General features: G+C 40.6%; 4 protein-coding genes across 4 annotated transcripts; 2 read left to right on the forward strand and 2 right to left on the reverse strand.

Annotated features, from left to right (window-relative positions):
• Positions 1 to 534: 534 nt before the first annotated feature.
• Positions 535 to 15247, reverse strand: LOC139650169 (cadherin-16-like; the record flags this gene model as incomplete). The annotated part of the gene is made up of 9 exons (XM_071526742.1): positions 15203 to 15247; positions 14986 to 15084; positions 13074 to 13208; positions 12339 to 12468; positions 11914 to 12072; positions 9683 to 9879; positions 3854 to 3979; positions 1741 to 1891; positions 535 to 747 (listed from the first exon to the last, which is right to left on the reverse strand). Coding segments are annotated over exons 1-9 (1255 nt in total), but the record flags the coding sequence as incomplete, so codon positions are not given.
• Positions 15248 to 16345: 1098 nt separating this feature from the next.
• On the reverse strand, positions 16346 to 19901 carry rrad (Ras-related associated with diabetes). Its single transcript, XM_071526752.1, has 5 exons — positions 19819 to 19901; positions 18989 to 19374; positions 18223 to 18296; positions 17883 to 18087; positions 16346 to 17315 (listed from the first exon to the last, which is right to left on the reverse strand). Exons 2-5 carry the CDS (start codon positions 19356 to 19358, stop codon positions 17038 to 17040), a joined length of 927 nt encoding a protein of 308 aa, XP_071382853.1. The 5' UTR covers positions 19359 to 19374; positions 19819 to 19901; the 3' UTR covers positions 16346 to 17037.
• A 3272-nt stretch (positions 19902 to 23173) lies between these two features.
• Positions 23174 to 25916, forward strand: LOC139650171 (ATP synthase F(0) complex subunit C3, mitochondrial-like). Its single transcript, XM_071526744.1, has 5 exons — positions 23174 to 23217; positions 23495 to 23586; positions 24180 to 24251; positions 24440 to 24639; positions 25505 to 25916. Exons 2-5 carry the CDS (start codon positions 23548 to 23550, stop codon positions 25617 to 25619), a joined length of 426 nt encoding a protein of 141 aa, XP_071382845.1. The 5' UTR covers positions 23174 to 23217; positions 23495 to 23547; the 3' UTR covers positions 25620 to 25916.
• A 716-nt stretch (positions 25917 to 26632) lies between these two features.
• On the forward strand, positions 26633 to 31422 carry nsun3 (NOP2/Sun RNA methyltransferase 3). The gene is made up of 6 exons (XM_071526753.1): positions 26633 to 26893; positions 28082 to 28185; positions 28300 to 28826; positions 29213 to 29367; positions 30569 to 30690; positions 30901 to 31422. Exons 1-6 carry the CDS (start codon positions 26717 to 26719, stop codon positions 31211 to 31213), a joined length of 1398 nt encoding a protein of 465 aa, XP_071382854.1. The 5' UTR covers positions 26633 to 26716; the 3' UTR covers positions 31214 to 31422.
• Positions 31423 to 54930: the final 23508 nt, after the last annotated feature.

The following is a 54930-nucleotide window of genomic DNA, read 5'->3' on the forward strand; positions in this document are numbered from 1 at the left end:
CTCTCTTTTATACCTTTAAAGGAATAATCAGTAATATTTTACTGGCCCGTTGCACAAATAATATATAAGTATCAGTTGGGGTGGGGTGGGGGTGTGTGTGTGTATGGCACCACATGTCACTATTTGTCACTTCGATCATGAAGGTGCATCTTTGATTTAAAAAAATCTTGCGCATTTTCAGCAGTGACGCTGCTGAATTAAACAATATAGAACACACCATAGAAAATATGAAGCATGATTTTACAATATATATAGGGGGAACTGCTTAGCTTGCCACAGCTTCACTGCGCATAAATAAATATGTGTAAGCAATATGCTCACAAACAACCTGTTGCTAGTAAGCAGCTAAAGGGTGTTGGGACTTGTGGACTACGACACGTTTGCCGATGTTGTTGTAGTTCCTGTGGCTGCCGTTAGATGCTACTAAAGAGTCTATTACTGATTGTTCCTTTAATGATCAAATGATGACCAAAAAGATTAATCAAGCAAACAGTGGGAACAGCAGGTAAAGTAAGTTCCAGAGTCCAGAGTCACCTTTAGCGTCCTCAGCAGTGATGGTGAGGGTGTACTGTGGCGCTGTGCCCTCCATGCTGTCTGCCTGGACAGAGATGACCCCCGAGTCACGGTCCACTCTGAAGAGGGCGCGGGGGCTTTCCGGGATTTGGCCCACTAAGCGGTAGAAGATCCGCACGTTGTCCGTCTTGGGGTCATCGTTATCGGCTGCCTGCACTGTCAGGATTTCTGTCCCTGTGGAAAGATAGTAAGTTACAGTAAATGTAAGCCCTCTGAAAGGCAAGAACAGCCAAGAGGGCAGGACCTCAAAACAGCTTGAGGCAGCTGTCTGCAACAAGCACCGGACATGTGGAGCACAGCATGGGGATGAGGGGAAACTGAGCATGACAATACTTCTCATTTAATCCTCACTCTGTGATCCAATTTAGACTAGCAGATTGTCCCGTGTAATTCATTTCCGAGAACCGACCGTTTTAAAGCGTCAACAAAAAGCTTTTATGCCGGGACCTGATATGTCACAACACACCCCGTGCTTTTTATGAGCACCCGTAGGAGTGAGGGTGCTTTCCCTGGTGCCCTGGCAAAAATCCCAATCCGCTTTCACAGCCTCATCTACAAAATTATCTGGTACTCTCGGCCCTTTCATCACTTCCAGCCTATACCCAGAGCCAACACTTTCATCATGTTTCCTCTACCCTATTATTGCTGCTATAAAATAATATTCCCATTACAGAATGAATGGGACAGAGGATTTTTTGGAGGTCTTGTGTCCATAGAACCCCTCATAAAAACAATATGTTTTGAGAGTATGTTGACCATTTACATTTCATATCACAGCATGTCTGCAAGGAAACATTGTAAGTATTGACACATGTTTTTTCTGCTCTGGATTTGAACTTGGAACATTCTGATCACATCTGTTCTGCAATCAACAAAATGTCATGGACAGTGTTGGTGACAGTTAGTTTTCAAGGTAATTAGTTACTTTACTTTGTTATTTACAGTACCTTAAAAAAGTAACTAATTATGTTGAAAAGTTACTCTTTATTAAAGGTGACTTGTTATAGAGTACTTTTGCGTTTTTCACACAAAAAAAAGAAAAATGAAAGTAACATTCTAATTTTAAAAACTAATAATGGATTACAAGAATTGTAAAACTAACATGATAGATAGATAGATAGATAGATAGATAGATAGATAGATAGATAGATAGATGTTGTCAGTCACCCCGAGCAGCCAGTTCTTTGACCACAGTGTGGTACTGTGCCTGTGGAAAGGTGGGTCTGTTATCATTGGCGTCGCCCACCATCACCCGCAGCTCCACAGGCTTGGCAATCTCTCTGCCGTCTGGCCGCTCCACCACAATGCTGATCTGGAACTGACAACACAGGCAAAAAGAGAAGACACAGTGTTAGGGAGTGCTTAACAAAACCCCATAACAACTTAAGACTTCTGGTTATGCATGAGTAGAATCTTTGCATTTTGACCATGACTGTATTTCCTATAGAGCACATCATTCATGGCACTCGATACTGGCTTAAACCTTGGGATATGAAGCTCTGCAATGAGATACTTGGAATAAGATATTACCTATATCACCATCTTCTCCATGCTGTGCCTTTGGCAGATGAGGCCACGATGCTAACAACATGAAAAGGCACAAACAGCGCTACCACTCAGAGAGCAGGCCGATTGATTTATGGACCCATATTCAGATAACAGAAGTTTGGCATTCAGCTGCTCTTTAGCACATCCGCAGGTTATCAGTCATTTCTGGAGCCATGTTGGGTACGCGCCTCTGTCCGCTTAGAGTGGGTGTGCCTACTGTATATCTAATCCACCTTTTCCTGTCCTTCCTCTACCCGTACTTGTCTTTCTTCCCCTCCATCATCTCCATGTATTTGATGAGTTCATGGTCAGAGAAAAACTGAGTGTTGATATGTTTCTGTGTGCATGCATACTATATGCAAGTACAAATATGAAGTTTAAGTTGTCTCCTCTTATGTCATGCCATGTCATGCTATGTTATATTATGTTATATTATGCAGGCAGGGTATAAAGGTCAAAGGTTATCAGGTGTTGAAAGCTGGAGGACAGATGAACATCGGTGACATTATGAAATTCCTGCAATCCAATTGCACACTAAGTTAAAACCACAAGGCATCAGCCTGGGGAACACATTTTCAACCTTCAGTTAAATGACCACTACAAGACAGAAAGTGTTAAGCACTAGCTGTAAGAGTCTTTTTAATTACCCTAAAAGCATATGTTTTAAGACTAATCACATCCAGTGCTGCAGCTCACTGCGCCTGTGTTGTTCTCTGGCCACTTACCTGATACATCTCAATTTCAACCATGAAGCATTTGTGCCAAAATGTACTGTTCATTGAGCCCTTCAAAGCTGTCAGGGGCTTAAGTTAAAGTGGGCAAAACCCTAGAGCGAAATGCAAACACTTGAACTTTAATTTGTAATCCTAATCCAAATAATGATTCTTCTCTTAGCCCAAGATTTGAAGTAAAGCCTTTAGCTTTATAATCCTTACAATAATTCTTCTCTTTGCCACATGTTCATGGAACACAGCTGTGCTTTTCACATTTTAGGCCGTTTCCTTGATCACTTCTGTTTAGTTTTATAAATAGGCTATTCCCCATGGCTATTCCCCATGAAAGGTCATTTGCTGCTGATGTCACAGGTCATCAGGAAAGAGTCTTAAAACAGGAAATCACTTTTCCTAAACAATAAGATAAAACTTTACGAGGTTTAAGTTTATGAGGCAGGAGTTTACTGCCATCAGTTCCATCACATATAGTTCCTCCAGTGGGTTTTGATTCCACGATCTGACTCCCAGTTATTGCAAGTAATAGAAAGTTAATGAAATCTATTGAAAATGTATTGGATACACAAAAGTATCACTGCAGATATTGGCCTGCATATTGAATATCATATATAACAATGGATTATGGCATTGGAACATTTCATGTAACTCTGTAGGTTTTAAATTGAATGAGATCCCATGATGACCAGAAAATTAGACTTATCATATGCCTCAAACCATGGCACTAAGTCACGCATTTTGTCATACACTGCTATAAAATGTAATTTAAAATTTCTGAAAAGTCTGTGCTGCTTTACTGACAGATGGGTGCAAATCACACAAGCGCAGCAGGATTCAAACATGTGACTCATTCATAAAGGCATGGTGTAGCAGTTTTCTCAGCCTGTGTCAAAATGCAATTTATAGTTTACAACCTTAATGTTTATACAGTTCAATCGCTAATCCTAAACTCTTTGACTTTTATTGTTTTGTGCCGGAGATGTTTAGCTTGCAGATGTACAGACCTGGTCCTGCGTCTCTCTGTCCAGAGGGGCGTTGAGATAGATGACTCCTTCTCTGCTGATGGTAAAGAGCATCTCTGGAAACTCCCCCTCCAGACTGTACTCTGCCTGACTTCCACTCCATTTAACCTAGATAAACACACACACATACACACACACCCCAAAAATGATTAACAAAAAGGCTACGCTCTTGTCCGTCTTATCAAAAGTACTGTAAAGTAGTATCCATCTGAGTGCAATAGGAAAATTAACATACACTACAAGGCCAGAAACCTACTCAACAAGGCCGGCATGATGTATAAGTACAAAGCTAAGCTACCATGTGTTTACATGATAAAGAGCCAACCAAATGTACTGACAATGATGTGGAACAGAGAGCACAGCCAAAACTAACTTTGTGGGCTGAAGGGGATTTTCCACTCTGCTTTACAGCCCTTGACAGAGAGCTGTGCGACGGGGCTGAAAGGGCCCTAGTAGCCATCAAACAGCACCCAACAAGGAGAGAAGCCCAGCCGCAGCACAGCTGATGCACACCCAGGGCATGTGTATCTCCTCAACTCACTGTCACACACTCCTCCCTTGTTTTGGAGATGGCTGCCCAAACGCTGTGCTTTTGTATACATAAAGCCACTTCACACAGCTGGCCGCCTCCCAATGTTATGGTGTGTTTCTGGACCGCAGGACTTTAAAGAGATGTGTTTAAAGACCTGATTAATGATCAATGGCTGCTCTATAAATAGATCCATACAATACATTTATGAAGTCATCTGTTTTGCCTCGCTCAGTGTTTGATCCAACATCTCGCAGAGGACATTTTGTCTTCAGTTTGTGTTTTAGCTGCATCAACATGAGTGCTTTTCTACATGACAGCTAGGGTTAGGGTTTGGTTGGCTGTGTGTAGATGTTTACCCAGGGCTCTGACCGCAACTGTTTCACAGAACGGAGGGGCTTTTTATCAGAGCTATCCAGGTTAGGCACTGGGGTTAGGGTTAGGTATGTAATCATTTACATGTATTACAATAAACTGTGCAATGAGCTGAAATAAACACTTCAGTCAGAATACACTGAAATATAGGGAATCCAGCTCCGGTTCCGTGCTTGGCATGGAGCTGGATTCCCTAGCGACGGTAGCAGAGAGAAGGACCTTAAACAAGCTGCTATCTATCATGGATAACCCCAACCACCCCCTCCACAGTACTCTGGTCAGCCAGAGAAGCACATTTAGTGGCAGGCTGATTTCTCTTGGCTGTAAGAAGGATCGCTCCAAGAACTCGTTTGTTCTCTGGGCCATTAGGCTTTACAACACTGAGATAGGGCTGCAACTCAGGCCGTGTGTGTGTGTATGTATATATGTATATATATGTGGTGATGATGTAGTGGTGTATGTATATATGATGATGTGTGTGTATGTATGTATGTATATATATATGTGTACTATTAATCTTATTATTATTATGTATATATACCATTATATGGCTCATGTGTGTATATATGTGTATGTGTATGTGTGTATATGTTTATGTATGTATGTGTATATGTATGTATATATGTACAGTATATGTATGTATGTATGTGTGTATATGTATGTATGTATTTTGCAATCCGGCGCAAAGACAGCATCTCATGTTGATAGTATATATATATATATATATATATATATATATATATATATATAGACCATGTCTCATGTTGATAGTATATATATATATATATATATATATATATATATATATACTATATATATATATATATTTAGTTTACTCAGTTTTGTATATGCATACTGCAGATTGCACAGGCACTTTCTTTCTTTCTTCCCCAGTCTCCCCAGTTTTTTTTTTTATCTCTGTTTACTCCTATTTGTTTTAGTCTCTTACCGTGTTTTTTTAAGAATTTTTTATTGTACCTTCCAATCCTGTAATGTACATGTTGGAAGCTACTGTACACCAGAATTTCCTTTGGGATCAATAAAGTATTTATCTATCTATCTAGTTGAGAGAGAGAGAGAGAGGGAGAGAGATTATATAATATTTGACAATAATGGTTGTGTGGCCCTGAAAAAGGTCTAGTATGGCTGAAGCAGATTACTGCATGCAATCACATAGTGTCCAAGCCTTGATTCCCAGAGAACACAAGCCCTGCTGCCCCTCATTCATTCACAGGTAGGATTGAAGCCTCTCTTCCACTCCAGTAGTTTCAGTAGATTGCGGTTTACTGAGTTTGGGTAGTTCCATTGATTACATTATATAATCACAGTTTTAAGCAGGCAATCAACAATCTGCAGTAGATTACATTTTGAAAGTAAGCTCCCCAGCCCCGATGACGCACAAGTCATAACCAACACCTGCATTTTACATCAAGTATTACAACATGAAGCTTGTGCTGATTGCAGAATCAGTAAAAGCGATCACAGAAATTACTTTACTTACCATAAATTGACTTATTTTGGATCACAGTCTAACTGCCAAACAATGATCATTGATTGCGATCTAAAGTGCTACTAAAGTGCACCTTCACCATAGCCTTACAGAGAAGGATGTTATAAAAATACAGAGCAGCAGCAAAAGAAATACATAATAAATGCTAATCGACTGATTTTATTCAATGTCTGTCACGAATGAGTCGTCACACCATGAACGACGGCAAATAATCCACGTTATACCACTGTTTAGTGGATGTAGACATGACTGTTCCGCTTATCTAAGGCAGTAGGGGGGCTGAGATCCATACAGCGAGTCCTTGAACATGACTATCTGTGGATGTGTCATAACAGAGGTAAGTCCCACCACCTACGAAGCACAGCAGTATAATCATCCAGTGTGGGCGAAATGAGGCTTCCCCCAAGTAGACCATGTTAGCTTAGTCCAATTCTGTGTGATTTAGATTCTGGGTAGTGGAGAGAAATGCCACTTTGTATGCTGCAGCTAACTGAATGGTCTGTTTTTTCATGTTGATTGTTCAGCGTCTAGTATAATACGTGCTCTGACTTTCTCTCTCTCTCTCTTACGCAGTTTTCATTGCAATAAAAGCAGGTACATAGAGGAAATCTGCTCAGTGAAATAACTTCACTGAAGCATGTCAACATTAACAGGCACACATACTGTTCATCACCGTAAAAGCAGAGATATTTTATTTTGTCTTTACTGTCATAAACCTGTGTTTTATGGCAGTGGTTATTAGGAATTCAACGTACATGACAGAGTGATAGATTTTATTGGAGATTTGTACTGGCTTTTGAAAATCAAATGTGCCTACACTTGTGAATCCACACGTTTTCAGTGGGTGGAAGGGGCTGTTGTTACAAAGGAGATGAGAGGCTGAGGGCGAGTGCGGAGGAGGTGGGAGAAAACAGGAGGAGGGGGAGGTATTGTGAGATACCTACCGGCCGCACAGATTGTCAGAAACTACACATTGCAATCAATTCAGAATCAGAATAATCTCTGAAACCCATGCTTCTTCTTTCCACAGTTCTCAGCAGTGGATACATGAAGTTCATTTTTGCCAGGCTTACATTTGTTTAATTTCCTCCGAAGCTACACATCCACACAAGGATCAAAATGTCCGTTCCTTGTGTTACAAAACCTCTCAGAGATTTTGGGCTATTTTTACACATGTTAAGCGGATACGGCTGATATTATAACAAAGAGAAGGTCAGACAAGATCAGAGACAGATATAGACACAGTAATGTGTAACACAGTAATGTGTTACATGACTAGGAAATGTGAAAAGTGTCTGACTGGGTCAATTAAACAAGAATTTTCCATAAAACAAGAGTGGTAATCTCATACACGTCTGACTTTTTTATCATGCTGAACATGACTGAGGTTGAGAAACCACGCTATAAATTCTTTGGAAGAGACTGAAGCTGATTTGAATGATAATTTAAGCTGTTAGGTTTGCATAACGTCCCTGAGAGAAGTGGTGGGTGGGAGAGTGAGTGATTATGGGGGTTAAAGTGACTCAGTCAGGAGGTAGCCTGAAAGGAACCATGGCATTTGAACGACATCAATAATTCAGTATTTGGTCACTTAGGAAGGCCCGAGGGACACTAAAAACAGCAACTGGCAATATGATGCTGCTTTACTCAATCCAGGGTATTGACAAAGTGTTTGGTTTGTGGTAATATAATATCACCATTGGTACAGCATTCACAATAAAGTCAGCACTGCAAGTTAGTTAACGTAATCTTTGTATGGTTTCTCTAGAGTGAAAAAAACCCAAGTAAAAGTAGTTTTAGTGTATTCCAGGAGTTATTTTGTGATGAAGCATTATAATTAACTTTTTTGGTGGACCCACTTTCCCACAGCCTGCCTTTAGAGTTTTTCTAGTCAAGAACATTACATTACATTATGGTCTATTGAGGCTAGGCTACAACAATCTCTCCCTGTGTGATTTTTGAACGTCGGTGCAAAATGGAGAGTCTAGAAAGAAGGCCTTACTCTTTGATTCTCAGAGACTGACACCAAAACCTGACGTTTATCATTGCTGTTTTAGATCAGGCATATAGGCAACCATGTGCCATGGAGTGCCAAGAGTCTGCAGGTTTTGATTTCAACCAAAGACTACACCATGGCTCTTTCTCAATATGCGTTCTTGTGTTTTCCATGATGAGTTTTACATCATATCTAAGTGCTGAAGCACAATTCCAAAACAAGCCAGTCGAGGATGCAGCGGATGGTGACTTGATGGACAAGAACGAATGGGAAGCCCCAAGATTCATTGCAGGAATGCTGCGTCACATTCGAGCCAGTTGAAACAGCTGTGAAAATTAACAGCTGTGTGTCTTAATCATGCACACGATGTGAAGTACACAGTCCATCTCAAACTGCAAGGAAGCTTCTTTGTGTTGTCTTTCATGAGAAGATCGTTCTCTTCAAGACAGCTTGGGAAGAACTTTCTAAAAGCTATAGCTAACTATCCATAAGGGACCAGCACAGCTGATTTCACCGATTAGCACACCTTTAACCAGAGAGGCAGGGACCTAATCAGTGAAATCGCCTGGTGTAATCTTTGGTTGGAATAAAAACCTACATACTCTTGACCCTCCATGTCAGGTTGAAAATTTTCTGACATCAAACTCCATTGTAGCTGTAATGAAAATATTGGACGTGATGACGGTTAGGGTTAGGGTTAGCCCTAGGGTTAGCTCTAAACCTAACCCTACACCTAACCCCAAACCTAACCTTAAACCTAACCCTAACATTTTGGCCAGTTATCTGTGGGAAAGACAAAAATACACTACCAAATGACCATTGCCAATAGTTGTTTTTAACAGTGTTAAAGTGTTTTAGGGTGTATTGCTACTTTAAGCTTTGTTTCATTTCTAAATATTTTGGTGGTGGGATTACGCTAGCCTGGTTCCAGACTCCTGAATCGCGACCCGCCCACTCTTCAGATTTGGTTGAGAGATTCAGGGTCTGTTGTCGCTCTATTCAACAGCGATTTCTCGATCGGAAAAACGATCGGGCCAATCAGCGCCTTTTTGGGCAGGACTAAAGTTTGAACCGTTCGTGCAACGGTTTTTCATTGGCGTTTCGGCAGAATCACTCAGAAATCATTCCTTAACCAACATATTGTCTTTGCAAAGACGATATTTTTGTCAAAAACGACCGACATTCTTGGTAAAGTTAGTAGGCTACATACGCTCAGCATCAGTGTAACTGAAAATAACATCAGAGCGGCTGGATACATCAGCCACTAGTGATTGGTTCGGGGAAAATCAACACCCCCCGCACAGAAAACGGCTAACATGGAAGCAATGTCAGACTGAATAATGGAGTGGAAACTAAATGGTCATTCAGTCTGAATATCAGGCTAGGATTACGCTGTCTCACCTGTGAGATGGGGATGGGGTACGGGCCCGGGAGGTTCTCCTGGAGTCGCACAGGATCAGGCGACGCCCAAGTGTTTCCTGTCACCTCAACGGTAACGATGCCAGTGGAGAAGAAAGCGTTGGCCTTCCCAGCCATGTCCTTCACCATCACTGACAGCTTATAGCGGCCACACATCTCTGGGTCCAGAGTAGAGGCTCCTGGTGGTCACAATGGGATATATGATAAAAGGACACAAAAAATAATTTAACCTCTGTCACACGGACATCTACATGTTGTGCTGTGTTTAATGATAGAACATATGTCTGTAAAGTCCTATATTGTTAAGAAACAATTCATGCAACTGAAAGAACAACAAGGGAATTATGTGGTGTTTTATGGAAACACCAAAAACCTTTAACAGACTGTATTTTCCCAATGATAACTGAAACATCACACACAGCACCTGTTCAAACTATGATGTCCATCATTTTTTAAACCCATGACTTCCCTTTGCTATCTGGGAGTTGAATTCACTGCTTGGTTTTTAAATTGCAATTTTGTGCTAAAATGAGGGAGAAGTAACATGAGCAATCCACTAGAAAGGTAATCACAGCCATCAGTTACAGCTGGCCTGCAGACAAGGTAGAAAATCAAGAAGGTAATTTTCAGTTTCACTGCTGTAAAATGGTTTGGAAAGAGGCAGCAGTGTGGGCGGGAAGGGACCAGCAAGCGTGAAAGTCATCCAGCTCTCGCCAAGCTGGAACAAAGGGCAACACCACAGCTCCAGAAATAGCACCAGCATACAGGATTTGGCTGGGTCTAGTGTGTGTGTGTGTGTGTGTGTGTGTGTGTGTGTGTAGGTGTGTGTGTGTGTGTGTGTGTGTGTGTGTGTGTGTGTGTGTGCCTGCCTGAATATGTCTCAGCCAAACATTACTGGCTGAAATGCAAACATTTGCATCACTTTTGTATCATATCTTTTAATTTACTATGTATCTTATTTCATAAACATCTAATATATCCAGTAAAATATGTGATTTGTGTTTGACAGCTGTAAATCGATGAACAGTATGTGAATGTCGGATAAATACTAACCCCAACCACTAGATAAATGCTGGTTTTTGTCTTTATTTGTCTTTACAAATTATTGCCTTTTATATATCAGTGAACTATTTACATTTCCCCATGCAATCAAGCTTCTCTCCCATTTATATTCTTTGATAACTGTCAAATAATCCCATGAATCCAAATATTAGATCACTTAAAGGGAAGGTTCACGACTCTTAGCAGCTTATCCTAAGGACCACTAACCAGACCTCCTCTTGGGACATTCAAACACTTTTTGAGCCAGAGCTTTTATTTCTAAACTGGCACCAGCCCCCTTGTAATATGTGTTTGCACAGTAAGCACAAGTTAATGGGATATGAAACCGTGACTCTCAAAACAGCACACAGCTACTTTCAAGTATATGGAACGGCTTGCACGTGAGACTAATTGAGACTAATGGCTTGCTAACAAACAAAACTATGACGTGAAAACATTCTTAATGTTCAAGAGGAGGTTAGAGACTCGTGATCAGGAGGGAAAGGCCTCTCTGCAGCATGCTGAACTAGTAGTAGGGAGACTGCTTTTAAATGAAATTGCATCTTTACTTCCTTGATTTGATGTATTTCCTGTTGAAACAGGATGTTGGGGCGGGACCTAATGCAGTGAGGGATCTTTCAAACGTCTAAACCAATGGAATATGAGTAAGGGATAGAAAGGCAATTTTATTTGATGGGAGGAGTGCCGAGGGGTGGGATTGTTCAAAAATCTGCTGGTTTTATTGGTTAGAACATTTTATTTACACCTACTAGTGCAGCATGAAGTCATCATTAAAGATACTCTGTTTTCCAGGAAGTAAAAGTAATGGGAGATCATTTCATGGGGCGTTTAAACTGGAGGACACAGGTTCCACACCCCATGTCAGCAAGCAGGAGGTTCTGCTCTGCTGAAGTGTCCGTGAACAAGACACTGAATAACTACGAAGTCCAGGAGTGCTGTTCTGTACCCACTGAACAATCTTACGTTGATTAGACGTTTAAAACACGTCTAAATGGCCCATAGCCGTCTAGGCGACGTTGAAATCATGTCTTTTGCTCAGTGGGTAGCGTCTCTGGAACGGGACAAGCCAAAAGAGAATTACTCTACGGGGGCCAATTATAAGCTGTCACATTCCCTGAAACCTTCCCTTCAGTCACTCAGCTGGCACTGACCATCCTCGGTGAGGGAAACCTCTCCGGTGACGGAGTCGATGGAGAACATGTGACTGGAGGGGATCCTGGGTGTCTGCTCCATCAGGCTGAAGCGCAGCTCGGCGTGGGCTGTGTTGCGGTCGTCACGGTCCGACGCCTCCACCTGCATGAACGGGATCCCTGACAGACAGAGGCCACGCTCAGTCAAAAATGTAACCAACGGTATACAGTGTATGTGCACTGCTATGACAGTAGAAGTCTCTCCAACAAAACACAGAGGATACATAAATGACAGAGCTTGAGTCCTCAAAGACTTTGGCAGTTGGTGGCATGGGCGACAAGGGTATGTGTAGGTCTGATATAAAACTTTTGTTTCCTTGTGATCACAATTTAATCATCTTTTTCAGACCCTCACAGCATGACATCAGAGCTGAAGGTTTTTCTACCTTTGAGAAGCCCAAGCTGCACGCTGCCTCTCATGCTCTCCTCGGTGAAAGTAGGCACGTTGTCGTTCTTGTCTATGACACACACTTCCACGTTGAAGCTCTGACGCTGCACCAATGCTCTGAAGGACACCTGCGGAACACACACACACACACACACACACACACACACACACACACACACACACACACACACACACACACACAAACAGACACAGACATTCTATAAGCCAAACAGACTTTCTTCACCGCCCAATTTTGAGTTATGCTCCATTTTACTAGCTATGAATGCCAACCTCTTCAAAGGCAACACAGGATTCAGCACTTGACCTTCCTATGTAGAGAATCTAAAGAGCAATTCATGCTTCATACAGGATCAAACATAAGCACATGGCCTCCAGATGATAAGAGCAAGTAAGAATGTACAGAACCTTGAAAAATTATTTTTGTTGTGATTTTGTGGTTTGTAAGGACAAACAGGTGACAACAAGTGAGTCAAGTGTTCTCTCTTCTTTTTCTTTAAATCAGTAAAATAGTACATCCATATTCACATCAGAGTGATCCATATTCACAATTGATTGATTACTTGAATAAAAGTAAAAAATTATTTGAGGTAAAAAAAATTTTAAAAAAAATCAATTAATACATTTGTGAAAGTAAGACATGTAGTATCATTACCAGCATTCACTCATGGACATCACTGTGTAAAATATGTATCTAATGTTAATGATGGCCCACCTGTAGAGAGTAAGATGGTTGCTTCTCTCTGTCCAGTGGCTTTAGAGCATACAGAAACCCGGCATCAACTCCAAAAATCCCCTCATCGTCCCCCGTTACCACCAGATCGCTATAATTGGCTGGGAGGCTATGGAGCTGAATGGAGCAGAATACAATTAATAAAACATCCGTTTGTGTTCCTGTTAAAAAGCAAGACCTATGCCCAATTCACAAAGTGTAAGAGTTTTGGATGGGTAGGTGTAATGATCAGCAGGGTGACTATTCCAGCCAGCCTATCATACATCTGCATATACAAGTTACTTAGGGATATGGGTATTATCTGCAGAGGGTTAGTGACTGGACATGACATCAACAGCAAGTCTCAACATGCTTGCCCCACATGCTTTATATTTTCTGTTGGCCTGTATCCTGGCAAAATTGGTTATCAGTCCTGTGGCTGGTGGGCCAATTATTGGTAAAAACAATCATACACTTTTGTGATGCTTTGTAGAAAGACTAGGTCTATAACCAGGCACAAGGTTCAGAATCGTTTGCATTCACTGGCATAAGGTCCACTCAAAGAAAGAATACTCTGTGATCAAAATGTTTAAGTTTAAGGCCAGTGGTCTAATGAGGCAGTAGGCCACCACTGAATTGAAACAGTCTTCTATTTTATCAGGTTACTCGGTGACATTTGCAATGCTTTTGCACTCCAAATAGTGTGCAGACTTGATCATCTAAAATGTAAAAAAAAGGAAAACTCGGTAGACAAAAAAAACTCTCTAATGCACAGACCCTTGTGAAGAGCTTTTACCTGAAACCAATTTGAAGCAATCATTATGTCCTTTCCATTTATATCACAAAGTGGGGTTATTATCTAACTCCTCCATTCCAGCCATTAAAACATTATTTGAAGGGTGTTTTAATAATGCTGGATCCAACACAAGAGTGAAAATACGACTGCGGTTCATACTAAATGTGATGAATTCACAATGCAGTCACTTAAAGTGCCAGATACTAATGCTGTTGCACAATCCAGCTGATGCCAGAGTGACATGTGTGAACAAAACATCCCGCCTGCCACCCTGCTGGACTGCATGCAGAGGCTGGGTCTGACGTCTGAAAAGCATTGTGCGCAACATCAATTATAGTCTAGTGACGAGAGTGCCGTGTTCATACATCTTGAGCCTTGAGTGCAGAGGGAAGAGGAAAAATACAGCCACTGATGAAACTCCATCACTTGGTTTTTTCATCGTTTTACCTTCATTTTCTGTATATATACCAATGTCCTTACCACACAAAGACCTGCAGGCTCACAAAGACTGTTGAACGAGTATGAAAAATTCCTCTGGCAGCAGAAGTTTTCAATTATCAGGCTTGGTCTTGAAGAATACTCAGTAATAATAAAAAAAAAAAGAATTAAAATCCTTCTTTAATAATTGCTGTCTGATGTTGAGGACACTTGAATGGAACTGTGGATGAGTGGGTTCTGATTACATATTGATAGATTATATTCTTTATGAGTAGGACTTGCTACTTTTTCTATCCTATCATTACTCACACTACAGGCACATTTTCACATAAAAAAAATACAAATGTTAACCATTTTACAGCTGCAAAATACATTTAAACTCGTGTTTGTTTGTCATATACTCCCAATCGTTCTCTCAAGGGCTATATCAATGAATTTGAGAATAAAAACTCTTTTAGCTCTAGCTGATTTTCCACTGAGTTGTACATGCTGTAATGATTTAATATTAGCTACCACATTACTAAAACAAGATTGGTAAATTTAGCATATCCAGAAATTAGAAATTAGAAAGACATCAGGAAGACTTGGGAGATTGTGAGCATTATACATCCACTACTGTGGTTGTAAAGGCTAAAAGAAATATAGTTACCTGAACTTACTTTGTAAAACCAAATGCCTTACCTTGGATAGGTACCATGGGAAAATGCCGTCATAGTTTTCAGGGACGCCTATTTTAACATTTGCCCCAGAGCATGGCACAAATGTATAAAGTGTCACCAACTGTGAAATAAGACATTAACTGTATCTCAGTTACATTGTTCATGCAGCGTTTTGCTTTCGTAACAGAATAAACTGTAATAGACATAAAGGATGACTAAAATAAATTATGCTATCTTACTGTGAGAGGTATGATGAACATTGGTACAGCTCCTCTGTCAGCCATGAGCCTCTGCAAATGAAGCATATTCACAACATTTCAGGCCACATGCCCTCAGCCTAACAATCAACACAATTTCTGTCTTGTTACTGATTCACCACCATGGAATTCTTTCATACACTCAGATTTCACAGAGTTGCACGTGTCTGCGAGTCTACATTTAAATCTCACTTACATAGGAATTTGATGCAACACCTGATAACCACACTTGTCACAAAAGAGCAATAAAGCCTTGTTCTATTTTGAAAGTAAAGCTTTGTTCTATTTGAAAATCTAGTTGGCTATGAAGACGGATTAGCTGAAATATCTAGTTTTGTCGGCCTATTTGCCTTTTGCCAGCTTGTTTTTTAATGTCAGATAATGAATTGCATTCTTTTAAGAAAGGCTTAGCTTACAACATTGCAGTGCATTGCAAAACTGTTCATGATCAGACAAAAAAGGAAGAATAAAAGTGTTGATTTCATTTCAGTAACAACTAAATGCCTTACAGACATCTTTGAGAAACACCTTTTCTCAGCAGTAACAAAGCACAGGCTACAATGCAATGCACAGATTACAGATAGCAATAGTTATTCTAATACCCTATACATACAGGCCATTCATTCTTATTCAAGTTTCTGTGGCTGCCCAGTTAAGAAACAGCAGATGCTGATGATGCTGATGATGATGATGATGATGATGATAATGGCAAAAAGTGTCTGCAGTTAAATCACAACACCTATCAAATGCTATTCCAGAATGGTTCCTCCTGTTTCTTACCTTCTCTGAATGATGTGTGTGCTCCTTCCAAGAGGTGTGAGAAGAGTTTAAATTGTCTGGAAAAATTGTGTACTTGTACTCCCTCAGTGGATTAATGGTTAACACCTTCAGATAACCATGCTTAACTACCTTGTTTCCTTCCTGTAAAACCGATGCGAGTGAGGTTCCATTCCACTGATACAATCAAATGAATATTCATGAGGACCATAAATTGCTTGAACAAGATCTACTTTATTTTCTGTTGCATGCTGTATGAAAGAATAACCGGGAGAAGAAGGAATTTGATTTTAGATTTTTATTGCAAAAAAAGTCAAATGTAAACAAAGAATTTCAAAATAAGGTCATAATAATGTTAAGGTTCACAAGACCAATATAATTTATTGCTTTGACTCATTCATTCACAACCTGAATTGAATGTTATGGAACAACATAGAGTAACATCATTTCTCTCTCAGCTCTGCAATCAATTACCGCCGGCTAGTCCTCAGTAACTTGGCTGTAGTACGAACCTGCGTACCACGTTTCAAGTAAATATGACTCCAGATGGCCTAACACTGAGATCCTTCATCATGTTTTTCTGGACAGCGAGATGTATATTCAGCATCATTCAGGTTTCAGTATATACATCAATTCCCTCAGACAAAGGAGCAGAATAACAACCCAATAGCAAGGCATTCTTTACAACTCATAACTAGAAATAACAAGCCTTTGTGGATTTATCATACATACTTCATAAGTCATACACATTATGACAGCAACACGTTTAAGGCAGACAAAAACATATTTCAAAATAAAAGTCTTAACTTTGAAAAGCTTCATGCAGATTATCACCATTATCATGATATGACTTGAACAACGCCAGTCATGTTTTATGAATTAAGTCCTCTATTTGCTTTTGTTTTGTGTCTAAAAAATAAAAATATATTGCATTTCTGTACAGCTCTATTAGTCCTTTAGGGTTAGTGTTAAAACACACACAGCTTCTGGTCTTCAGAGGCCAAAGAAAAAGATTGGAGTCCTTCTGTCCTGTCTGTCCCTCAGAGAACTGATAGGTCATGGCAGGACTTTGACTTCTGCCTGAAGGCCATCTTCTTGTTCTTGCGTGCGACCATGCGGCCCAGAAACCGTTTGGCTTTCTTGCCAATGCTCTCCCGACGCTTGCAGTTGGCCATGCGCCGTGCGTTCTCCTCCTTGCTGTCTTTCCTCAGGCGGATCTGTCGGACGATGCCCTCGAACAGGTCCTGCACGTTGTGGTGGAGGGATGCGGACGTCTCAATGAACTTGCAGTCGAAAACCACCGCACAGGCGCTACCCTCTGCAACACAGGACAGATGGAAGAAGGAAAATGAGCTGTGAGTCATTCGTACTCAAGAACAGTGGCCTATGAGGAAGTGCAAAATCCACGAAAACATTAAGAAATGACAAAGCAGTGTTCAAGTAGATTTTGATTGAAAATTCAAGCCCTACCCAAGCTGACCCTGACAATTTTTTGTCTGAGTGTAAATCAATCCTAAGGGGTAATATGAGCCTGAACCTGCCTGAAACACAACATTTTACTTTTCAGTGGTATTTTTGAACCCAACCATGACCTGAACCTGAGCAGTAAAGTGAGAAATTTGGCCTGATGCAACCAAAAGGATTCTGTCAGGTTTGGGCATGAATGTCGAGCTATAGAGTGAGCCCCAGCCTTGCTTTTAAGCCTCAAATGATAAATATTACATTATGTTTTGCAAGCCTTTGTTTCCTTCAACACTCACTTCTATGACCTGCAGTGGCCAAACATGTTGGCCTGTGGCACATTTTGGGTTCAAAAGGCTATTAGCCAGACGGTCACTTATTTACAGAGATGCCTGTAGATAAAATCAAGATCCCAGCGACTCACCATCAACAGACACCTCTCTGGACCGCACCAGGTCACTCTTGTTGCCCACAAGGATTATGGGAATGTTCTCGGACTGCCTGGCTCGGCGCAGCTGAATACGCAGCTCTGATGCCTTCTCGAAGCTGGACTTGTCTGTCACTGAGTACACAATGATGTAGGCATCTCCCATCCTCATGCACTGTTCCTTCAGCCACTGGCTGTTATCCTGCAGGCCAAGCAGACACCAAGTTTAGCAACATACAATGATTTGGCTGATCCTATTTTTACTAATGCAATATCAATTAGACTCCAACTTCTAAATCTGTAGACATCAAAGCATAAATAATACATTAATTCTCACCTGTTCCCAGATGTCGTACAACATAATGGATGCTTCCTCTTCATCCACCACAATAGATCTGTCATAAGTGTTTCCTGAGGAAGAAAAAAAGAGATATATTATAGATTGACACAGAGGAGTGAAGCACAGACAACTAAACAATCATATTTTGGACTCTTCGATGTGTTTTATTCTTTTCTTCAAACTTATTTTAGCACATTTGTCTTCTGGTACACATAGGACAGTGCCATCATTTCTCTCATTGGCTTTTGATACTTTCCCTTCACATTGTATTCTTGGATGTATTTCTGACAGCTGTAGGGCAGGACTGGTGCCCAGCTGTCTAGATGGAAATAGCAATAATCAATACATGTACACTCTTGCGTGAGCCCTGTTTTTTTCTATTAATCCATCAGCCAAACTTTGTCAGTGTGCTCAGAGACTCAAGCATGATTGACAACTCGTGAGCTTGTAATTAGGTTCTATGTGACCAATCAAAATTGAATTATCCACATATTCATGATCTTTGAATGTTAGATAGTAGGAACAGTTTTGCCAGTCTGGGATGTCAAATCCTTGATGAAGTGTCATGTCATTAACCAAAGCTATTACAGTTATTTTAATCATCGTCATCTTTACCACCACCACAGCCATTCATATCTCCATGGTCATCACCACACCATCATCGCACCATCATCACAATCAGTGTGTGTGAGTAAGGGTGGAGGGAGGGTGGTTGGGGTGGGGGGGATTGATGACTCATCCTGAAGCATCACCACCACTTTACCTGTTTCATCGCAGTCGTGACCATCCTCAACCCCGCCGAAGACGCGCGCCAGGCTGGACTTGCCCACGCCGTGCTCCCCGAGCAGAACCACCTTGTACACCTGGCTCTCGGCGTCGCTGCCGGACGAGATCACGGAGTCGGAGGAGTCCGACACGCAGCTGTCCCGGTGCGGCTCGCCGGGAGAGTAGGACGTACAGCGCAAGAGGTTGGACAGCTCGCCGGTTTGCCCCGTCTGTGGCATCGTCGCGCGCAGGTCCCGGTCGTCCACGGGCATGCTCCTCCGGTGTAGGTTGGGCAGATGCATGGGGAAAGGCACGCTGCCTCTCCTCTTGTCCATGTTCCGCAATTTGTCACCCTTGTTCAAAGTCATGGTGCTTAGCGAGAATCTGTGGATAAACGTGCCATGCGTTAATGACATCTACAGGAACTGTGATCTCACGTTTCAGTTGGAAAATGTTAAAGTCTGTTATGTCATTACTATCTGGGATGTAGTGGAGGGTAACCCCACCTAAACTCACTTTACTCACCTTTTTTATTTGCAGAACAGTCTACACACAAATCTTTAGGACAGTCATAGTAGTCTTAAGGGTTAAGTAACTTAAGCTCCTTTAAGGAAAAAAATCGAATTAAATAAAAATATAGACCTGATTGATTTTTGTTTAATTTTTGCTTTGCAATGTCCACCGACTGAAGATTATACCTAGTTTACCACATGTTTATTTAGGCTACTACGACTACTACTACTAGCCTACTACTAGGCTACACTAAATATAACAGAACAACACAGAATAAAACAGCTTAAAATGCCACATCGATAGTCAAAAACTTACTTGGCGCTTGTAATTAAATCCAACGAGCAGGGAATCCACCGGCAGTAATCCTTTGTTTGAAGTGATGCTGTGGTATAAAGAGCTTTAGGTTCAGTCTGCTGAATGGTGCTGATCAGCCTATTTATGCTGGACTGGGAGTGACGTCGTGAGGGATTCGCCCCGGAGAATCACGTCTCCGCTTATTATAGTGGTGCGTAACGGTAACATCATACAGAGAGAGAGAGGAGGAGGAGGAGGGGGAGGGAGGGGTGACTGGAAGGGCTGAGGAATCTCCCTTCCGCCATGCCAAATGAAGCTTATTTCTGAGGGCGCAGCCAGGGATGTGGAGCAGGGAAAACCCACCTGAACTCAGTGTTCCCGGGCTTTTTGGAGAGATATATAAATCTTAAATATAAATTCACAGACATCATAGTAGGCTTAAGTAGTGTCCATGCATTGTAGGATATGAGGATCTTTTAAGCATAAATTAATGCTTCTATGAAAATCCAATCCAATTTTTTTTTAATTATTATTATTTTGCGCCTTATGCGCAATATGCGTGATTATCGAATGAAGGTTATAGTTTACCCATCTTTTCACTTACCGCTAAATCATTTGGTTCAGAGGCAATTCAATTTGACATGAGGGGAGACGCCCCCATCCACCACTAAGGAATAAGCGGTGGAATTCCTAGAGAGAAAATCTCACATTATAAATAGCCTAGCCCCATCTGGGTTGACCTTAACGAAATATCGCTACAATATTGCTATAATAGCATATTCCTACTCGATCCTCAACGTATGTGGTACTCAATAGTAAGTTTAAAGGTTCCTTATTGTAGCTACTTTAAGATGTTTTTGTCCCCTATGTAGGCTATTATAGGGACTATAGGGACTTGTTTTGCTGACAGGTAGGCTATATAGTGGGCTATCTTTCCCAAATTTAGGGGAAAGCTTTCCTCTACAAATCCACTTTGACTAAAAAGTTGAAAGTCAATTTCAGCTTTTATATAGCATTAAACCTAACCTTTAACCCTCATCCTACCGACTGCCCGCAGACCCCAGAGGTAGCCTATACTTTTTCTCATATCTCACAGGTGAAATTGATTGACAATCAATTTGTTCCTAATGACTTCATATCATTGTTTTCTATTTCTGTTTTAATTAGTGTTTTTTAAAACTACCAATGTGGGTCCTGGGGGACCCCAGTCAAACGCACCCAATTCCGCCTATGCAGTTTTAATAGATGGAACTATTTATTGAGTTCATGTTTGCCATGGGTCCTAATTTAAAGTATCACACACTATCAGGGGGGTAGGGACACTCTGTCAGTCATTTTGAAGGAGACAGACACAGATGCAGCAGACACAGATTTCCTCATGTGCTCTATCGACGACCCTAAATACTGCTCTTCCTGAGGTAAGATGATGTTCAAAGTCAGAAATACAATACATAAATTAATTAACTGTAACTTTCCTAAAATAATAATAATCTGTTTATTTTTTTCAGATGACATCAATTACATAACTAATAATGTTTTGAGAAGAAATAGCCTAAGTTAACATTTTGCTATGATGGTTGTTTCTTACAGTAGTTTATTCTTGGGGTCCCCAGGGACCCCAGTCGGTAGTCCTTGTATGTTAAATATGTTGGTAGGATGAGGGTTAAGAATGAGAAGAAGATGATCAAGGCCTATAGGCTACTGCAGCTCTGTCAGTGAAACTGCTCCAGACAGTTCAGCATCCATCCCCACCTCACCCAGCCAGCCTGTCCCTTGCGGTTTGCAAGACAAGAGCAACATCGGCATCTGTTTATCCACATAACGGAAATCATATCTCATTGCAACTATTTTGGACCAACTGATAGGCCTAAGCAACAGCCTAAGCTACTCACTTTGTTGAACTAGTTAATGCCTCGATTGAATTATGCACAATTTCGGTTTATAAACCTTATGGAACAAACTACGGGCAAATCGCGTTAGACTCATTCATTTCATAGGCTACTTGCGTTTTGGAGCCATAATTCGTATAGGCTAAATAGCCTACAGTCGCTGAATGTTTTTTTATTTTTTCTGTTTTCTATAGCCTACTTTACTTTTGCATGCCTTTTCTTAACTCTTGCAGCATATTTATTTCATTTTGCTATTGAATACAATGTGTAATTGCAGAGGACGGCGCTGATCTGTGCTGTGTGTGGTTGAGCCTTTGGAGCTGAAATAAATCCTACAATGAATTTAAGACTATGATGTGTTCCTGCCCCCTTGTGGCTTCATGTGTTATATTACAACTGAAGACTCCTAGACTAATTTCTTTTAAGTGTGTGTGTGTGTGTGTATTGTAAAAAGCCCTGGGGAAAAAAACTCTCATAATTAATGATTCTGTATGAACCATTTTGTGCTGAATTCAATGAGTTCAGGGCATTATGAGAGTTGGTCAACAGTAAATCTTGGTGTCCCTCCTGGTGTCACCTCCTACTGTACCCCTTCACAGCACTGACCTGTACTCACCTTCATTACACTTACACTACCATGCACATACACTTATTGCAACCGATAATTTCCTAACTGAACAACAATAGCTGAATGGGATGGCTGACCTTACAGACCTGGGATGGCCTGCTCAGCAGTTAAAAAGTATAGCCTATTCTAGGATTAGGGTCATCAATCATCATGGACAGATGACCCATGTGACTTGCAAAGGTCTGTTCAGCCATTCAGAAACTGCATTGTACTAACAGTTAAGGACTAAATGGATGGCTGACCTTTGTGGCTGGAAATGACACACTGCATCGGAAAACATTAATATAAATGTAAAATGAATTATACCAGGAGCTGTGGACTATGACTTTCCAATTCTACCTCTGCAGCTTCCGTATTATGATTTAGTCATGATGAGCTCCTATCTCATGAAATGGGTTTCCATAATTGGGCCCTAACTGGTGCTCTTGTCTTTCACCAGTGTTCTTTTTGGCTACATCCGAAGCATATTTATTCTACTTAAAAATTATACTCCACTTGTGTGCTAAGTCACAGTCAAAGTTGACGGATAAAATTCTGTCCTCTAATGCAATATAGACATAGGCAATATGGAGGAGTTGCATCTGTGTTGACATATAACCTAGACCTACACAGAAAATCTTCTGCTTAAACATTGATTAAGTTAGGCCTATAAGTTACAAGTTTTTTAAAAATTATACTAAAGTAAATATTGCATTAGAATGTGAATATCGTGACTAGACATTATATTTTAAGGGTCCCAAACGTGTTTTAACTACTGTACTATACTGTGTCCATACTTGTTTGCTTTCACCAGACTCCCCCAAGGACTCCCCCCACAGACTGCTGGAAACCGGAACTCGTCCCTTTAAGCGTGGTATAGCGCATGCGCATTCCTCTCGGTTGTTCGACCTCTACTACAAACCGGTAGGAGCAAACCTCTTCAATCTCAACTAATCTTTTGCGTAAAATATCTGCATGTCTCGTGTTTGTCTGACAGTGTAACTGTGTAGCTTAATTAATAACGCTGCTCAGCACTTTTAATTTGCCAGTTACTTGGTTTTAGCCACTCTAGCTCATTCTGTGTGCAGCTGATCTTGACCTTACTGTGCGCACTCACTTCACACAGCTAGTTAGCAACAGCAGTGACAGTTAACTAACCGAAGTTGTCCCTTCTGTTTTATTTGTTGCTTTCTGCAAACAGACACTGAGTCACTGCCAGCTCCCTTGGTTGACCTAACCAACACAGCCATCACAATGTACGCCTGTGCTAAGTTCGTCTCCACGCCCTCACTGGTGAGTTTGTATGAATGAACTGTCAACATGGAGGTTAATGTGTTTTGCTAGGCAGCTAAAATGCGTCTTATGCCATGGCATTAGATCATATTTTGCAAGAAGCTGACGTTAGCTAGCTCCAAATCTTAGTTCAGGGTGACACAACCAGCGGTATTGATATAGCTAGCTAACAGTGACACACAGTTATGTAGCCTTCCTGTTGCCCTTCTGCTAAAGTTAGCTAGCCTTGTTGTTAACCCCTGCAAGGGCGCAGTGTTCACATGCTGCTCCCATAGTTTTAACATGAGCAGGGATGCAGTGGAGGACAAACCCACCTAAACTCAATCTACCCACTTTTATCTATGTGAAACAGAATTTACCCACCTTTTTTCAAGCTAATATGAATCTTTATGATCTAAAATCACAGGACATAATATAGTAAGTAGTAGCAGACATTTAAGTTACATGAAAATTGATCTATTAAAGGAAAAAATTAAAGTAATGCTATAATGAGGATTTTCTGATTTATTGTTTAAATTGTTGGTTGTCGACTTGTGTTGATCACCAACTGGAGTTCATAGTTACAACAAAGTGGGTGTTTTGTGTTGATGCAGGTCCGTGCTGGATCCCGGGCGCTGTACAGACCCCTCTCAGCAACAGTGGTGTCAGATGCCAGGGGAGCAGAGGTGAGCAACTATCAGTCCTGAGAGCTTACCAGCTGTAGTATCTGACACTGGTGACTGTCTGTTTGCGTTGATTAGTTGAAGATAGCCATCATTTTTGCAATAAATTACAGATTTTTTTTGTTCCCTTGCAGCTTTGTGATCCTGCACCATTTGTTTCATGCTAACCCTAGTTTATGTTTTTGTTTCAGGCTACCTCAATCCTGGCACCGCAAAGCATGGTGGCCTCCCAGCAGCAGATGGTGCTGCGGGGATTCCAGACCAGCGCCGTGAGCCGCGACATCGACACTGCCGCCAAATTCATCGGAGCAGGAGCCGCCACTGTGGGAGTGGCTGGGTCTGGAGCCGGTATTGGAACAGTGTTTGGTAGCCTTATTATCGGATATGCCAGGTAAATTAAAGACATCATCTGTCATTTTAGAACAATTATTACTCCTGCCAAGGAGATTATGTTTTCACCCCAGTTTGTTTATTTGCCTATCTGTCAGCAGGATATCTCAAAAACCTTTAAATGGATTTCCATGAAATTTGGTGGACAGATAGGCTTTGAGCCAAGGAGCAATTGATTACATTTTGGTGATGATCTGGGATGTCTGCCATTAGGCAATTATAATAAACCATAATAAACCATTTAAACCATAACTATGAAATTAACAGAGTTAGAGACTAAGGATATGTTTGCTGGGTCAAAAAATCATTCAAACTCAAAATTTAAGTGATATGAATGATGTCTTTGGGTGTAACAGCAAGGTGGAGAATTGTTCAGAGTTGGCGTAAGTTTGTGCTTTCCAAGTGGCTTCTAATTATTGATGGAATAATTATATATGGTCACATGGGCGTCATCAATTAAATTCAACTGAACCTTTGTTATTCCCTAAGGGAAATTTAGTCTGCAGCCAGGGGTTTAAAAAACATACAGCAAATATCAAAACCGCAGTAAAACCACAATAAAAACAATACAATGAAACACTAAAGCCACAACAAATCAGTCACGATGCATAAAAAAACAACAACATAAAAACACCCACAATGCCAAACAAGATCATAACGCACGGAGAAGTTTCATGTGCAAATGTTGAAGTGCTTCTTTCATGTGCAGATTTAATAGATTTATTCCCACTGGGACAAATGAGTTCCGCATCCTCTTAGTTCTCATGTTATCGTCTTGATAGTTATGGTTTTAACACTTTCTACCCCTGATTTGTCCCAACTCTCTGTCTGTCTGTCTGTCTGTCTGTCTGTCTCTCTCTCTCTAGGAACCCATCCCTGAAGCAGCAGCTGTTCTCATATGCCATCTTGGGTTTTGCTCTCTCTGAAGCCATGGGTCTCTTCTGTTTGATGGTTGCGTTCCTCATCCTGTTTGCCATGTAACCAGTTTGGCATTTGCTGTAAAGCGGTACCTCACCATGTTAACCACAATTAGCAGTTTCATATTCCCATGAATGGCAGGATGATATAGCTTATCATGTTGCCGATTCTTCTTCATGGGTGTTTCTTAGATGATTGTGAACCCACTGATGTGACTGTATGACACACAGGCAAACCAAAGTCATTATGTTTTTAATGATGGGTTTTGTGATGGCATTGTATATTTCTTCTTCAAATTGTTTTGTTAACAAAAGAGAACATGCAACCAGTAACAGAAATAAAATACATTTAAGTCATTATTAAAAAGTGTTTGTGTGCATTTGTGGGGCAACATTTTTATGATTTTGATTATTTCAATATTTTAATTATTTTAAATACAGTGGCAGTTATGTTAAGTGGCAGTGTGTTTCTACTGTGAATAGCAGAACACACACACACACCAATCAAACCCCAATGATTGCTTGTGTTGACAGCACCTTGATAGTCCCACAGTTGACAGTTGTTCTCATTGGTCACACACATCTGTGACTGTTTTTGACAAAATAATTTTAAGTCTGAATTACCACTTGTATTCTGTAGCTCAGGCAGAACTAAGTTGATGGTGCAATTTTTTCTGAAATTCCTCCTCACATCCCTTGCACCATGCAACTTACCTACACATTTGCCACAAATTCTGCTGTGTGATAATATCCCAACACAAAAGTATGACTTTAATTCCTTTTTCCAATAATTATTGTATTCTTTACTCCAATGAGCAGCTCTTTTGAAAACAGACTAATGGTTTGAACAAGATAAAGGCAGGATGTACTTTTATCCCCCCTGAACTTGATAATATCCCAACATTGAAGTAGCTACAAATAAATGGGGAATAATGTGGATAAAATGTATTATTTTCGATTATATTTGTAAACGTTGTCATTTTGGCAGTGTCAAGAGTCGGAACTAATCGAGCACAGTCCGAGTTGAATGGGGACGGATTTGAGCAACGTACATACACAACCTCGGTGTTTTGCCTTACTACAGTAGTAGTAGAGTATCTACTTACTCTACGACAAAAATATGTTCGTACATCTTACCAAGAGTTTGAAATAAGCAAGCGGATGTTGAAACACTTGCTTTTGATACAGTCGCTTCATACTAAGCGGAGGATAATTTGCTGTAAAGCCGAAAATCTAACGTCGAGACGTCTATGGTGGGTGTGTTCGTTTAACTGTCACACCGGTCCCGACTGTGTGTTACAGCAGTCGACTGAGCGAAAAGGAGCACCGAGGAACCAGGTTAGGTAACCTATTGAGAATAGGATTGTATGTTAAACAGGCTGACTGGTAGCATTGCGTGTACTCGTCTGCTTGTCTAGTTGTGGTAGCAGTCGGCCGGTTTTAGTCCTAGAGGAGCATCACCTCTGGTACAGCTCCCCTCCAACTAGAACTGGTACTACTGATGCTTGAGTTTGACACATATCATATGACACACACCTCGACCTTTGAACACACTTCCCTCCGAGCTCAGTGGTTTACGGAAGAGGATTAGGGCCACATGAAAACTATGTTTGAGTTCTGAGTTTAAACTCAGACTTCTGACTTTTTTCCTCAGAATTCTAAGTTTAGAGGCATAACTCTGAGAATAAATTCAGTCTTTAATCTCAGAATTCTGACTTTAAACTCAGATTTATTACTTTGTTCTCAAGTTTTAGATTAATCTCAGAACTCAAATACATTCATAAAAACTAAAGATATAAGGTGAATACTTTTGCCCTCTAGATGACGCAGTAAGCATAGGTCAGGTGCGCAGAAAATGATGAACGACTTGACCTACTGACGGGTGTGTTTTTATTGAATAATAAGATTAAATGGATAAGAGTAATGGATAAGAACATGGATAATATAGCCTACAGCTCAGTAACGCTATGCGAGTGTGTTTTATAATTGACCCGCGTTGTCAATGTGTTATTGTGTCCATATATACACTGGGCATTTTACCCCTGTAACTCAGTGTAGGCTACTTCCAGTCATTTTTAACAGGTTTTACACTTACTGGCCCCTAGGGGCAGTGCAAACCATCAGTTTTTCAGCTATTGGATAAGGGAAGCAGACCTTCCTATAATAGCTGTGTAGTAGCTATAGTAGCAGTAAGGGCCTGCGCATCTTGACATTGGTCTCGGTACAGGCAATTATATGCTAAATTAACTGCTACATCATTAGCTGTTTGTCTGTTTCTGATGTGGTACAAATATTGGCCTTTAACAGACTTAGCCTAATGTTAACTAATTCAGCTGCAGTTGTATGTGGCAGTACAGCAAAAGAGCAAAACAGTTTTTACTCATTTATGTCCCAATAGGTGGAGACGGATATAGTGCAAAAAGTCAAGTAGTCTCAGCTTTTAGGTACATTTCCAATTTTATTGCTAAAGTTTTGTTTGCCGTTTGCCACAACATGGCCTGTTCACCTGCCTCATCATTGCAACAGGTAACAAAAAGGCATAAGAGAGAGAGATCTGCATGTCAACCAATACTGGACTGTTTCGACCAGCAATACAGTCACGAACTTGGAAACCTATGGACATCTGCAAGGTAAACATTGTCTCCAAAAATTATTGTAATTTACACACACACACACACACACACACACACACACAAGACACAGTGTCTCTGCCCTTCCTTCATTTGATCGTGTCTCCTCTGCAGAGCCGTGCTCCTGGACCCTCCCTCCTGGCAGTATGGGGTCATGCTGAACCGCTTCGCCACCCTGACAGACATCAAACATATCCTCCAATCACAGGGCTTCTCCAGTGTCCTACAGCAAACCGGCGCCTCCACATTGCTTCTTAATGCCTCCTCAACGGTCTCCAAGCAGCAAGTAGAAAAAGCTTCGCTGTTTCTACCTCACTCCGTCTCCACGTGTCCACCTACCTCTGATGACTCCCATCTCCACCTTGACCACACCTCTCATTCACTAAGTCAGCACCCTCAGTCAGAGCCCCAGTCTTCATCCAGCCTGCCCCGTCCCTTGCTACAATGTTACATCCACCCGTCTGCGTTGCGTTTCCCCTCCCAGGCCCACTGGCCCGGCCAGCTCAAACAGTACTACCTCCTGAATGCAGCCTCCCTGCTGCCAGTGCTGGCTTTGCAAGTCAGAGACGGGGAAAAAGTTCTGGATCTTTGCTCTGCCCCCGGGGGAAAAGCCTTAGCCATAATGCAGACTGCCACCCCAGGTAAAACTTTTTAAACTTTACTTTTTTGTGCAAAGGGGCAGGCTGAGGTATGCTGCTGTGGGTTCAGAGCAATTATTGTAAGGTAGTTGTGAGATAAAAATTAAACTAGTTATACAGTTTGAGTGTACATTTTAAGCTCAAACTTTGAAATAAAATGGCAAATAATCGCTTTTGGTATTTTTGATACTCAAAATTAAAGTTTAAATGTCAGCTTATTAAGTTTTGAATATAAACATACACTTTGGATTAGATAGAAATTACCCTAAATCATTACTTCCTGTAGTTTACCATTCATGATCTCATTTAGCAATGTCTTTGTCAGTCATGAATAGTCCATCTATGTTGAATGACGGTGATAAATGTTGCTGACTTGTTCTATGTTCCAGCATTGCTCTGCTGTAATGAGCCAGATCCTCACAGACGGGATTGGCTGGCCAAAACCCTGGAGTCTTTTCTCCCTCACTCACTAAGCAGCAGAGTGATCGTATCTTCACAGGATGGCCGGTCTTTTGGGCAGAGTGAAGCGGGGACGTATGATAAGGTGGGGAGAGAAATGCTGTCATATACATTTTGACAACATGCAATTGCGTTTGACGTTAATGTCCAACAAATGGAGGCGTTGCACTTCTTTAACCAAGGAGCAGAACTTTTGCACACCTGTAGATCGACAGGTGTGTAGGAGAAGACCATGGGCCGACTGTAGTAGAACAAAGGACTCCCGCACACTGTCTACTTCACTTGCAATTAGAAAAGATTTATTGGAAACAACCTTTCGGTACGCAGACCTTCATCAGGTTATTTTACAGGTTATTTTCCTTTTGTCTTGTAAAATAACCTGATGAAGGTCTGTGTACCCAATAAATCTTTTCTAATTGCAAGTGAAGTAGACAGTGTGCGGGAGTCCTTTGTTCTACCAAGACAGTGGCCAACGATGAATAAGAACAGCAATCTGTTGAACAGTGGCTAATAAGCCCAGCAGAGCAGAGAAGAAAAGGATGTTTGTTCAAGAGAGGAGAAGATGGCAAACGTATAGGAAGGAATGGAGGACTAGAAGTGATAGATATTAGAACAAAAATGTTGAGGTAAAGGAGTACAGAAAAGATTGAGGTGAAGAAAAGTTGAGAGGAAAATATACTACAGTATGAACAGAGCCTGAAAGACGATCAGCAATGGAGGAGGACAAAAAAGTACAGATTCTGCACAGTCCCACGGTGCATCATGGCAATGATATGTAGTTCTCTCTAAATATGCGAAGAGGACAGAGTTGTGTGAAAACCCTCAGCTAAGTTGTGAAGATTCAGAGTTAAAGTTATAATTTAACAATAATATAACTTTTACTTATTTTTAGTAAATGTATACTGCTTAATAAGGAACAGATATGACTTGTAGAAATTCCTAAGTGCTTTGAATAATAATGAAGTTTGATAGTGCGCAGGTATAGAGGAATAAAGTGTCTCACCCTGACTGACCTGACTTTGCCTCTTGATGACTACAGTGCTGTGGCAATAGCGCTATGGTGCTGGAATTTGTGTATTTAGATTTTTTTTAATAGATTTCCAGCATCAGTCTGTATCTGTTTTCACCTTAAATATGAATTTAAGCTTCAACTCTTCTTACTCCTTCACGTTTGCTCGCCCTCTTTGACCCCCTTTGTTATCTCTCATCGCCACCCCACTCCTGTCCTCTCTCGCTCTGCCATTACTCATTACTCACTTTTCTCATCCCTCCTCTCTTCATCACAGGTTTTAGTAGACGCTCCATGTTCTAACGACAGGAGCTGGCTGTATTCTTCCAATGGCCAGCAGGGGGAACAGAGATTGAAGGAGAGAGCCAGGCTGCCTGGCCTCCAGGCTCAGCTGCTTAGGTAAGTCATTCCCCCAATCTAAAGCTACTCCCTCAACGAGCATCTACCATTCATCACTCCTGTGGTATCCGCCCAGTCTCCTGCATGTGACTGCCCAGGATATGTTATACATTCATGAGTGTCAAAACACTAAATCACTGGCAGTCCTAACTGAATAATGGAATTGTTTGGTCCCAATGATGAATTTTGAAGTATGTGTGTGTGTTGTAGGTCTGCGCTGTCCTCGGTGCGTCCAGGAGGCGTTGTCGTCTACTCAACCTGCACATTGTCCAGCTCAGAGAACCATGCTGTGGTTGAGGCGGTGCTGAACAGCTGCCCCGAGGCTGAGCCTGAAGATCTGTGGGAGGAGCTTGTCATTCCCTTCTCAAACCACTTCACATTTAGCCCCGCTCACCCAGCTCATAGACACTCACAGGATGACACTGTGTCCTCTCCCCGCCACAAACATGGCATTCTAGTGGTTCCTCAGCCAGGAAGGACCTGGGGACCCATGTTCTTGTGTCGGATTAGAAGGAAGAAGTAGTGTCTATTCTGCTGTGCAGCAGAGACACATGCAAGGAAACGGTTAAGCATACACATCTCCTTTGCACATCCTTTGATACCTTGTTCTTTGTTCTGTTTTTTTAGTGTGTTTTTTTGTATGACGATGTATGTACCGTGTGCATGATTGTATGTATGATGTGAAGGACGATCTGTATGGGACTGATGTTTTTGTGACATAGCAACACATAGTCCAAGATACATTTCCCCACCGGGACAATAAAAGTATATCTTATCTTATACTATCTCTTACCTGTGTTTTTGTGGAAATAAGCATTTATGACTTTGTAACATTCTCATTTTTGTTGCTAAGTTTTGTGTTGCTTGCCCTTTCAAGTCATGGAGTTCATTCACACAGGACTGACTGCTTACAGTCTGAATTTTATTAGAAAAGTGGTTTCTAACCATATTTTTGGGCAGTAGTTTCAGGGTGAGAGAAATGGCACTGAGAGAGTGTAGAATCTGGAATCATGCAGCTGACATTCAGAACCTCCGTCTTTTGAGATTAACAAGGTCAAGGCATGTAAGTAAATATTAATTTCGAACCTCACAAAAACATCTGTCACCTCTGAATAGTGTTTTGATGCCACGCACATTGCTTCACAACTTAACTTTCAATTTGTCTAGTTGAAATAATGTCATATGTAAATCAGGCTTTTTCAGTAAATTGTGATTACATGTTGTCATAAGTCATCACTGAATATTTGAAATGGTCCTATACCTGAATGTCCACAATTTAAATGTGTTATGGCCTATTTTTTGTTTTAAATGTAAGTTTGCCATCTCACCCTCTGAAATGAGTCTTCAGACACCACGTACTCAACTGGCATCAACAACAGACAGCTCCAGGTTTTCTGTCTGAGATGGGTTCAATAACATTGCAGAGTTTACTGGGAAATGTGAGAGGGATAATGATATCATAATTGACTCGCACCATAGCCCCTCCTGTCTGTAGGATCTATCCATCTTTTCCCTCCTGTTATTCTCTGCTTCCATTGTCCTGCTCAGGAGAAACTCATGGTTCAGGTCTCATTAAATGTAATGTCACATCTGTCATCATACCTCTCTCCAGCGTGATTGAAAAGGCAATAGCATCTCTTCTGCTGGCTCATTACCGAGGTAGACTTTTTCTTATGTCATGCTTGAGTAGAAAAGTAGATGTTATTTCATCACAGTAATTCAGCTTTCCATTAAATAGCATAATATTCAGACATCTACATGCACAGAATAGAAGCAGAAGAAGAATAAACGTACAGAGCAGAAGCAGAAGGTGCATTAAATGTAATTGTATTCGATACCAAACAAGAATTCATGTATTTTTAGCTGTTGGAACACAAAGGGCTCTCTGAGTAACCTGCTCCCAAGTAATATATGAAAGCCTTATTTAAACTCCTGAGGTTATACAGCTGTTGGCTCTGTGATACTGTCAAGAATATGATCACTGGAATAGGGAAGCTACAAGGGCTTTGCACCTGTTTCATCCAACTCCTCTACTTGGCCATAGACACAAGGATTATTGGGTGCATTCAGATATGGCTATTTTTATTGGCTGTCCTACTTTCCCTCCACTTCTGCATGCCTCTTCGCAGAAAAGTAGCCCCGCTGTCTGGTATGAATACATCATCGTACCACAACATCAACACAACTTAAAGTAAAGAGACGTGGAGTTGAAGCACGGCTGGGGTACCATGTCGTTGACCCTTGTGTGAACTCTGGTTGTTGATGTTCCCCATATTGCTGTGTTTCCTCAAGGGGAGAATCTCTAAGCAGCTTTTCCTCCACTTCAAAGGGAGAGAATGTAGGCCTGCTTTGCATAATCAGGTGGGGAACAGCTTTTTGCCAGAGAGGCAGGAATTAATTTGTGGCACCGCCAGATGTAATCATTAAAACCCTAGCTATTGACAATGAGGAGAGAGGAGGAGGGGAAATTAGAGGAAGAATTAGAACAAGAACAGTAGACATCATGCGTAGAAAGAGAAAAGGAGACGAGAAAGAGAGATATGGAGCACAAGACAGTCATGAGTGTCGGAGGAGACGATAGCTAACCAGGCTAATCTTTCCTGAGCTCTATTAGGATTCTGATTGTTCAGGCCATTAACGTTCAGATGTGCCACTCATATTGTTGCTGTTGTGAAATTAATCCTTCTCTTTCGCCTTTATTTGGTATCCTTTTATTATGCAGTGAGTGGACAAAATAATGGAAACACATCATGAAAAAAGGACTTGAAGTAACTACATCACAATTACAAAGGCAGCTACACAGGCAAGTCATCTTACATTGAATGCCATTTAGCAGAATGTGTTGCTTTAAAAGAGATCTAACGATTGCTATTTTTTTATGTGAGTTTTGAATGCAAAATGAGGCAAGTAAGAGTTCCAAAGAGGCCAAATTGTCGGTGCATTGATCACAAAAACTGAAAAATGATGTACAATCTGTGTACAGTGCAACTTTACACTTTGCTGGCAAGTGGCAGTAGGAGATAACAGTTTGAATTGTTGAAAGTTTGAAAGACTTCATTACCCAGAAATCATGTAATGTGAGATCAGTAAACTGTGCACTCCTCTGATCGAAATTTCCTCTTAGTGTCTGCTGTGGTGCAGATGGTGAAAAGAACAGTCTTTTCGCAGAAGGTTCAACCATCATTGGTGAGTCCAGCTTTCTCTCAATGGAGCCCTTGCTCACTGCTGTTTAGGAGAAAGTTTTGTATTTCACTCCTAGGTTTCAATTCATCACTTCCTGAACTTTCCCTCCAGTGACCGTACCTGACACCTGAAATTAATTTGGGCAAATAAGGCAAATCTATGGGGTTGCAACTAGTAGGGATGGGATGCTCATCTGTATTAAAGCCCCAGTTTGTGATTTAGACAGATAAGATGGGTGTGTTTTTACATTAAAACTGTGCCGAGTGCAACTTCAGCATGGAAAGGGAAAAATGCTGGCAACATATGGCAGGCAAAGGGGAACCAGGGTCGCAAGTCGAAGCTTATCAAAAGGGATTTATGTAACAAGAGAGTTGCACCACACCATACCTGAAGGCAAAATGTCTCCCTGTTCTTTATTAGGTACTCGATTGTTAGGTGTTTCCATTGTTTTGTCCACCCCCTGTATATAATATGAAGGGAAAAAAATGCTATTAAATTCAGCAGAAGCATTATAGTAGCAATTGATTGTCAAACAACACGTCAGAATTGGCACAAACACATGGAAAGAAACAAAATCTTTCAAATCATAACCAGAACCAGATCTCCACTCATCAAAACCGGAAACAGATGATAAAAGAGAATGCAGAATGCCTGACAAGCAACGAGAGCCGAACCTGCTGAGCTGTGGACTCCGGATCTGGGTTATATTATAGTTGGATATCTACACAGTATCTTTTATTTAATTCAATGCCTTTTTTTCCACAAGCATTTATGTGCCTGTTGACATTCTAACTGTAATCTGGAAAAGTTTCTGGATGAAGGGAGGCATGGGCCAGTCAGCACAAACGCAAACAAAATTAGGCTCTTGGGCAGCTGCATCCTATCTCTCCGCTTCATTTCTTTAAATCTGTTTGCACTTCTGCAGCCATGAGGAACATGAGAGACGTCTCAATATAAAGTCAGCTCAAAGACAGACATCTGAATTTTCTTTAGCACTTCCTCATAACTGCCTGAATGGCATAAGAAAAATTAGTTAATCAGTTATGCATTTAGTGTAATGTGCTGTTTTGTGCTGTGACTTTTGAGGAATACTTAATATTATGTTGTCGTGTTGCTTCTCTTCCTCCTCATCACTCTCTGACCAACCTACAATTTTTCAAAAGAAGCTAACTGACAAGCTTGTGATTCAACTTTGGCCATGAATACACTCTTTTATAATTTGTAGCACCCATTGTTACGATAGCACAGTGCCTACAGATTTGAAAGGATATGTTAAAAGTAATCTTCATTTTTCATTGTATTTGTGTGTTTAGATTGGGGCACAGCATTTCAGTCATATTTAACATCACTGAATTGGAAAAGCTTGATCACTATTTGCGTTGCTTAATCAGATTGAACCACAATAAACACACTTGTGTCAATTTGATTTTGAGACACATCTGCAAAACGTTTGGTTGGATGCATTTGAACTTAACCCAGTAAACAAGCTGCACAGTTAACAACAAACGGGTCTACAGATTTTGTGCCTTTCTGAGTTTCCATCATTCATTTCAAACTTCATCATTCGTCAATATTCCATCAGTCGAAGTGAAAGAGTAGGATTGCAGCTATTGATTGATTACACCACTAATCTAAGAAAAAAAATAGACTACAAAGAATGAATGCTTGTAAAGTTCATGTCAATTGCTGTATTTTTCACCTGCACGCACACACACACACACGCACACACAAATAAACCCCTGGTTGCTTTAGTGGGATGTATGCAAACTGTATTCATCATGATTATATTACTGTAATAAGCTTGTACTGTGCTTGTAATACACCTGTAGGGCTCCTACTCCCAAGTTGTTGTATAATGCAAATACAAAACAGGAGACAGACAGAAAAAAGAGAATGGAGAATGAAGGATGTCTATTGAAGGATTGATCAGATACACAGCATGTTGTCTCTGTGGATGTGGCAGAAACGGTGCCTCTCCTGTGTTTTATGGTCTGGGGAGCCATCAAGTGCCATCAATGTCAGTGCAGGCAGACGGCGCCAGAGGAAAATTAATGGGACCAGACTGAAAGTGAGAGGGTAACTGAAATAACCTCAAGATAATAGAAAAAAGTACAGAAATCCCCAGCATTCTTTCATCTCTCTCTCTCTCTCTCTCTCTCTCTCTCTCTCTCTCACACACACACACACACACAAACATACACACAGACTCCAAATGCAGAGACAATTCTAGAGCAGTGACAATTACTATAGAATAGTGTTTTTTTTAATTTTTGTTTAGAGATTTACAGAGGATGAGAAGGGAAAGAGAGAAAGCCACTCAGCAGCCAATGCAACACACACACAGGTCTAGTTCAAAGGGTTCTGCCACAAACCGTGATTTCAGTTAGATGTCAGATGTCTCTTTCACAATTCATAATCGCTGAACGTGCCCAGACCATTTGATGTCCCAAAGTAATCTATGTGTTCAAATGACAAGCAGGGTAGTGGAATATTGTGGTTCAGCAATATTCAAAAATTGTTAAAGCAAGAGTGAAAGTTGAAGTTCAACGTGTTGAAAGTTGTAGTTCAAAAGGGCCGATGGGATGTGTAAAACAAAACATCGGAGCACTCTCAAGACTCACTGCAGTGTGGTCCCTCACACTACACCAAGGAGAGACGCAGTGTTGTGCCTCTGCCTCCCTGTAGTTCTCTGTGAGCCTCCGCAGCTCCAGGGAAGAAGACATCCATTATAGCTGCATGTGAAGACAAAGCGCAGGCTTAACAGGCTGAAGGCAGGACAGATTACCCCGGCCCAGACATTCATTCATCCTTTGAGGAAAAGACAGGATTGATCGGGAGATATAAAACTAAGCCTCTGACAGTCTTGCAGCAAAATGGGATTTGAGAAAGGACTGCCTGGTCTCTTGCTGGGTTTGAGTAGCAAACCATCAATTTTCACGAATGAAATGCAAATTGGAACAAGTTAGGTATCAATAATAATAATGCATATGCAGCAAAAATGGGAAGGAATTATGTCAGTTTAGGCTGTTGGCTTACATACATTACTGTCCACTAAAACAGCACACTGTAAAACTGAGAGGATAAATGAGTTCCCATCAGCTATCACCAATATCTCATGTGAAACCTTTACTCAAATTGTGTTTGCAACAGTCCATTTCTGGATCCTTTTTACATGACAAGTCGTGTGGATTTAGCTAGCTTGAAAAATGACATAACATAAGCTGAGGAAATCCATATGACTTGTCAGGTTAGGATCGTTATGAGGAACTATTTAAGGATTGATCCGACTGCATTTGCCTCCCTCAACAAACGCTATTTTGATGTTAAAATATAAACTGACAAGTTTCTATTTTAACAAGTGTGTCCTTTTGCTTTGGGGACTTTTGTCTAAATAAATTCTGCTAAATACTAAATGTGATAATTACATCATAAGCAATCAGGTACCTAAGGGAAAATGACAACTGGCTTTACTGGCCACTCCCTGAAGGTTCAGTTCAACTTCTATCAACTTCAGGGGAAACCCTTACTGGTTCATCACTGGTTTAATCTCAAGTGAGAAGCAATACCATCTTGCTCAACCAAGTCCACTGTTTCGTTAACTTTGTTTTGCACGTAGCAGCGGTTCACACTCAGAAACGCTGTCCGTAGACTAAATTACCTCTAACATTTTTTATTCAAGACAGCTCATCGTTTTAGAAAATCAGCCTCTCTTCATGCATATGAAAGAGGTCTTCTATCCACCCAGATCCTCTCCTACCTACATGTGGATTTGATCCTAACACACACATCGAAGCGCTGTGTACACACTGCTCCGCCCCCTGTGTAGACCTCCCCGGTACATGCGCCCAGGTATTAACTGCTCATCCGTAGTCATGGAGAATAGGGGTCGCCAGATTGAGTTGCCTCATCTGAATTTTTACTCCGGTTATGTTTAACTTCCAGACTTCAAACCTTGTTGAAGCGGACACTTCCAGAGTGAGGGAAAAGCATGAATAATAGATTATTCACCCACAGGGAACAGGGGAAAGAGAGTCGGAGAGGGAAGGAATGAAGGAGCTGATTAAGACTGATAGATTTCATAGCAATAATTTCTATTTAAAACTAAATAAAAAGTTAGTAGGGGATATTATTCAAAGGATCTGACGGGGAAAATATTCTGAAATTAAGAATATATTCACAGAGTACTTTGAGAAAATGGTTCTCCTGGAGCCTACCTTCAAAAAGCTTCACTTAGATTGGACATTCATTAGTCTATTCATCACATTTAAAGTAAGCACTTTAAACTTATACATAATATATTTAGAATTCATATTCATATTCTGCTCTTTCACACTTAATATCTCGAAACCTTATCCCAATTTTGAATACACTCGACTGAGCACTGCAGCTTGCCCTTGAAATCTGGTGTTTACAAAACCACAGTTATTGACTAAAGGATGTGTTATAGTAATTAACTGAAAAGATTGAAGAAGCATCTCCGGCTTCATTTGTTCTGCAGTACCATGATGATGTTCAGCACATTTATGCAATGAGAAACACATTTCTTACAAAGAGATATAAAAAATCCTTGTTTTAGATTTTTCCGATATTAAGACTTTTGTCTGACAGGTTATGAAAACTTTAACTGTAATCACTCACAGGCCCATACGGGGCGCTGCATCATTCTTGGAGGACAACAAGCTTACTGGAGGCTTGTTTCTGAGCATGACTGATTAATCGGTGTGCTGACCAATCAGTACCATGCCATGTCATGCCATGTCATGCCATGCCATGCTGCCTTGTTGCCAGGGTTACCAAGGCATACAGGAGGTGACACTGAGGCTAATGCGATGGAGACTTGGAGGTTGGCACTAAGGCAGCTGGCAGAGGGGAAATGTCTGCTGTTTCTTCTTCACTTGCTATTCTCTCTGTCTCCTTGTTGCTGGATGCCTTTCTCTCTCTCTCTCTCTCTCTCTCTCTCTCTCTCTCTCTCTCTCTCTTTCTCTCTGTGTCTACCTATCCGTCTGTCTGTCTGTCTGCACCCCCCCCCCCCTCTCTATCTCGCTCAGGCGCAGGCTTTGATCTCGCTGGTCCTAGCACAGAGGTAGACAGTGATGCTGTATGGCTGCTCTTTGCGTATTAATGTCTTAACTCTTGCTCTGCCTTGTGCAGCAGGTCTACTGAGACCTCATTTCCTCACACCACACTGTCTAATGACAAGCCTGGACGCGTGTGTGTGTGTGTGTGTGTGTGTGTGTGTGTGAGGAATAAGGTAAAATCAAGCGAGGTGAGGATTCTGTAAGGTTTGGAATTCATAAAAGCTGAAATGAATGTGGTGACAGCAATAATACTCCAATCTCCTTATCACTGGTAAATTAGCACACAAAATCATAGCCTGCTATCTATTTCACTAGATAATACAGACAGCATATTGGCCTGTCATAATCTGGGATACAAAGGATTATTCTGGGGTGTTGTATTAATAATCGAATGACAGGGAATTTAAATCAAATGCTAATTATGATTCAGACAATTTCTAGAAGCTTAACTTGTTTTCTTTAAGTGACTTTTAAGGGATTATTGAAATGAAGCATATGCTTCATAACGGGGAGAAAACGTAAAGATTGCTGAAACGGTCGAGACGTCTCGATGCTCGGCCCCTCTGCCATGCTCTTCCCTCTTCGTTCATCCCTCCTACTGCCTCTTCCTCTCATCTCTCTCTGTTAGCCAGTCTTATGTCACACTTTCTCCCTTTCACTCTCTCCCCTTTGCTCTCTCTCTCTCTCTCTCTCTCTCTCTCTCTCCATGCTTTCCATTCCTCTTTCTCTCTCCCTCTCTCTCTCCTGGAGTGATGGCTCAATTACCATTCCTCACAGCCGGGCTTCAAAAGGGAGCAAAATGGAGCAGGATTTCTTGAGCATGTAAAAAAGATAGACTTTTAATTTTCTCTTTCTCCCCCTTCTCTCGCTGTCAGAGTTCACTCAGCTTAGTAGTGAATTGTGACGCCGGTAATTTAAGAGGCTTCTGGGCTGGATGAGCTGTGAATCGATGCAGTGAACTCTGTACTCAACAGCCGAGGAGGGCAAAAACTCCTGAATGAATGAATGAATGAGGGAATCAATCATAAAATACATTCTCACTCGCGTACAAACTGATATCACAGTATAACACAGCATACCATCAAATCAGAATCCCTTGCTGTGAATTAAACATTGTGTTAAAATGCCTCACATATATAAGCATCTCATCTAGCTTCACAACAACATCTCTACCTTTCCATTGATCTATTTTCCAATTACATACCCTCATCTACATTTTCTCTGCTTCCCTGCGTCCCTCCATCTCCCTGTCTTCCCCAGCCTTTCTTCCTCTTTTTCCTCTCTCCTCAATCCTCTCCTTCCCTAAGTGCTAGCTCCCAGCCCTGAGCCTCGGGGAGCCGCACTACTTGATTGTGTTTTGATGTTCTAGTGAAACTTACAAGTGCACTCAGCACTCAAGACCCATAACATACATTTTCAAGACCCTTCACCCAGAGGAACAGAAAGAGGAGGAGGAGAGAGGAAGAGTATTTACTATTACCACTGTCAGTACAGCACACACACTTGCAGGTGAATAAAATGCACACAAATCCCTGTATTACTGTGTGTGTGAGGGCAGGCAAACATATTTCAACTTAGATTCATTTGCAAATCCCTGAATGCTAACCTTAACTCGTCTTGTGCTGAATCTTGACCAAACAACCCTAGACCAAACTCCTAAGTGACACCAGTTGGACCCTTTGAGAAAGTAAAACAGTGTACACTAGAAAACCTTGGATCCCTTAATTGCTAGTAAAAAAAATAGGCTATTTCTAAAAATCAGTGATCCAATTAGAAAAGACATTTAAAATGACTGACGCGTATTAACCTGACAAAGATCATTATGTTGACACACACATTGTCCGCCCATGCAACAAAGGCTTTTTATCTTTTTTTCACTTGAGACAGTGTGCCATGCTTTTTTGATCACTGCTTTTTAGAATTACAGTTTTTTACTAGCAAGTTTTCTAATATCAGTTTTAATCTATCTGTCCCTCCAAAGAGCGCCTGTCTTTTACCCAAGCAGTGTTTCTTCACTCTGTCCTTGTAATACACATTTACTTGTTTTTGGCAGCAGCTCATAGAATCTATCGTGTAGTTGTTGATAATCACCTCTGCAAAGCGTTGCGTCGGTGTCTCTGCGCTCTCTTTTCACGTCTCTCTTCTCTGTGTCTTGGGGGTGGATGACACCTTGGCAGCAGGTGGCAAGTGGCCAGACTACCAAAGCTGTGCTGAATGAAGTCTTCTCTTCTTCTGCTAGAATTAATATGTATTTTAACTGTTGAATGCAGCCTTGGGAATTCAATAGAGCTCTGCTTAATCGGTCCTCTAATAGAGCTATGTTTAATAGTTCTTTGATAATTCAATGGTAACACTTTACAATAAGGGTCACTAAGTTAAGGGTTAATTAATGCTTAATAAGCATTAACTAACCCTTAATTAACAGTTAACTAATGTGTCTGGTAATCATTTACTAATGGTGTTCATGTTAACGAAGGTATTAATTTATACATTATTTAATAGTCATCTTTATAAACTATTAAATAATATATAAATTAATACCTTCGTTAATATGAACACCATTAGTAAATTACACATTAGTTAACTGTTAATTAAGGGTTAGTTAATGCTTATTAAGCATTAACCAACCCTTATTAAGCATTAACTTACCCTTAACTTAGTGACCCTTATTGTAAAGTGTTGCCAATTCAATAGACCTATTACCATTGTAGTTTATTCTACAAGCCAAACAGTAGATGATGAATGTTGGTGAGTTGTTAAGGCAAACTGACTGATTCATTCATGTCTCGTGCCCTCTTCACTTGTTAACACGCACCAAGAGATAATTGGTTGGGCCAATAAGGGGAATCGTGGCAAACATTAACTGAACTACAGACCGTGGACCAGAAATTAATTTTTAATTTTCTAATTTCTCAGGGGGATTTTTTCTTTTAACTGTATATTTAATTTCATGCCACATACGCACACAGCAGTATGGATACGCTCAGTGGGTACAGTAGCTTTCCGTAGCAGCAGGACTGGCTGTAGGTACACACACGTGCAAACATATTTGTTGAAAATGTGTGTGTGTGCTTACACACACACACACACACCACACACACTCACACACACGCTCACACACACACTGTGTTCTATATGTTGCAAAGACAACATTTACAGAGCTTTGCTTGTTATTCTTTTTTTTTTTATTATTTTAGTTATCACCCTACTGTATTATTTCTTCAAATGATGTTTTCAACACAAAACAATGCCAGTTTTTGTTTAATTTATATCCATAGAAATATATCAACAAGCAAAGAAACACAATCAAAGCCCTGGGGGCAACAACATTGGTGCAATCACAGAATGGTTCCAGTATGAAAACAGACAGTCTTTTGTGTTGTTGTGGCCTTGCCACATTCATTATGCACAGCTAGTTTAAATGAATAATGCAGGTGACTAAACTGTTCTACAGAAGTGGTTCAATTATCATCATGCATATTACATTTATTATTAAAAGGTGCTTGTAGATTTTAGTCACGCAATGAGGCAGTGTAATCACTTTGCCAGAATTCTGCATCAGGTCTGTAAACACTCCTCTTCTACACAAACTGCCAGTCATGAGCTCCAAGACATCTACTGTCAGACTGTGATAAGGCTGATATTATAGTTTTCAAAAATCAAAAAGACTACACTTGCTGAAGCAAATTGATGCATCTGAGTCTGAGGTCTTTACTGTCAAAATGGAAAGTAGCCTAATGGAGTTCAGAATCTAACAAAAGCTGACAAGAAACTGAGTCATCAGAGTGTCTGAAACAGACCAGAGTGGAAAGAAAGGCACATGTTTTGACTTGTGGAGAAATGGTTTATCTAATTAGGCGGAACATGTCTCTGTTTCCTTCCTCCCTAATTAAATGGTCACATAAAACTTTAATCTTCTGTTAGCACTAGCCAGTACTGCCCCTCCCAATCCTCCCTTTCCCAGCCATGATCTGTCCACCTACTTGTGCTAGCCATCACTCTCTAGCTATAACAAGGAAATTAGAGGGGTTATGAATTATTAATAGGCTTGATAAGTTCCATCCATGGCCTTACACACTGCAGTATTGCTCCACATCAATTTCTGAAACAAATGATGTTTTGATTTTGATTTTTAATGTGCTATTTTCTTTGACCTCTAGTACTACAAGGTAATTATCCACCCTAGCTAAATCCATGTCATACCACCTGCAACTACTAGGTTAATCTAATAAATATAAACTCAGGCTTCGCCACCTCAGAATCAGAACTCTCCCTAGATTCCTTTGCAAAAGTGCAGAGGTTTATTAAAATAGAGAAATGTTGTTGTGAAAAACTATATTGAGCAAAATCTTTTCAGCAAACAAGGAGCGCTTGAAAACACCATTATACTGTATATCAATAGATATTCAAATTAAACATTACAATGTATCATTGCAACTAATCTGACAGCAATATTTAATTTTACACTTACATTTTAAGCATTTAGCTGACACTCTTAGCCAGACCACCTATAATGAATGCAACAGTAGAAGATTAAACTCCAAGATCATCTATATAAGCAACCAATAGTAAGGAATGCAAGGGCCATAGTGCCCTAAAATATGAACATAGAAAGATCATGTAAGAAAGAAGTGCTAGGAAAATGAATAAAAGAAGAGCTATGGAGAGATAGAGGATTTGTTTTTTCAGATGGGATTCCTCCCAACTATGGTCCATACTGTATATTACGCTTTCGTAAATGTCAAGTGCATTTTTATCAAAAATGGCAACATACTAAATAAGACATTAAAGGAAAAAAAGAAAGATTGACTGATTTATAACACTGGAAAATGGGTTAAGCATTGCAAAACTGCAAAAAGTGCTATTTTGATATTGATTCTCATTCTAAATGTCACACACGGCACTCTGCATGACACTGGGTTTGTTGAAGACAAGTAAGGTTAATCATGTTAACTGAGAGGTAATGAGGTGGAAGATCTCTCTATGGAGATGAAATGGCCGGCTGGCAAGAAGGAGGCACAATGGACCCAATGAGTCTCTGACCTTTAATGGAATCAATGAGCCATAAGACAGAAGTTGGCAAGTAAGAAGATGGAGAAAGGATGAGATAAGACCACAGAAGGACAGAGATGAAGAGCATCTGAGGAAAAGTAAAGAAAACAATTTGGTCTTTTATTGAGAAAAAATCAAAAGAGTCCAGTGAGCAAGGAGACAAGGAGATGAGGAGAGGAAAAACAATATGTAGGATGAAAAGGAGGAGGGGAGAAGGAAGAGGTGAATGGAGAGACTAGAAAAGAAAGGGTGGTGGAGAGGAGAGAATGCTTATTTGAAATTTACAGTGTTTAAGGTCTTGAGTTTACTCTGAACCTATTCTTCTACAAAAGAGTCTGGAAAGATACTTTGATTTAGCCAGACTCAGTAATATGGAAGTTTGTTTTGTTCTGACTGGAACTACTTTTTAAGGTGAGAATTTGCTGCTCGTGTTTGTTTGTCGATGCCTTTCCCTCTGATGAGCTGGAAGGGCTCCAACTGTAACTGATGGCACTCAAAGAATTAACCAATTAGTCATGAATCTCAAAGCTTGAGCGACATATTCTTGGGTGAGATAGGTTGTAATGCCTCGACCATGTTGTGGGGCAGATCTAGCTTGCTGAGAGCTGCTGTGTCGGTCGTCTTTGTGGTCAGTGAGGGGACAGCACCCTGGTGCCGCCGCTTTCAAATCAACACTGGACCAGTGATTCACGGGTTTCACTCACTCGCCTTATCAAATTGGCACTGAGCTTAATCCTCAGCTGGACACTTTGCCTGTAGAGAGAGAGACCAAAAGAGAGACAGGGCTGGCATGTCAGCATTTCGGAAATGTTAAGTCTCTATTGTGGTTTCTGGCTCAGCTATTTGGACTTGAATGAATAAAGAGTGCAGTTGGGATATTTCCACAACACAAATGCCAAGTATTGACCTCTCTGTAATAAAAGGTTAAACCAAACATCAACCGATTATATGGCTTGTTGTGTCTGATTTTGGATCATTGATCTTTTGTATTACCGAGAGCTAGTGCTATCAGTGCAATGGCAATAGGCCTACTCCAGTATCCATTGCCTTTCTTACAAATAACAGCAGTTCAAGTTAGAATTTAAGTTATTATCCAGTATCCTGGCTGCAAATGATGCTATGAAGCCACTATCAACCGAAGCATTTTAACATTACAGTACACTATACGTATATTACGGACAAATAAGGAGTTACAAGTATGTGCTTTTAAAAAATCATTGCAATGTTATATCACTGCAATCATGTCAGTAAGTTATCAAGCAAGGAATCTCTGTCTGTATGTGTGTCCTTCGCATATCTCGAGAACCGTTCGTCCGATCTACTTCACACTTGGCGGGTGTATTGCTGGGGACCCAAGGATGTGCAGTGTCGGATTGGACATGCGACATGTTCAATATTAATAAACTTTGAATAAACAAGCGAATAGCGCTCTGTGCAGCAGCGGGGCTCAAAGCAAGCGACTGATAGCCTACGCCTATTTTGAATGGGCACTGCACTAGTTAAATGAATTCTTCATCTATACACTATAAGAACAGCTTTAAAAGTGTGTCCAGGGCTGAAATACTTTTGAAGGACATGAAACCTTTAACCCCCCCTCAGTCACTCAGAGGATTCCACATCTTGCCTTCCACATCCCACTGGGCCCCCTTAGACACAGCTTCAATCCAATTCCTAAACCACAAATCTGGGCCTCCCCTCCTGCCACCGAGATCGATTGTGTCAACAGGTGTCGAAAATGTGGTCACGCATTTACTGAAGCCCCTTCTCAGCTTAAGAGCAAAGGAAATCAGCTCAATAGGCAGTGGGAGGAAAAGGATCCCAGTTTGTGTGATTCCCTGTAGGTTTGGTATGTCACCCTCTCTTTGAACTGACGAAGAAGGGTTTAATTCTTAAAATACCCTTTCATGTGACTGAAGATAGAAACTTTACTCTTTTATAAAAACTAAGCCAAACAAGTTGGACTGGCAAACTGAGTAAGATAAATTATTTGACTAAGCAAGATGGCATTTTCCATCATCAATATATTTGATTCTGTCAGTTTTCAAGAGGTATTCTAACCTGACAAGTAATGAAGATTTCACAAGCTCAGATTTTAACACAATCAGCAAGTATGTTTACATGCACACTGATAATTAAATGTTAACCCGATTAAGGCAATACTGAGACGATTGAAATTGTCATGTAAATGCCTTTATTTGATTATCTTAATCGGAGTGAGGTCATAATAAGATTAAGCATAACCTAGATTTCTGATCAATCTTTCGTTTTGTTGGGGCATGTAAACGGCTTTTCTGAAAAAAAAAAAAAAAAAATGTCTGAGGTTGCCAGAGGCAGGAACCCAGATGTTGTATTTACAAAGTGAACAACATTGCTCAGTGCAGTGGAAATTTTGTTGTTACATCGGTTCCATTAGACCTATAGATCGATTATTAAATGAATTAATGTAAACCGTGTTATTACAGGAATCACGTTACTTCGAACCATGTAAACGCTGTAATCGAAATATTGCCTTCAGCTGTTTACTCCTAGTCATCAGTGTATTGGTGTACAAACATGACATCATCAGCAGAGGGGCCTTTATTGCTGTAAAGCCACCAGGATCCTGTCTGATCACACTGGACGACACAGCCTCAGGCCTCAGGCTGACGTCTCTGTCAAAGTCACACACAAGTATCCACTGATGATAAAGCATTGATCAATAAAATTATGGACTTCCTAGATAGTGATAAGGCGATGATGATGGTAACGTGATGATGATGATAATGGTGTTTATGAATGCGATTGTGAATCTGATGCTGATGCTGACCATTATGAATACTGTAGTGACAATGCATTGATGCACTGTTTGCATATGCTTTTGCAGTCTTAGCGTTTATAATGGGTGTTATGTGTATTGTTTATTGGGGATACAATTGGTCCCAATTGTTTATTACCATGGTAACAGCTGTTCTTCCTGGGGTCCACAAAAACATTGACAAAATGTTAATTGTCACTTTTCTACTTTTGACTGCAGTGGAATTTCCCCCATGGGGGACAGAAAAGTTTATCAACCAAACAACACTATATTCTTTGAAGAGGACAAAACTACACTGGAATGGAGATTAAACTTAATATCCATATGACTTAATTTTCATATTGCCCATTTTCTTTCTGCTATGAGCTTGCTCAATGCTCAGTGTTCCATTTAATAGCAATGAGGCTGCGGTTAATAGTCACGGTAGAGGTGGGCTTAGTCCACTGGACTGTGATGTACAAGTGATGATTCTTCCTGGGTGACTTGAATCCTGCTGACCTAACAACTTTGAGGCTGTTGTGCCTTTAGGTAGATAACATTCTCAGTTTAACAGCTCTACTTGAAAGTTCAAATCCAGATTTTTTTTGAGCAAATCAATTATAATGCATTCTATAAGGAAGGAATGCTAATGGAAAATCACAACTTTCAGATCCTGCTGTAACTCAAAAATGGAGACCATTTCAGTCCAGTGAAACAAAAGACTTCTAACTTTAAAATGCATTGAAAACATATTTTCAGTGTCACACCTTTCCAGCCTTTGAATCAAGAGCTCAGTCAGTCAATTTGAGGGTGAGAAAAGGTCTTCAAACTAATCAGATAAAAACATAAACAAAGCCGGTAGAGTGGCAATCTAGCCGCCACAGGTGGCTAGATTGCCATTCTACTGGCTTTGCTTTTATTGGCATGAATGGATTTAGTTGGTGTTTCTTTCTTTTCTTTGATTCCACCCCAGAATAGAATGAAACACCAGTGATATCCATTCATAGTAGATAGATGAGTTCATGTGCACCCTGACTGTGAGGTGCGTAGTTAGCTGCTATTACCATAACATTCAAACAGAATGAGGAGCATAAGTAAATGGAAGCCTGATATTTTTACAAGAATTCTGGTTTCTGGTGAACCAACATAATTGTCCTCATTTGGATTTGGAACCACCCTTCATAATCTGCGAGGGATTGATGGTTGTCTGTACACACTGACTTCAAACAAGTTCATGCATAATACATTTCAGAATCATTTAGTTGAAAATTAAATTAGCCTCTATGAATGCATTATGATTCCTGTACACAAGAAATGATGGCTAACTTTTATTCATTTGATGAGCAGGGCCAATCAGTAAAACACTCATAAGCAACAAACATTTACTGTTTGTATGCCAAGTACACACGCACACACACACACGCACACACACAGACACACATACACACACAGTTTTTCCTCCCCACTACTCCTCTAATCATACACATCGATCCCAATTCTGATTAATTTAAAATACAATTTTGCACAAACACATATTACTCAACCAAAAATGAAGAACTCATTATTTTATATTTTGCTTGTAATTAACTATTATGTGTCTCCCCGTTTCTCTGTGTGCTTCCCAAATATATTTTGTCCCTCTCTCTCTCTCTCTCTCTCTCTCTCTCTCTCTCTCTCTGACTCTCTGTCTCTCTCTCTCTCCCTCCCCCTCCCTCTTCCTGTCCTCTTCTCTTTACTGCTTTACTGCTCTCTGGTCCTTCCTCAAGCTCCACTTCTCTCCCTGTCCTCACTCTTCTGCATGACCAGTTCCATGTCAGCCCTTAATTGTGTTTTGATGTTCCTCCAGACCTGCAATTGAGCTCCATTCTCGCCAGCCAAAACAGAATAGACATTTGTCAATGCGCATGCATCACAAGATTCCCTTCTCTCTCTCCCACACATTTTCTTTTGCTCCCCTCTATTTCATTTCTTCCTCCTTGTCTTTCCCCTTTCCTCTGTCCCACTTTCATCCAATCTCTCTTTCTATGTTTATCCTATCTCTCTGTCCACAACACCAACCGCTTTTCACTCAATCTCTTCCACTCCGCTCCTTTCCACTTTCTCTCTCTCTCACTCTCCCTCTCTCTCTCCCCCTTTTTAGCTGCCATTTCTCTTTTCCCCTCTCCTCTCTCCCTCTCCTAGAAGACTTCAGAGAGTGTGCAATGGAGCAGTAACATCAATGTAGGATGAGGCCACAGACCTTCCTTCCCCTCTGGGGCCCATGTCACATGTAATCACTGTTATTTATAAGACAAACACACACGCACATGCACACACACACACACACACACACACACACACACACACACACACACACACACACACACACACACACACACACACACACACACACACACACAGACAGACACACAGGTCTGTCCTAAAACTCAAACTAAGCTCAGCTCAGCTCAGGGAGTAAATATTTGTGCTGTGCAAGCCCTAGACAGAGGAAGGCTCCTCACCTCAGCACTGTGCCACCAAATCATGAAATATTCAGAGAGAGAGAGAGAGAGAAATAGAGGGGAGGGAGACAGAAAGAGAGAGAGAGAGAGAGAGAGAGAGGTCACATGTAACAGAACAAGATGGACGGAGGAGTAAGGTGGGTGGATGGTATACTACACCAAAAGATCTGAAGGGGAGAAATGGATTGCTTGTGGACAGAAAGAGAAAGAGTTGCAGGAAAAGTGGGAGGTTTAGAGGGATGCAGGAAGAGTGAACGACGAAGCTGAAGGCAGAAGAGAGTCACAGAGAATGAAACGGGGCGGGGAGGTGGAAGATTGAGCGTGACAAGAGAGAAAGAGGCAAAGGAGCAGAGGGAATGAGGGATGGGCACTGTAAATGTGGAGGCAGAATATAGATATAGGCAGACAAAATAATCAGGAAGCACAATGTGTGCTGTCCTGCAGTACAGGAGATGTATAATGGTAAATGGATTGCAGCCAATGATGCTCTAAAGGTCTTTATGGTCCCAGTCAGTCTGCAGTTGAAGTGTGATAATCCCTCAACAGGGCTTAATGAGGGTTTATTCTTTCACAGACCGTTCTGTCCTGCAGCCTTGAAAGGGTTCTGCCTGCTATGCTCTATTCTCTTCCACTGTATTCAACTGTGTATTAAAGGATCACAACAGAAAGGATCATAACAAAAGTCTCACTTTTTTTCTTCTCATTTTTGATACTTCAATATTAAGTAAATTTCAGTTAACATTAACTGTTTAACTGACAGTTCTTTGGTGCATCCAAAAGTCTTCTGTCTATATCTGCAGGTTTATTCATTGCACTGCATTCAGTGCAAATGCTTCAGTTTTCTGTGATGTTCTGTGTGGCAAAGCATGCTTATGTAAGAAACATCTCACATAGGAATTGGATGGGGGTTCCTCGTACTTACGACTGACTTGTAAACAGCTTCTTTTCACACAATTGCATAGGTGGAAATGACCAAATGGACCTCAGGGCATCATTTTGAGGATTTGCTTTGCCAATTTCCAAAGTCTAATTCCAGAAACTGTTTTGAAGCATATATTTGACACAAGAGCAACAGCATCCCTGTCACAATGCCAGGGATGCTACATGAAAATGAAGGTGCACTCTGGAGGTATTGGGAGCAAGAAGAGATGTCAATTTCAATTCAAAGACACATGAGGGTATGGCTGGAGTCAAGGTGTTGTGGTGGGTAGATTTAAAGTGATTGTTAGCCATTGGAGATAGGAAAAAATCAATGTGGCAGTGGTGAAGTATTGCTGGCTTTCAAGAAGACTGGGCAGTGCATGGATCTACACCTCACACCTTTTCTGTGTATCAGGCCAGTATTTTTTTGTTATTTTTCCCTGCTTTAATTGCTGTGTCAAGGTCTGTCTCTCAGGTATTTAAGATTGAGGTATACAATTTTAAATGTGCACACTTTATCTTACAAATAATTGCACATTTTGATAAATTATTTCATGGTAAAGGTGAATTTGGAATCCAAATACATCTTTAAGAATGAGGCCCTTGATATGATACTGTAAAAACGTATATTTTATATAGAATTTTATATTATGAATGAAATAAATATATAATGCACAATGACTTTAAGAAATAAAAGTTTAATATCAAAATATTTTCTCTCTTCTCTTTCAGATGTGTTCAAGCGCTCTGCATGCAGATTAGAATATCCTCCTTATGTATAGTGTAAGATAATGTGATACAATATGATATCATACAATACAGTAAAATACAATAAAATGTGGGACGATATGATAGCTCCCTTGGGGCAGTTCATGTTAATTTCACAGCAATTCATTGATGAAAACAGAACACAAACAATAAGAAGTACAAAGTACAAGAGAAATGCAGTAAACTAATTTCTAAATTCATGATGAAAACAATACATAATATTATTTACTCAACATGTTTTTCTCTTTTTCTTTTGCCCAACTCTCTACTGTTGGTGGGTATGTAGCATGAGACAACTAGGTGTCTTTAATTCCTCTCTGCTATTCTTCATCCATTTTGTCCTGTTCCTCGTCATCCCCCTCACATTCTCCCCTCATGGCCCCGCAGTGGGGATCAGTACTCATCCCTTAGCTTGATCATACAAAAATCCCTTCCAAGACGATTTGCACTTCCAGCTCTATCAGATCACTGACCAGCTTCACAAAGCGAAGACTTTGCCAGCGATAGAAAGGTGTTACAAAACCGTCTTGAAGCAGTAACATAAAACACTAAGCTTTAACCACTAAGTTCTGACCTCACCTAGTACCAAGTGCTGTGTGTCTTTTATTTCCAATGAAAATGGCAGCACTATAATCCTTTTAGTTCAATGTTGAAGAGTTCTGCCATAGTTTTTAAACAGGTTTTTCCCTTTAGAACACAAAGACCCTGTGAAGCGTGTGTCTTATTGGTTGCTGGGGGATGAATGCAGTGATAAAATCATACCAACCACTGCCAGAACACTACAAGGCAGATTTCCTGACTGAGTTAAATGTATGTTGGACGCAGAGTCAAACTGTGCAGCCGAAAAAAATAGAATCATGAAAACATGGAAAAGCAATCATGCTCCTTTCAGTCTACATGAGGTAAATGGCTTAAAATTGATCTTTGTTTTGAGGAATCAATGGCCACATGCCTGGAGTCTCTCAGACAGCAGGGAGAAAGGGAGGATGAGGGACAGGGAGACAGCAGAGATGGAGGATAAGACAGAGGGAAGGAGAAAATGGAAACTGTAAAAAAGAAAAAAGAAAAACACTCCGACACTGCAGAGCAAAGACCAGAGCAGCATTCAGCATGAGGAAAACATGATTTTGTTTTTCTTGTAAACCATTTGGGTTTACAAAATATTTGGGCAAAAAACAACACGAGGGCTTGTGATTAATTACTAACCTAATGAGTATTGTCTCATTAGAAAGACCCTTGTAAATTGACTGAACAAGACCACAAACAACTGAGGAGGACAGTAAAAACGGCTTCAAAAATCATAGGAACACCACTGCCACAGATTCAGGACATTTACACCTCCCGCTATAGAAGGAAGGCCCTAAGCATTATGGAGGACACCAGCCACCCAACACATGGTCTGTTCTCATTCCTTCCCTCAGGAAAATGCCTACAGAGCATCAGAGCTCGGACCAGCCGCCTCAAAGACAGCTTTTACCCGGTTAAATTACTGAACAGTAGCACTTTACATAACTCATAGTGATTATTATTTGTGGGATGTGGGATTTATTGTTTTTATTTTTTATTTATTCTTATTTATATATAGTTTTTAAGGGCTGAGATAGAGCCAGGGCAGATGCATTTCATTGCATTTGAATGTACATTGTACTTTTTAAATGTATGTGACAAAAAACTTGAACTGAACTGAACTTGTCTATAATTCCAAAACCAAAAAAATCATTCACTTAAGTTGGGTTGTATATGTGTGTGTCGCGGTGTGTGTGTGTCACAGTGTGTGTGTGTGTGTCTCTTTGTTTCAATGAGAAAGTTCATAAATGATTTTTGATGGAATGCTGCCAATGCTACACAGATGGTGTACTGGTACTCACAGAGCGCCTGCGTCTCCAAACACTAAGATTATGTTTTTAAATCAAGACAAGTGCTGCAATTAATCTGAGAGTAGGTGTTTGCAGGGTCTGGAGGGAAACTCCAATATAATAAATGACTTCAAACACTCACTGAAGTGCCAGATAAGTCTGATAAATTCTCTGAATTTTACTGCAAAGAGTCTGGAAAATAAATTTAGGCTTTTATGATTCACCTAAAGGACAGAATTCAAGGAGTAAAACACGGTTAGAAATTCAATAAAATGGAATTCCCAATTTTATTCCTCCACACACTGTCTGCACCTGCCTGGGTTTGATAAAACTCCTGCTCTGTCTCCAGACCAAGGAGTCCCAAGATTGAATTTATCGCAGAGGCAAACTGTGATGTAAAACTACTGATATGTAATGTTAAATCCACAGCATCTGGATTTGTGCAGTGCACACACACTTGGCTTAAACTAAACTAGGCTACATGTGATAGCAGTAAAAGTAGTGTCATTCTCCCAACCTTTACTGCATAACTCCCTTCTGCAATCCTGGTTCGCTCTCCATGGTGCTGAAATACTACAGTAGGTGCTCTGTTCTGGAGAGAAAACAAAGACATGCCCATGGAAATATTCCAACAGTTTCAGTTTTTGATGTCAGTTTCCCTCATTAGCAACCTGTTAGACAGGTTGGCTTGGTCTACAGATGATGTTTCACAATGATACGAAAATGAAGACTATTGTGGCCCAAGGAATCAGCAAGGTTTATAGTTTAGCTAACTGGTTGGCTGCTCACTGTGTATGCCCAATGCAAGCAACCCAAGTACCTTGATGCCAAGTCCATTCACTTTCTACAAGCTGACCTACTAATATAAAGGTGAAGTAGATATTAGATTCCATTTTCTCTGTGAATGTGAAGTTTCCATAGTTTAACTTTTGGGTAACATTTCTTGTCAGCAACCAATCACATGCTAACATTGTTGTAGCGCATGCCTTGCCTAAATGCTTCAGCGACATTGTCAATGCAGCCAGCAATTATTTAAGCTAGCTCAAAGCGGCCAAACACGACAGCCAGTGGCTGATGTGATTGTTAGCTGTTCACAGTCAGAGCAGCACCTGTATCCTACAGCAGCTCAGCTGTGACTTTTGAGGCCAAAGGGTCATTACCTGCTCCCTGACTGTGGATCCCAGTGGGCTTTTATTAGCACTCTGTCATCTCCGCTATTGTGTTGCAGATTAAAGTTCACAGGCCATTACCCAAGACAGGCAGGAGTGTGTGGAGCAGGGGAGAAACTGTCTTTGTGTCAGAATCACTTTGTCCCACTGCTGTGGATTTTCCCTGTGACCAATGCACAATTACTTTAGAAAGATTTCCTGCGGGTTCATTTCTAATGAGCATGACACCTACTGCAGAGAGACTTATGAACCATAACCTGACATAAGTACAAGATCTGTACACACACACACACAAACACACACACACACACACACACACACACACACACACACACACACACACACACACATTTCTTCCATGCCTTTTCCTTGTATGCCTTTTCTCTCATATGGAAACTGATTAAGTTATTCATTTTTCAGCCTTATGCATGGAGAGTTAATTAAAGTTGTAATCTGCAACTTTGATTTTCTATTTTGGTGACATCGCTGGTGCTAAGTGGTCATTGTGTGTTTTTGTGCTGCACTTCTTTTTCCTTGAATTCCTTTTGAAGCTTTTACCAAGTTCTTCTTCTATTTATTCCAAATAAACTGCTGTTGCTGCTGCCAGAATCATAAAGAGCAGACACCTAGTGCTTAGAACAGCAAATGTAAGAGCTTTCATGAAAAGGTTGAATCACTATTGTGTTATATCAATTGAACATTTATGTAGCAGATTATTACTTTAAGTAACTATTTATCCCTAGCCCTACTCCACATTTTCACAGTTAAAGAGAAAGAGAAAGTGCCCGTCTTTAAAAGGATCATTACAATTCTATGGGCCTACATCAAGCTATTAAATATCTATTTGTCTGGTTACCTTCCTCCCCTGCCACCATAAATAGACTGCCCTAGACACATTACTATTCCTACAGCATAATCCAATGCAGGCATAACCTACAT

Source organism: Centroberyx affinis, unplaced genomic scaffold, assembly GCF_046629955.1.
Source record: "Centroberyx affinis isolate AG114_WGS23_722 - 3 ecotype Tasmania unplaced genomic scaffold, CSIRO-AGI_Caff_v1 ptg001450l_1, whole genome shotgun sequence".
NCBI classification, from domain to species: Eukaryota; Metazoa; Chordata; class Actinopteri; order Beryciformes; family Berycidae; genus Centroberyx; species Centroberyx affinis.

What these genes read in the sequence shown, in the direction of transcription:
- rrad (XM_071526752.1), bottom strand. Translation starts at nt 19,358, where the DNA reads ATGACTTTGAACAAGGGTGACAAATTGCGGAACATGGACAAGAGGAGA. An exon ending in TCACGACTGCGATGAAACAG is followed by an intron (nt 18,297 to 18,988) that starts GTAAAGTGGTGG and finishes TTTCTTCCTCAG; the next exon opens with GAAACACTTATGACAGATCT. An exon ending in TGTACGACATCTGGGAACAG is followed by an intron (nt 18,088 to 18,222) that starts GTGAGAATTAAT and finishes CTTGGCCTGCAG; the next exon opens with GATAACAGCCAGTGGCTGAA.
- LOC139650171 (XM_071526744.1), top strand. Translation starts at nt 23,548, where the DNA reads ATGTACGCCTGTGCTAAGTTCGTCTCCACGCCCTCACTG. An exon ending in TCGTCTCCACGCCCTCACTG is followed by an intron (nt 23,587 to 24,179) that starts GTGAGTTTGTAT and finishes GTGTTGATGCAG; the next exon opens with GTCCGTGCTGGATCCCGGGC. An exon ending in CAGATGCCAGGGGAGCAGAG is followed by an intron (nt 24,252 to 24,439) that starts GTGAGCAACTAT and finishes TTTTTGTTTCAG; the next exon opens with GCTACCTCAATCCTGGCACC.
- nsun3 (XM_071526753.1), top strand. Translation starts at nt 26,717, where the DNA reads ATGTTGAAACACTTGCTTTTGATACAGTCGCTTCATACTAAGCGGAGG. An exon ending in AACCTATGGACATCTGCAAG is followed by an intron (nt 28,186 to 28,299) that starts GTAAACATTGTC and finishes TCTCCTCTGCAG; the next exon opens with AGCCGTGCTCCTGGACCCTC. An exon ending in AAGCGGGGACGTATGATAAG is followed by an intron (nt 29,368 to 30,568) that starts GTGGGGAGAGAA and finishes TCTTCATCACAG; the next exon opens with GTTTTAGTAGACGCTCCATG.